This window comes from Setaria italica, chromosome VI (genome assembly GCF_000263155.2).
Source record: "Setaria italica strain Yugu1 chromosome VI, Setaria_italica_v2.0, whole genome shotgun sequence".
NCBI classification, from domain to species: domain Eukaryota; kingdom Viridiplantae; phylum Streptophyta; class Magnoliopsida; order Poales; family Poaceae; genus Setaria; species Setaria italica.
In genome coordinates this window covers 34,939,318-34,999,240 of record NC_028455.1, presented here as the reverse complement: position 1 = coordinate 34,999,240, position 59,923 = coordinate 34,939,318, and the positions used below count along the sequence as shown (strand labels likewise).

The 59,923-nt window shown below is 48.2% G+C and overlaps 8 protein-coding genes and 1 pseudogene across 15 annotated transcripts in view; 6 read left to right on the top strand and 3 right to left on the bottom strand.

Moving 5' to 3' along the window:
• The first annotated feature begins 2,337 nt into the window (after nt 1-2,337).
• LOC101785977 lies at nt 2,338-9,276 on the top strand. The gene is made up of 3 exons (XM_004974084.4): nt 2,338-2,501; nt 4,911-5,007; nt 5,492-9,276. Exons 2-3 carry the CDS (start codon nt 4,955-4,957, stop codon nt 8,898-8,900), a joined length of 3,462 nt encoding a protein of 1,153 aa, XP_004974141.4. The 5' UTR covers nt 2,338-2,501; nt 4,911-4,954; the 3' UTR covers nt 8,901-9,276.
• Nucleotides 9,277-10,337: 1,061 nt separating this feature from the next.
• LOC101785575 (chaperone protein dnaJ 11, chloroplastic) lies at nt 10,338-11,161 on the bottom strand. Its single transcript, XM_004974083.3, has one exon. It carries the CDS (start codon nt 11,038-11,040, stop codon nt 10,588-10,590), a length of 453 nt encoding a protein of 150 aa, XP_004974140.1. The 5' UTR covers nt 11,041-11,161; the 3' UTR covers nt 10,338-10,587.
• Nucleotides 11,162-12,865: 1,704 nt separating this feature from the next.
• On the bottom strand, nt 12,866-15,832 carry LOC101785166 (E3 ubiquitin ligase BIG BROTHER-related). Of its 2 annotated transcripts, XM_012846920.2 has the most exons (8): nt 15,534-15,832; nt 15,394-15,482; nt 14,973-15,258; nt 14,823-14,887; nt 14,262-14,303; nt 14,026-14,147; nt 13,826-13,934; nt 12,866-13,307 (listed from the first exon to the last, which is right to left on the bottom strand). In XM_012846920.2, exons 1-8 carry the CDS (start codon nt 15,619-15,621, stop codon nt 13,254-13,256), a joined length of 855 nt encoding a protein of 284 aa, XP_012702374.1. In that variant the 5' UTR covers nt 15,622-15,832; the 3' UTR covers nt 12,866-13,253. The 2 variants fall into 2 exon arrangements, with proteins under 2 accessions (XP_012702374.1, XP_004974139.1); XM_004974082.2 differs by having other exon boundaries at nt 15,394-15,832.
• A 1,724-nt stretch (nt 15,833-17,556) lies between these two features.
• On the bottom strand, nt 17,557-21,503 carry LOC101784771 (putative ER lumen protein-retaining receptor C28H8.4). The gene is made up of 6 exons (XM_004974081.3): nt 21,117-21,503; nt 19,665-19,864; nt 19,169-19,309; nt 19,000-19,080; nt 18,004-18,128; nt 17,557-17,916 (listed from the first exon to the last, which is right to left on the bottom strand). The coding sequence occupies exons 1-6, from the start codon at nt 21,340-21,342 to the stop codon at nt 17,868-17,870; spliced, it is 822 nt and encodes a 273-aa protein (XP_004974138.1). The 5' UTR covers nt 21,343-21,503; the 3' UTR covers nt 17,557-17,867.
• A 1,337-nt stretch (nt 21,504-22,840) lies between these two features.
• Nucleotides 22,841-29,842, top strand: LOC101784092 (protein ODORANT1). Of its 3 annotated transcripts, none has more exons than XM_022827309.1 (5): nt 22,841-26,330; nt 26,458-26,508; nt 26,597-26,959; nt 27,472-27,836; nt 29,017-29,842. In XM_022827309.1, the coding sequence occupies exons 4-5, from the start codon at nt 27,574-27,576 to the stop codon at nt 29,540-29,542; spliced, it is 789 nt and encodes a 262-aa protein (XP_022683044.1). In that variant the 5' UTR covers nt 22,841-26,330; nt 26,458-26,508; nt 26,597-26,959; nt 27,472-27,573; the 3' UTR covers nt 29,543-29,842. The 3 variants fall into 3 exon arrangements, with proteins under 3 accessions (XP_022683044.1, XP_022683043.1, XP_022683042.1); XM_022827308.1 differs by having other exon boundaries at nt 26,587-26,959; XM_022827307.1 differs by having other exon boundaries at nt 26,458-26,959; nt 27,556-27,836.
• A 3,733-nt stretch (nt 29,843-33,575) lies between these two features.
• Nucleotides 33,576-35,547, top strand: LOC101783687 (annotated as a pseudogene).
• A 731-nt stretch (nt 35,548-36,278) lies between these two features.
• On the top strand, nt 36,279-40,924 carry LOC101783017. Of its 5 annotated transcripts, XR_002678031.1 has the most exons (5): nt 36,287-36,787; nt 38,278-38,339; nt 38,514-38,905; nt 39,007-39,337; nt 39,441-40,924. XR_002678031.1 is itself a non-coding variant. In XM_012846717.3 (2 exons), exons 1-2 carry the CDS (start codon nt 36,404-36,406, stop codon nt 38,308-38,310), a joined length of 417 nt encoding a protein of 138 aa, XP_012702171.1. In that variant the 5' UTR covers nt 36,288-36,403; the 3' UTR covers nt 38,311-38,512. The 5 variants fall into 5 exon arrangements, 1 of the variants encoding a protein (XP_012702171.1); XR_002678030.1 differs by having other exon boundaries at nt 38,540-38,905; nt 39,007-40,924; XR_001164286.2 differs by having other exon boundaries at nt 39,007-40,924.
• Nucleotides 40,925-48,316: 7,392 nt separating this feature from the next.
• On the top strand, nt 48,317-49,711 carry LOC101782610 (probable carboxylesterase 8). The gene has a single exon (XM_004974077.3). It carries the CDS (start codon nt 48,470-48,472, stop codon nt 49,526-49,528), a length of 1,059 nt encoding a protein of 352 aa, XP_004974134.1. The 5' UTR covers nt 48,317-48,469; the 3' UTR covers nt 49,529-49,711.
• A 5,486-nt stretch (nt 49,712-55,197) lies between these two features.
• The window catches only part of LOC101779794 (DEAD-box ATP-dependent RNA helicase 10), a 10,623-nt gene continuing 5,897 nt past the window's right edge, over nt 55,198-59,923 (top strand). Inside the window, exons 1-3 of the mRNA XM_004974848.2 lie at nt 55,198-55,228; nt 55,453-55,539; nt 56,051-56,182. Coding sequence (XP_004974905.1) covers nt 55,198-55,228; nt 55,453-55,539; nt 56,051-56,182 — 250 coding nt within the window. The remainder of the gene's footprint in view (nt 55,229-55,452; nt 55,540-56,050; nt 56,183-59,923) is intronic.

The following is a 59,923-nucleotide window of genomic DNA, read 5'->3' as shown; positions in this document are numbered from 1 at the left end:
GCTTCGTCGGACACACGCTGGTCCGGATGATAGAGCCAGGCAGCCCGCTCGGTGCGTGAAGGAAAAAATCTCCAAAACACTCGAGTGTTGCATACATTTACCCGGAAAAAAAAAGTCCCAACATGCATGGAAGCTCATCAACGACTAAAAATCGTTGGTTCTTGCACATTGACTGAACAAATACACAATTTGAGTCGAGTTTTTGTTTTTTGGGATACTGTCGTCTGAATTTGAAGATGTGTGAAACGACAAGTCAGGGCAGCTGTAGTCCTAAATCGATTTATGGACTAGCAAAACCGAACCGTGAACATAGTGGACATCGACGTTTGGTAAAATCGACCTCCAAAACTCTGGTGGACTCTTGTGGAAAAAAAAAACTCCTCCGGAGTGCCCGCACAATGCCTTCCCCGCCTTCCATTGGTTCGCTTGACTGCTTAGGAAATTGGGAATCAGCCAACCAATACCGAGTTAGTTTCGCCACCCTGTGACAGTTCAGCACTTTCGTGGGCCGTGACGTCCTCCGCCTCCCGGAAGGGCGGCGAGGAGGACATGGAGTTCCAGGACGGCGGCGTGGACGAGCGGTTCCTGTGGCGGTTCTACGAGAACTACGCGTCGCGGGAGATGGCCATGTACGTGGAGAAGATGGTGAAGAGCCCTGCCGACGTGGTGGAGACGCTGGAAGGGATGACCGGGATGTTCGCGCTGGTGGTGGTGGGGCGGGGCGGGCGGCAGCCGGTGGAGCTCATCGCCGGGCTGGAGCGGTGGGCGGAGGCCGGCACCGAGATCGGGCCCGTGGCTGAGATCCTGGCGTCCAACGAGTCGCTGGAGATGGGCTCCGTGCTCGTCATGCAGCAGCACACGGTGGCGCTCAAGCCGCCGTGCCAATGACCACGCTACTACGAGTGTAAGATCACACAGGACAGCGCAGAAACAGCTTGTGTATAGTTTCAGAGTAGCAGATCCAGCAGAACTATGTGACCTTTGTATCGTCAACTTTTGTAAGAACTGAATCAGTATTTTTTCTTTATAGCAAATTGTTACTCAAATCCGAATGCCTGACCTGAGAAAGGGATCGTGCAGACATCCAAAGCCGGAAATTAGCAGCATGATACATCTGAAACCCCTCAACATTGAACCAGATCTAGTTTTCAGCTGGGAAAAAAAAACCAGTTTGAGGAAGGCTTCCACAAACAAAGCCCCTAGCTAATTCCTTCCATTCCAGCAAGATGGTTAGGGTGCGCCATTCCGGTTTTGAGGTTTTCTTTGGCGGTGTGAATGTTCTCTGATTACTCATCCACTTTTCCTTTGGAAAACTCGTTCCTTTGCTCTTCTCCTCTCTCTTTTGGAAAGCTTCGAGGGGAAGTACTCTTTGGCATCAAGTTCTTTACTTTTTCTGACTGCCTTATTATAGTATGAAATTCTTCCCCTGCTCCTCATAAGATGCGCCTTCTTCTTCTTCTTCTTTTCTGTGTTAGAATAATTGGGCTGTTGGCCCATTATTTAATTGATCAAATAAATCCCAAGACCTATTAGTAGTGGCAGTTACAAATAGAATAAAACCAACTTGAAAGTTGAGAGGGTCTCTAACCAACTTATAAGGTGGAACCATGCTACACTTGTTGAGAAGTTGAGGGAGGGATAGTAGGATGCCACATGCGCGCGCTCACTCGCTCGTCTCGCCGAGCCGCAACGCGACACGATGTGTGGGCTGGGCTTGGTCAGTAATTGATGAATGAATAGTTGATAACAAATGGCCGGTAACTGATGACTGCTAATGGTTGGCAGTTACCCGGAACTGATCGTTTGATGAGGGTATCACCTCGTCGGAGCTTATGCTCCGGGCTGGTCAGGCCGGTCTGGCACAGGGACGCCACGAAAATCTAGGTTGCTCTGAGATCTGCAGGCCACTCAAAACGTCCTCAACCGCGTCGGCATTGCTGCCACTTTTGGGTGTTTTCTATTATTTCCATCACATGCTTTATGTTCGTTGCTACAAATACAAATGATTATGCTATTGTTTATGTTATGTTTTATTCTCTAATTCGGATTAAAATAAACCATAAAATATCTCTGATTCCAACATTCTGTTCTACCTGTTCTTTCAGTCTGACACTTCGCATCTTGCATGAGCACGATCTTTTACTTTCCTTCTCTAAAAAAAAGACTGTATGTTCCTTCCTTGTCGTATCATTGCCTCAGCGAAGGAAATGTTGGTTCTTTGGGAAAGCAAACCCTGGATTCGACAGGGAATACATTCTTTACTTGCTCATGGGCATCCAGCTGCCTTTGGCAAAGAAAAAGAACTCAAAGCTATGTCCTGGACTCTTGGGGGGCATATGTACTCTCCATGACCGTGGTTGGTTGGTAGTTTTCAATTTGCTGCATCGGTTCATCCGCCCACGCTTGTTCAGTTTTTAATCTCTCAAGACAAGATTATCTCATCACATATATCAACAGCCTCGTCAAATGCAAGTACGGAATGCTGATTCATCGGAATCCAGGTACTGTTTCCATGCATAAAACTTTTTTTTTCAATTTATCATGAGGCCAGGACATAGTATTCTGGCTAGATCGTCGTTTTGTTGGTGTTTTTATTCAACTGGAAACAATAGTGATCTTGTGCACTTAATCGTGGTGCAATTATGTGTTTTTTTTGGTTGGGGGTCGTCCAAGTTTCTGTGTGTATCTGGAAGCCGAGTTCATTGACAAGGTGACCTCGGACAAATAACAAACCTGTTGGCTCCTAACTAAGCCGGAGGTAGTAGATCACCAAGAAAACAAGCTAGAAAGGAGGTTTATATTTTTTTAAGGATACTCCCTTTATTCATAAATAAGTAACGTTTTAGATATTGGGATTGGGAAGGTCTCTGAAACATAATTTTGTCTACGAATTTTTGTTGCAAAATTTTTGTGAAATTATATTGTGGAGCACATACAATCTATCGTTTTCAAATCTCCGAACTCTACGCAATATTTTTAAATGGTTGACTTGACAATCGCTAGTTTTTTTAGTAGAGGGAGTAATTATGATTGTACTTGTGCCCACTCATAGAAAAGTATAAAAATATCCTATTTTTATACCATTCATATTCAAATAGTAAAATAGTGGCATTCGCAAATGAACATTGAGGGCACTTATCAAGTAATAAGAGTTAACTTGTAACAACATGTGTCGTGCATACATCTATGTGCCCATCAGAAGGTTTGGATAGTCTCAAATACAGGATTGGACTCCGAGACGCATATGACATGGAGACCATGACGCAAGACGGCGTAGTCTACATGGAAAGATAGAAACTCGTCGATGATTATGAAAGTATTTGTTGTAATAGAGTAGGGTCTTCCTAGTTGTATCCGATTCTTATAACCAACCGACCTGTAACCCTGCCTCTGAATATATAAGGCGAGGTAGGAACCCCCTCGCAATTAAATCCAACCAACACACAGGACATAGGGTATTACGCTATTCAGCGGCTCGAACCTGTCTAAATCGTGTGTCTACGTTTACCTTCGAGTTACTGATCTCAACGTGCCCCACCAACCAAAACACTATCTTGGGCACCCCCCTTGGTAGGTTGCCGGGTCTAAACAACGACAGATGGCGCATCAGGTAGGGGGTTCTCACCGAAAATCCGCTGGCAAACTCGATGGCAAAATTCATCATCAAGCTCGTCGTCGCTTTTAAGGAAGGCGTGATGTTCATCTTTGGCTCTTGGGTTTGCATCGCAGATGACACCGGAAGCTTCCGCCGCCACATTGCGCTGGCCCCGGAGAAGAAACACTCAACAATGAAGCTCTAGCACAAGGCGTTGGAAGTTCTCGTCAAAAAATTTAGGAAATTTTCAATCTCTGACCTAATCAGAGGCCGGGGGGATGAAGGTCATCATGTCAAGCTCAGGAAGCTACTCTCTAGAGCGGGAAGTCTTCGCTGTCCTCACTGAAGGTGAAGAAGATGAAGATCAACAGGATAGAAACCCATGACATGAGCACTACCCAGAAGATGTGTCTGAGGATGAGCTGACTGCTGATGTAGTCGGGGAAGAAACTGCTGATGTTGTCGGGGAAGAAACTGACGCCCAAAAAAGATGCAGAGCAAGGAACGCCGCGAGGGCGGAGTGTCGTCGTCACCTAAGAGAAGCCCTGCCAGTCCGCAATATGGATGATGCCTTCAAGGCAGTCCGAGGGTGCCAACATCACACTTCCCTAGCCACTGTGGCATCCATTGATCTCATCACACGAGCAATGCCTCAGAATAAGTACACTCGCACGATTGCTGAACTAGCTGAGCGACCGTACGGCCAACTTGATTGTCAAGATACCATACAGTCAATGGACCGCCCAGAGCAGAGCCATCACGGCAATAGCCGGAGGCCAAGTCAAATTGGCAACAACCCCCAAGGAGGCTGAGCCAGATCGCCAACGATCCACCATAGAGGCCAAGTCAGCTCGCTAACGACCCTCCGCTTGGAGCGCCCGGAGGCGCTAGACCAAATCAAGCTGGAGGCGAGGGAAGCTGGGCACCATCAGGAGGCCACTGCCACCGAGGCGGTCGCCCAGAACCTGAACACTCCGTAAGTGACCTCCACGACAAGATCAACTCCAACCGCAACGCCCGCACGATCATCAACAGCCGGCGTCGCGAGCGCGAGGAAGCGCGTCGCGAGCCCCGGCAAGGTGAGCTCGGGCAAATAACAAACCGGTTGGCTCCTAAGCATTTGTGGACGGAGATAGTAGATCACCAACAAAACGAGATAGGAATTAAGGAGGTTTATTTCCAAGGATATAGGAGTAGCTTTTCCACTTGTACATATACCACGTATTACTCATTTATCTTTTTGTTATTTTGCTGTCCTTGCAAATAGCATTCATATTTTGCTAGTCACTCCAGCTTATTTCTCCTTTTTTTCCAGGTGGGATTAAGCATCAACACCTAACCAAATAGAATTGGCCAGAAATGAAGGTGTCAGAAGTTTTCGAAGGTGTCGATGAGCTACTACATACCTCAGGGTAATACTCAATACTTCTATGCATAAATACAATACGCTATGATGATCCAGTTCTTCAAAACTTTTTGGTTGTCCAAATCTGTTAAAATCACTAATCCTACCAATCTACCATCACTGGTATGCACATGACGTTGGAATTTTCACACATGATAGGTGCTATGTAATTTAGTGAACATGAAAAAGAAATTCCAAAATTCTCACGTGACGAGTACAGTCTCATTTATTCACATGTGGAAACTTCAAGAGCAGTTCGATGTGATCTCCTTGCACGCACGTCCTAAAAGTATAGAAGCGTCTAATTTGAGAGAAGAGAAGGAAAAAAAATTCAATAAAGATACTTCACCATTTTTTAAAAAAGATAAGCAATATTGTTATTTCAGTTGTTCACTAGACAACACATTCCGCAAAATTACAAGTTAGTTCATACTACGATTTATAACGTCATGACTACTGATCACCCCAACGGGGGGCCCTAATTTTCTCAGGTATGCGCCGGGGTTCTACTCTGAGTTTGAAGAAAAAATGACGGAGTGGATCAAGGAGCACCCGGTGGTATGGAATGGAGGAATCGGACCGGCAGCTTCATTCGTGCCGACCCTAACCAGGCTTCTATTCAAGCAAACCAAGAACGTATATGCCTACGACCACGTAATAACTGCAAGGCTATCACCTATGGCTGCGATAGAAGGCAGGATCGGCTGCTATCGGCGGGTAGCATTGGATGTCCTCATGGCAACGGCAAGAAGTCTCAACCTTGACGACGACGACCTTAAGGAGGTCAATCAACTTGCTGCAGAAGAGAGCTACTATGGTTACGGCATGGTCTCTGATATACTGGTGCTCAAGGCTTTCGGAGTGAATCACCATAGGGATTACCGTTGGGATTACTATTGGGATCCTGTACAACGGTTGTTATTTGGAGCACCCCTTCCCGATAGCAACATTCGGTCCCGGATACCTGGAATGATAAGGGAAATGTTGCAGGGGAAGAGGCGTCTTCTGCTTGTTGAAAACCTGCACGTCCCTGTTCCAATGGATGTGTTGTTTCTCAGTACACAATTTATTAGGCCATCAGTACTCTTTCAGCCAAATGGGTGGGTCATCTCAACTGCTTCCAAGGATGTCTGCAACCAAAGCAGAGAACATGAGCTTTCATATGGTTCTCCGGGGGCAATATTGGGTCTTCTGGAATATTACCATACCCTTCATTTCGATGATCCCCGAGCGCAACATTGGGTCGTGTTGATTAAAGAGGCCTTACAAGATGCAGCCGGCACCATCCGTAGCACACTGGTCCATCAGCAACGGGAAGACAAGTTTTGGCTCCACGTAGCTCAGAAGTGCCTGTATTACGGCATCCTCTACTGTCCAATGCAAGGAGCTGCTGCTAGACATGACATTACCTCCGATGAGCTGGTTCGCTGTTGGGTGGCCGAGGACCTGCTTTCTCCAATAACAACCATCACTGGTACTCCGCAGATGACCACCGGCAGAAACTACAGGTCTGCGTTAGAAGCAGGAAAAGTTGTAATTCAAGCCTTGCAAGAATATTCGTTGCTGCCAAACCCACCGTCAAACACTTGTTCAAGGGACACTGGAGTTTCAGTGTTAGCAATGGGTGTTCCCCGACTCAAGGAGGAGGACCTTTTCTATCATGAGAAGATTGACCGACTGAGATGGGTCTCATTTATGAATGATGATGGTAGGCATGTAAGTTGGGATTGGAGGGAGTATTGGCACCCTGGATTGCGTAACTGGGACCGGAGCTTTCCAGGGGAAAGGATTACTACCCTTATCCTAAGAGGCTGCTCAAACATATCAGGCTTTTCTTTTGATAGAGTGTTAGACCTGCATGTTCTTGATCTGTCCTATACACCCATAAATTCACTTCCACCATATCTCTCACAGCTATCCAATCTTCGCTTGTTCTCACTCAGAGGCTGCTCCAAGCTCGAGACCTTGTCTTCACCACAACATACTACTCGACCTCTTTCCTGTCTGGGAAGCCTCGAAACCCTTGATATGAACGGGGTTCCCTTGCTCGAGCTAACCCAACAAGATTGCAGCAACAAGAGCAATCTGCACTTCCTTGATCTGTCAGGTTCGAGAATCACCATTCTGCCTTCTGAATTCTTCTTTGAAATGTCAAGTCTTGAGGAGCTAATGCTTGGTAATTGCATCCATCTCAAAGAACTGCCTCCCTCCCTGGCCCAACTGTCCAATCTGTTGATCCTTCATCTGGAGGGGACTCAGATTATTTCTTTTCCAGAGGATACATTTGAAGCAATGCAAAGGCTTCATACACTCAAGCTCATCGGCAACATGGCCCTCATGTCACTCCCAACGTCACTATCTAAAGCCAATGGCCTCAGAGAGCTACATATTAATAATTGCAAAAGATTAAGGCTTCAATTTCTCTGGGAACTAGTACCAGGCCTTGAAGATCTTTACATACAAACATGGGAGGCCTTGGAAGATATCAAAATCCATGGGCACCCTAATTTGAGAACATTCTCAGTCTCTGGACCGTGGATTAGGTGTCTGTCCTTGCGTGGGTGCAGCAAGCTCAAGATTGTCAACATCGGTGACGATCTTACGGCCTTGGAGGATGTTGATCTTTCTGGAACAGCTATTGAGGAGGTTCCTCACAGCCTTCCAAATCTGCCCCAACTCAGGATGCTACTCCTTCTGAATGTCCCTTGTTTTAAGAGATTCCCTTGGCATCGGTTGGTCCGTTTTCCGAAGGTTTTCTATTTGGATAACTGTTTAGATGATGGTAATCACCTTTCGCAGATGTTTCGCCAGAAGGAAACTGACAATATTGCTCAAATCAATATAAATGATTCCAGGATCTTTCATAGCTTCAGTGAGGATGCTGCCAACAAGTTAGTCAAGGAAGGACAGTTTTTTCAGTCTTTCAATGTCCAGATAAAACCTTGCAGCGTGAGAGGTAAGGAGCCACGGGACAAACCATGTACCGTGATTCAAAGACAGTTACCTTATCTTGATCTCACTTGTTTTGAGGCTGCCACCATTGTGCCCATGATGAAACTTCAGCCAAGAAGGCGCCATGTTGAGATATCTGCAATGAATCAGTACCCAAATGGCTTAAGGATTCTCCCTGTCACAAACTCATTATTCATTACAGACGATGCTTCTATCAGATGCGTCAATGACCTGAATTGTAATCTCAACTCGCTAGAAGTATGCCAGCTCCAACACTGCAACAAAATGACTGTTGTATTGGGATTGGGATTGGGATTGCAGTCTGATCGCGCGGGGCCAGTGGTATACGATGAGGCTACGGATTGTGATCCCACAGTATTTTTAGTATTTCCAGCCCTGAAGATACTGCAGGCCTCCAATCTTAATAACCTAGTATGCTTTTTGGAGATCGGCTATGTGGTGTATGCTGATTACTGGACTTTGAAGCTGCTAAAACGCATTCACCTTGAGCACTGCCCTCGTCTGGAGGAAATTTTCCCATCCTGTTTGTCATTACCTGCACTGGAAACTCTGGTCATTCTCTTCTGCCCCAGCCTCAAGACAATTTTCTATAAACATAAGCCGGTAGCACCTTGTCCACTTCCGAATATCGAAAGCATCTACCTTCAGGAGCTACCACAATTGCAGCACATCCATGAGGATGCCATGTTCCGTTTCGCAACACCAAAGTGGGAGACTCTCTTGGTCCGCAGCTGCCGATCACTTCGTCGCCTCCCATTCCTGAAGGAACATCCGAAGTCGAAGGTGAAGGTCAGCGGAGAGCGTGACTGGTGGGACAGGCTGCAGCTGAGCCTGCCAGAGCAAGGCAACTACTACCAGCAGATTCCTCCACCACCGGAGTTCGCATCCCGCAAGAAAAAAGTCATCATCAAAAGCTACCTTCGGTGAATCTCATCAGCGCCATGCACACCCAAGGTCCACACTCTCTACTCGTTTCTGCGAGTTTTATGACATGCCCTGGTTGCAGCATGAGTCCGTCCTGCGCTCTGTGCAAGTGTGCTGTGTGTTTCTTGTAATAATAATATTGCTTTCCAAAGGGACATCAGACATGTAACCTTTGCGGGGGGTTTGCTGTTTGTTTGGATTTTGTTTTGTCCATTCAACTACAATCGTTGTGCTTTTATGCATGCATGAAGCATGACAATGCAAGTTGGGTTGTCGTCATGTAACAAGGCTTGTATGTTTGCATTGTGTGAGGTGAGGGTGAACTGAAAGCTGTTTGTGATTTGCAACGGTTAATGTACTCTGTCAGTGTATCCTTGTACTTGTCTTGTGAGCTCACTCTCGTTACTGCTGAGGTGCCTGTTCTTATTTTCTCGGTGGAGAGCACTCGAGCTGAAGCTCCAAGCCTGAAGCTCCAAGCCTCCAGCTGAATTGACTGCTCTGCCTTTTGGATTGCCCTTTGAGCCCACGCACGGCACCTCAGATTTCCGGACCAGCCAGGTACACCGTTGGATTGACTCTGTGTCGGAGTAAAATAAAGGAGATAGATATCAGATCGTCCTGGTGGCTATTGCGGCGGGCCGGCGGCCGGCGGCGGTCGCTGTCGATGAGCGATGGGGATGGACGCGGACGTGCTGGGCGCGTGGTGGAACTGGAAAAGGAGCAGCGGCAGGGGATTCCGGGGGTGCTCCCAATGGTCTCGCAGTCGCTGTCGTGCATACTTCCTTCATACTACCTTCCTTGTCCTTGGGATGGTTCGATTCCCACATTGCCCGTGGCTCAGTGTCCCCCCATTGTGTCAGCAAGGTTGGAGACCATGGGCAAGCAACTGATTCCTGTGGATTCGGGTGTACTGTAGTTGATTTGCGGATTCTGATTAGCAAGCTCCTCCGACGGCTGTTTAGGATCCTGGTGCACGCACTTTCCGATCATCTATGAATTGCGTAGGGAGACCAACGCAGGTGGACGTGGGTCCCATGAATCGATGTCCACACTAACACTAGAGCCATCGAACGGAAGTTTTGTTCGACTATGCAACCTGCTCGAATCGGAGGAGCTGCCCTTACAGAGTATCCATCCAACCAACACAAGGAACGGGTTTCCTTCATTTGTTAGCAACTTGACGCCGGTGCCGGTTGCCAATTGGCAAGTTTGACCTTCGGGCAAGAGGAAAGGCCGGCAGTCAGGCGCCGCTCCTTGTTCCAATTTGCAAGTCGAATATTCCTGTGGTCTGCGGAAGCAAAGCTAGAGGTCAATGTTCCTTGGGTCTCGCTCGCACCGGCCGGGACAACGAAAGCACGACGTTTCCTTGCTTCTTCTTCCGATCCAAGAAAGACGACGGCTCGCCGGGAATGTGAAACCGCACGGCGTATTGGAATGGTATATCAACAAGAGAAGAAGAGCTTCGATTGAACAGAACAGCAGAGGCAGGGCTAGTTCCTTCAAACCTCGAAATCAACTATTTACACAGGTCAATCTGTTTGCTCGCAATCCTTTCTCATCAAGATTACACAAAGTGCAAGGAGCATGGATGGCCACCGATACTAAAAATCAAAGGTGAGCCGCCATGGCGGCAAAGAGGTATAAGCTAAGCTAATATCCACAAGCACGGTTGCCGTGGTCTCCCCCTACACTACCAGCACTGGTCCGTCTCCCAGGTGCGGCGCGGCCGGCGGCCGGAGCCCGTGGCGGCCGCCCATCGCGTGTAAGCGCAAGGGCGCTGCGCGACGGCGACGGCGACGCGGTCGTAGCGCGCGCGGCTGTCCGGGTCGGAGAGCGTGGCGTAGGCGTCGTGGAGGCGGACGAATTCGGCGGCGGCCCCCGGCGCGGCGCCGGCCACGTCGGGATGCCTCTCCCGCGCGAGGCGGCGGTAGGCCGCCTTGATCTCCCGCACCGTGGCGCCGGCGCGCAGCCCCAGGACGTCGTAGAGCGTGGGCGCCGGCGGGGCCGCCGCTGCCGCGGCGCACCGGATCGTGCTGGGCTTGGGCTTTTGCCTGTGCCTGGGCGCGGAGGAGGAGAGCGAGGCCGAGCAGAAAGGCACGGCGGCGGCGTTGGGCGCCGGCACACGCAGAGGCGCAGAGATCATGGGACGAAGGGGGGTCGAGCAGCCGCAGATCTGAGCGCGCGCGCGAGAGAGAGAGAGAGAGGAGGAAGCGAAGGGGTGGGTGAGCAACGACGGGCCGACGGCGGGGCGTTGTTTATAGCGGGATTTGGGGTGGGGGCGGCGCTGCCAATTTTCTACGCGCGGATGACAAGGGACAAGAGAGGAGGTGGGTACGCGTCAGCGTCGGGCGGGGCTTGGGGGACACGCCCACGGGCCACGGCGCCCCCTGGACCGGGGGCGGTGGGCTGTCCGGCGCCCGCGGGATTCCCAGTGGTGCGGCCCCCGGATTGATGGGAGGCGCCGACGTGCCTGATTCAGATTCCGCCCTGCTGCCGCCGGGTTTGGCTGGGCTGGCCGACCTCTGTTTGTGTTTGGCTGTTGGCGCGCCCGTGGTTGGACTCGGACGGTTGAGATCTGGGACTCGGCCTGGTTTACTTCCCTCCAAATTCCCAACTTTAACACTATGCAAAAAGAAGATTCTCCATCACATCAAACTTGCGGTACATGCATGGAGTACTAAATGTAGACGAAATCAAAAACTAATTGCACAGTTTTGTTGTACTTTGCGAGACGAATCTTTTGAGCCTAATTAGGCTAATCCCAGGAGTTTCATAGAGGTTTCATGCACATTAAATACGGTGACACATCAGCATATGTGATGACATGGCATGGTAGTTATGAAGTGAGAGAGGGAAGGAGTTTCATCAGGATGAAACTATGTATACACTGTTTCCAAGACTATGAAACCTATTGAAACTTGCATTGGGGGCTGTAGAGTTTCATTTCATCTAACTATATCCAATCACATGCCTCACAATTAAATGTCATGGGCATCCTATGAAATCGTGAAATGAAACTGTGCACTGGGACTCCTTATTTCATTCATGAGAATACACCTCATGGGATGATGTGGCATCCTTGGAAACAGTGTAATGAAACCTTGCACTGGGACTAGCCTTAGTTAATATTTGGACAATAATTCACAAATACAAACGAAACGCTACAGTTGCGCATTTATGGTAAAATGCCAATTTTGCCACTCCCAAATTGGGAAGTAAACAAGGCCTCGCTCGCTGTCAGAGCCAAGCCAACAAGTCCCCAAACGGGCAACACCCAACCAGTGCGTTCTCGTGACGCTGGGACCGCCGCCCGGTTCGGCGCCGACGGCAGCATGCCAGCCCAAAAGTTCACTTTCGTGTCTACACACAGGACTACAGCGCGTTGCCGAAAAGGGCTCTACGCCGACACGGACAACACGCTGCCCCCATGAGGAGGCGATTTCGATGCTTCATTTGGCCCTTTTATCTTTCGTCGGAGAGGACGTTCTGGAGGCATACACACTACTCTCATGTTGCCATGCCACACGACATGCGTGCGCGTACATACATGATACATACTCCACCGTACTCTCAAACGTAGATCAAGCTCTTCCTAGGCGCGGATTCGGCCCTGTGCGCTTCCTTCATTCCGCCAGGGCCACCAGCAAAGTGCACCGGGGCCTCTTTTTTTTTTTAGTTTGTTCACCGGAGGAGGGCCACTAAATTGTTACCAGGCCCACTAGGAAAATTCGATCCACGCCAGGCCTTGGCCTGGCCTATCAAAATATAAGCCCATACACTGTATACACAGATAGATTGTCCATCAGAAAATCGCTAGCTAGTTGAAACTCAAGCAGTCAAGATTAAGAAGAGAAATCGACACGCACCAGCATGGCCGATAATCTTCGGCACGCACCAGTACATATAGCAATTTTCGGGTCACCGGCGATCTCACCTACCAGTTACCATACTTAAATGGATTACTCATCTCAACAAAAGCAGCATCTTGATTCTTGAGGGATAAAAAATGCCATCATTCAAACATGACGATATGAGACTAAGATTAGAAAGAATGGCTATGGACTATAGATATGACTGTTATTTTACATGTACAAGCAATGAATCATGCACGAATCATCAGCGGTCTAACGGAATGCTTAAATAACAAGCGGCATGGTGATGAAAGTCAGCAACAAGGTACAGGGCCACAGGGGGCGACTAGGCCTGTTGAATTGAACTGAAGAAAACAAGGGGACAGACCCGGCGATGTCCCTTTGCTTCCCTGATCAATTCAACAGTTGACGCTGCCTTCCTTTCACCAGTGGCAGATAAAAATATCAGGCTGCCAGGTGCCGCTATTCCTTCCTAGTAAAGAAGTTATAGCTTCTTGTTCACAGAGGTGGAAACTTCAGCGCTGCACATCGGGCATACCTGCAAACAATGAAGGGTATATGTCATCTTTGTACAACTCAGATGTTTGTTTGGTTTTGGTATTTATATTTTGTGATTACCACGAGCTGTTCTTGATTGTTTTAGCAATTTAGCATGCCACACGGTGTATCTTGGAATGAACTGTAGCATCACGCAGTCTGATGGTTGTGAGAAAAATTTCCCTTAAAATACACTTTGCAACAAATAACTACCTCCGTTGTTTTACTTGTCATTTAGGGCATCGATTTATAATCTCTAACACACATGTCTTGACACTACCTTTTATAACTATTTCTTAATAGAGATTGTTGAAAATATTACCATGTGAAAGATTTTTTTTTCATGGCAAATCCACACATGAATTTAATGTGTCAAATCCTAACCATTTTGTGTGTATTAATGTTCAAAGTTCAAAGTAGGATTGCACGCATTCTAAAATGACATCTTTTTGAGAACATGCTCATAGAAACATCCTTTAGGGAAATTCAGAAGGTATGTGGTGGCGCTGGTGGTTGTACCTTGTTTAATTGCAGCCACTGGTTTATGCACTCAGAATGGTATAGATGTTTGCAAGGAAGTGCAACCAATGATTCGCCTTCATCAAACTCCACACGACAAATAACACATCTGCAAATTAATTTGATAGATCAGGATATCACTCTGCACACAGATAACTTTTGTTTTGGGGTGATAAGGCATAACAGAAAGGAGTTCATACTGTTCCATGTTGCCTTCTTGCTTGTCTTGTGCCTGGTAAGTTACCGAAGGTAACGAACCAATAGTATCAGCAGATAGGCCTTTGCTTTCTGTACCGACAACTTCACCCAATGCAATTAGCTCCTGAGATCACCACGACCATGAATGTTTAATAATTCCCCTTCCAGCTTCGTGCACAGTAGTGTACATTAAAATGTAGAGAACACCCTATTCTTTTCAGAAAAAAAGATAACTTACCTCATAAGAGTATTCGTCTGGGTCAACGTCTTCCCATGCATCCTTAAGTTTGAACAAATGTCAGATACTAGCTTCGTTCCCAGGAAATTTTTCAATGAACAAACCAAGAAAATAAATGATGTTTCCATATAGAAGAATTTGCATTGAATATGAAATTTCGGATGGAAGCAGCTATACGATTATTGTTTGACAGTCAACTCACCAAGCGGAACATGGAAATTCAACCTCCAAATCTAATTTTTCTAGCCAATTCCACTAACACTCCATTTCTTACTAATAAGCACCACTGTTTGGACTATAAGCTCAAGAATCTGAAATAGGAGTACCTACTATTACCATATCAATCCTAGAGCAATGAGAAATGTGTGGTAAAACATTTCATTACTCATGACAAGTACTGGTGAAACAAACTAGTGCCTGTGTTAACTTTTGTATCATTACCAACAACAAGCTTAGGATTTCTTTATGAGACTATCTAACATAATCCAATTCGGCCAGTTCATGATTGCCTGAGCATGCCCATTTCGATCGAGCCACGAAGAGAATGGAAAGAAATGTCACCTGTGGATCTTCCCCATCTTCTTCGTCCTCAACCTCCTCGTCATCATCCTGCTCCATTGCTCGCCCTGGTACACAACGGCAGGCTAAGCAACATACATACTAACAGGGGAAATGGTGACTGAATTTTTGACACCGGTTCTGTACACTCACAATCACCGATCCCGGCGAGCGCCATGAGCCTGCCGGCGACGTCGCGCTCCTCGGCGTCCTGGAGGGCGCGTGCGAACGCCTCGTCGTCCTCGTACCGCGCGGGGTCCAGGTCCGCCGCGTCCCCCTCCGCGTCGGCGACCTCCTCGTCGACGTCGAGCGCGTCCCCCTCCCCATCCTCGACCTCGTAGTCGCTCCCCTCGTCCTCGTCGTAGTCGTAGCTCCCGGCGTCCGAGCTCGCGTACTCGCTGCTGTCGTGGTGCGCGGTCAGCATCATGTACGCCCGTTCCTGCGCCGCCAACACAGGAAAAACGCATCACGAATCAGCGGTGGAAGTCTCGTGGCGACCCAAAATCCGAGGGGCCCGGACGGCGGACGCAACCCATGAACCAACCCGCGAGACGCCGAGATCTCGAGCACTTACCTGCTCTTGGAGGACGCGGGCGAGGGCGAGGTCCGCCTCTTCCTGGCTGAGGCTGGTGAACGGCCGCCTCCCCTCCGCCGCGGCCGCCGCCGTCGCCGCGGCCGAGGCGCCGTCGTCTACGGCGGCGGCGGCGGCCGCCGGAACGTTGGGGCTAGCGTTCTGGTCCTGGTCGGGGGTTGGCTTGTCGGCGGCGGCGCCGCCGCCGATCCCCTTGGAGGAGCCGTCCATCGCGTCGCGTCGCGCACGGAGGGATTCGAGAGGGACGGAGACGGGTGCGGAGTCGGTGGCGTGCGTGCGCGAACGATGGGAAAGCGAGCAAACGAGCGAGCGCGGTGGGCTTAAAAGGGGGGCGGCGAGCGGCTAGCGGCGAAGAAAGAAGGGGAGGCGGCGGCGTGGCGTGGCTGCCGTCGCGTTCCGATTCGGAAAAAGTGTACGTAAACCCCCGAGCTATTCAAAACCGTTTAATTTACCCCCTAAGTAGTTTTGCCTCGTTGGCACATCTATGGCCCACATGTCAGCACTGTAGGTACTCGCGAAAGGCTAAAATTATGGGGTTAGATCCGTAAAATGATCAGGATTGGATTGGATTGTAAACATATAATAGTTCAGGGGGTTACTGATAAAAATGTCAAGATACATGAAAACCTTATTAATTACACTGTTTTTGTGGGTGTTTGTGTAAAATGGCTAATGGCCGGCGGCGCTCGGTCTTTCGTGGGCTCATCGGCGCTGCCCTGTGTGGCGCACATCGCACGAGTTGCGCGACGTGGGGGTAGCCCGCGGTGCCGCAGGTGGCTACGCACGGCTTCCGCGGATAACGCGTGAGGCGACAGCCGGTATCTCGCGATGCTGCCGGCGGTGGCGCACAACGGCGGGCGGCGCGCGGTGGCGCAGACGGCTACAGCACGAGGCGACAACAACAAGCAATGGAGGGCATCTCGAGGTGCTGCCGGCAGGGGCGCATGATGGTGGGCAGTTCGTGGTGCTGCAGGCGGCAGCGCATGAGGCGACGGCGGCAAGCAGCGGCGGTCAGCTCGCTGTGCGGCCGACGGTGGCGCATGGCATCAGTAGCGCGTGGGCACGCAGTGGTGCACGGCGGCAGCAGCGGGCGGGCACGCCGTAGTTCGTGCTCTCGTCGAGGATAGCGCACGGCTGTTGGTCGGACGAAGGTGCGTGAAGAATGGGATGGCGGAGGTTGAAGGAGTTGTTGACGGCTGGAGATTGAAGAAGCTTCTGACATGTGGGGCCACAGCGAGGCAAAACCACCCCTGAAAACCACTCAGGGGGTAAATTAAACGGTTTTGGTTAGGTGAAGGGGTATAATACCTGATTTTATAGGTTGGGGTGAAGTGGACAACAACAATAATTCAGGGGGTCATGTAGACTTTTTGGGGATCCGCTGAGCTAGGCCAACGGCACACCAGCTCTGAATCGAGTTGACACGTCACACGTGCAGGGAATTTGGTGTTGCAGAATGGCAGGTCGGTTTCATGTAACGGTGGGCGGTGGCCGGTGGGCCCATCATGTCGGCCACAGAGGCTTCGCCTCCTTTGCAACGCACAGATTTCGCGGGGACTTTTGTAGAAAAAGCGCGTCATCAAGAGAGGCCGCCGAGAGGGCGTTTATCGTGATAAAAGATGAACTCGCGAGGGAAGGCGAGGCGGCGAGGTTGGGGAAGTAGCTGACGGGACGGAACGGAACGGAGAAGTTTCAAACTTGTGGCCGACTTCTACCTTGCCGGCGAAGCTTAGCGAGCAGCAGGCCGCCGGTTCACGGCAAGTAGATCGTGCCAGCACGGGCATGATCGCATGCGGGTGCCAACTCGTTTCTTGCACGGGTGCGCCATGGATATTCTTCTACAGGCGTTTGCTGACCGATCCACACATGCTGTGCCCGTGCACGACAAGTTTGCTTTGAACAGAAACGGACCCATCCGGGACCTCGAGGAGGAAGCAGCACGTCAAGCTTCTTGTGAGAAGACTTGGCTAATCGGTCAGGCCCCGAATGGTAAGCAGCCTTGCTGGACTAGCCAAATATGGGCCATCTCAACAGCCAACGAACTGAAGGGGCTCATTAAGTCATTAACCCCGTCAGTCCACAGCTGGGCACCGACGATTCCAAATCCCATCACTATTCTAAACACAGCTATCACACGACAACAGATTCAACGAAAGAGGAACACATTCACTGAAATCGGGAAAATCCCGTCTCTGTCTCTATTGTGGAACTGCAACAACTCTAGCCTGGACGTTAAAAAGTCAGATGGACAACCTACGTTTCACGGTGTTTGGTACAGGTTTCATGTAAACAGTTTACAAACGAAAAAAAAAAGAAATAGCGCGAACGAGGCTCTGCTATCCACTCGACAATGCTAAAGTTTGGGGGCACCAGGAGCACGAGCATAATGACTGTTGCATTGTATGATGGGCAGAGAGAGAAGAAACCAACAGTGTGCTCCGTATCCTGCTGCAGTTTTACACCACCCCGGACGGGAGTCGCAGCACAAGCTGCCCACCAAAAACACTGCGGACGCCACCAGAAACAGCTCATTAGTATGGTCAGGGCCTGGCCTTTGTGATGAGATTCTAAGAAATGATAAATCGCACGTACCTCTTCACATAGTAGTAGCAGAAATCCGCGAGGATGAATGTCTGAACGATTTCGGAGAGAAGCACCATTGATGGCCACAGACCATAGCCCAGAGCTGTCAACAAACGGCCACGAGTATCCAGAACCTACAGAACAGAGTAATCGAAGCTTATGTCAAACGGACTAACTCAGAAAAAACTTGTATTCTGCAAAATGCATTCAAACTTTCATTCTTCCAAAATGAACATGTGTTTACCGCAACCTCAGATTGGGAATACTTAAATATATAATCATAAGGCAAACTCAAAGTTCTTTTCCAAACATAACTTGACAAGTAAAGGAGGACCAAGGGACCACTAAATAAAATAAAAATTTCAGCTGAAATTGCAGATACTAAGTAAGATATCATACATCAGGGAACGGCATAGAACAGAGTACTTTACAGTATATTTTGCACACACACAAGCACAAGATGATGATAATGACAAGTAAAACACATCTATTTTTTTAAGAAAAAAGGGCACTTTGCTGTTTCATTAATGACTGGCCAGATATAACCTGTTCCCTCCGTTCTAAAATGTAGGTAGATTTCTCTAACTTTCACCAAGTTTATAGAAAAATATACCAACATCTACAACATCAAAATGGTTTTATCAAATTGAAATATGCCTTGATATTGCATTTATTTAGTATTGTAGATGTTAATTTTCCTCTATATTCGTTCCTAGTTAGACAAGTTTGACTTAGGACAAAACTAAAACAACCTGCATTTTGTAACAGAGGAAGTATGACATATTGAATTGTTCTGCTAAACTCTGTTTCCACAGTGTTGTTTTTAGCATGGGGTATATGATTGTTTCATACAGCAACTGACAGTGAAGGCATTTTGTCCCTACTAACATTTGGGGCCTCAGAAGTATATGGCCAGCTCACTCTTAGGTGAAAGGAGGAAACAAACTAGAAAGGTAGTTCTTTTGAAAGAAAACAAAAAGGGAAGGGTGACAGAAAGACACGAACCTGAAGGACCCAGTGTGCACAGCTAAGAAACCTTGCGACACCCAGTGCAAACACATAATGAGCTGTGAATGGCTCAACAATCTGCAAAAACGCATAGAGTGAAAAAAAAGTCAGATAAACAGGGTAATTGCATACTGATTCAAGGGCCCATGTACGTTTGAAGATTCACCTTCGTATTTTGCATCAAGCGCAGCTGGGGTAGCACTGAAACAGCTTCCAAATAAACACAAAAGGCCCAGCAAAGTCTGTTCACTATGTTGTGCGATGTTGTAGGATGAGCAAAAGTTGTTAGTACAGCACAAGGCACTACCTGGAAAGAAAGTCTAGTAAGATACTACAGTGTCGGAATAAGAAGGAGCTAACAAAACAAATGAGAAATGGGCAGAAATAGCTAGCAACATAGCTGCAATTCATTAGCTGAGGTAAAATCCATTCTACAAGTGAGGTCATCAAAGTGTGATAGTGATTATGGGGGACTAAAGTATACAACCGGAAATACTCCTGTTGGTGGTCAGGTGGGAATTCAGTAGTCCCAAGTGCTTGACCTTTTGAAAAGTCTGGGTCAAGCAGCACAATGTGAAACAATAAAAATACAGAATACTAACACGCTTATGTCGAATAGCCTAGATGCTAGTTTTGCAGTCAAGAATTTATATTGTTCTTACCACATAGTATAATTTGAAGTTATCTTTGTCCAGCATATATGTTGACCTCAGTCTGAACCGAATCATATAAATAACAAAAAGAGTAGCTGCCAGTGTAGCTGTATCCAGAATCGTATGGATGTCATACTCCATAACAAAGCTGCAGTACAACCTAACAGCCAGAAATAAAGCTGTCAAATCCTGAGACTTGAGTGACAGTCCTGCAAGAAATCAAGAAAGAGAAAACAAATTGAATTTTAGATCAATGAGTATAAATTTATACATCCTGAACCATGAAAAAAGAAACAAATAAAAATGCCAAAATTATCTTAGGATCAATTTTTAACATAAAATCGACATACCAGTCTAGCAGCTCTCAATCTAATCATTTGTCTAAACTTACATATCATAGATCATGGACAAGACAGATTCATAGACCATGCACATACTGTTATGGCAGGGTGACCATAATATACAATAATTAAAAAATGGTGATGCTGTGTATGAACCATACCATTAATATTGTCCATTGCCTATTCTGTTAATGCCAAAATATCTAGACTTGCACCCCTCAATAAATCCTTGATTTGCATTAACAAAGCATAGGCACACGATTCTTTTGAAACATGAATAAGAAAAGATGCTGAAAGCAAAAGGCAATAATTTCATAGATGAGAAAGGTGTTGTAGTAGGGACAAAACGAAACTAAGACCACCACCATCTCTGTGCCAGAGTGAGTGATGGCATTCCCGGCAAACACATCTTCCCAATTCTGTATGAGCCAGGGCAGCTCTCATAATTACCTATCCTTATGTCAGACGAATCCAAGAACAGTACTGCATTTCTATAACTGGAAGAGAGTGCAAATTGCCGGAATCTGCTATTCAAACTCTAAATAGACGAAACGCAAGGTTGACTTCAAGGTTCAAGCAAAGGAAGCCATGGAATCGGACAGGCGCAAACTTGTATCCTTCTCTTGGGTTCACACAGTGATATAAGCAGAGAATTTTGACTGAAGGCTCACCCAGACCCAGTGATACCACCATGGAAGAATTCGAGAATCCTCCCTCAACTAGCGAGCACACTCACTTCCATTGCAGTATCCAGAACACTGCGCAAGTTCCATGCAGTATTCAGTATAACACTGACCTCACTCGCTAAATCCAACCCGTCGATTCAAACAACCTAACCGAATCAGCAAATAAAATTGCCTACTTCCTTGATAGAATCAGGCACGCAAAATCCATCGAAGCAGGCAGCACGATTGAACACGAGATCAAGCGGGATCCTAGATTGATCTTATATATAAACGGAGTACCACCCGATGCTTCCAGCGAGGAAAATCACCGTAAACGCGGGGGAAAAGGAAAAACAAACGCATGGCTCCCCGCAATCTGGATCGAGAATCAGCGAGCCCGACGGATCGAGCGGATGGGAAGCAGTAGCGGTGAGAAGAAGGGGGGACGGACGAACCGGCGCAGGTCTTCTCCTTGGTGAGCTTGTAGATGAGCACGCCGATCCCGATGGCGTGCGCGGCCTCGGAGGCGACGAAGAGGTTGTCGTGGTCGTGGACGATGAAGCGGATGAAGACGAGCGCGGCCATCCCCGCGACGACGGCGAGGAAAGCCTTGACCTTGGGCGGCTGGCGCCGCACCCAGGCCATGACCGCGGCCAGCGGCCTCCGCGACGAACCCCTCATCTCCCCCACTCCCTCCCTCCCGTCGCGCTCGTCGATCGGTGAAGGTGAAGGCGAAGGCGAAGGCAAGGCGAGCTCCGGCGGGCTGCGGCTCCCGGATGGGCGCGCCCCTGGGTTACGGGTTCCGGCACGTGTGCGGCGTGAGGACTGGGGCGGGCGACGGACGGGGCGAGGCGGAGTTTAAGGACGGGACGGGTCGGGTCGGGGAAGGGTTGGTTGTTGCAGCTGTTTCGATTCGTGGCATTCATGGACTGCGCCTGTGGGCCCGGGCTCCTTTGAGCAAGCAAAGCAAATCTTTTTGGAATCTTTTGAAACGAACGTTTTTGTTTGGTCAATTGGCTGTGCGTACGTAAGACTATCGTGGATCAGTTTTCTTGAAAATGCCACGAAAATATGCAGTCCGCACTTCAGCTTGTCAGCCGGTTTTTAGCCACCAAATAGTGTTTTTCTCTCAAAATAAATCAGTCGTTTCATCTTTTCAGCTGGCTTATAAGTTCAGCCGAACAGACCGATGGTGTACTTCTACTTGAAAAAATAGCTTCAAATGTTTCGCAATCCTTTTGCTTTTGTCCCCTTTTTTTTAAAGATTGTCCTTCTTTTTTGAAAGATTGTCCTTCTTTAAACACAATATTTCTTTGATTGTGTATTTTGTTTTGTCACTTTGCTTTGATTGAGTGAGACTATTTCCCCCCCCCCCCCCCCCCCCCCCAAAAATGCCACTTGAAGATACTACGCGTGTCAGATCATGGATTCATGGTCCAAGGTTAAGAATAGGGAGGTGGCCAATTATCACCAACACCACCTAAATCACCTCACGGTCATGGGCGTACTTGTAGCTCAACTGCAGCTCGATCCTCGCGACACGTCGTGGAAAAGTGTGGGACGGACAGAGCAAAAAGGCAACGGATCGGAGGCTCGGAGCGATGCGGGTTTGGTTCGAGGAGCGGGGCAGATGGCGCCCTGTGTTTGACCCGGCACGAGGTGTTAATGCGCCTCGTGGAGCGGGGGTGCAGTGGGAGCTGGGCGCCACCACGAGCACGACGACTTGCACTTCCGCGTGACGTCATCTCATCACTAGCAGCTGTCACTTGTCAAGTACGTCTAGCTCGGAGCCGGAAAGGGAGAAGCAGAGCACGTTCCACGCGGAAGATGGCGACCGTCCTGGGCTGGGCCCGGCGCGACTCCTGTGTAAACGCTCAGCAGCGAGATGCCGTGGGCGCCCGCAAGAGCTTGTGGTCCACCCGGCCGGGCCACCAGTCTCTCCCTGGGCTAGATGCGATCCATAGGACTGTTGGGCTGCAAATCATCATCGATCGGCCTACCCAACCCTCGGGCAGGCGCCTGGTCTGGATCGATGGGCCGGTAAATGAGGCCCAGTTCTGAAATTTGGCAAGGCCCATGTTGCCGCTGGGTCGGTCAGTTACAAGACTGGGGCCGTGTCGATTCGCGCGGAGACGTCCCTCCCTCTCTTCTTCTCTCGGTCAGTCTGACTCATCTCCCACCATACCATACGACGCGCGCCGCTGCCATGGGACCCACGCGATCCTCCCGCGCCGCTCGGTCGCTCTCCGCCTCTCCGCACGTCGCCGTCGGAGGAAGCAGGAGCCAGGGAGAGGGGTCCGTAGGGTACGTGCGGTCGGCCGGGCGCCACTCCCGGCGCAGGGTGCGAGGTCCCCGTCACCGCGCGCCGCGTCGTCAGCGTGACAGCGCGAGTCCCTCCAAAAGGTTCTGCATCTCCTCGCCCGATTTTATTTGCGGCCACATGTTGCGATCTCCGATCCTATGGCTTTTTCGAGTCCTTGCGATCTTTGGTGAGGGCGAGCCAGACCTCATGTTCTTCTTCCTAGGAGCATGATGGCTCAAATCTGCTTTTCAAGAAGCTGCGGAGAGGTTTCCGTTCCGTTCCCCGTTTCGGATGCGGCCGACAAGATAATCGCTGCGAATTGTTGTCATGTGAACCTTCCTGTGATTTGAGGATCTGGCATGTACGATGGCTCGCTAATTTCCATTAGAAAATCGCCGCAATGCGTAACTAGATGCCGACGCCTAATTATACTCAGAGGTGTCACCATTTTTATTTGTTGCTATGGTAAACATGGTCAGGTACTCGGTTCTACCAAAAAGGGTTGTAGTTCGTTTCCGAATGGGAGTTTGTTTGGAACAGCTTGCTCAAAGTCGTGGCATTTGGTCACAGAGAGTGATCAAGTAGGTACTAGCACAGTCATGTCCCTTTTGGTATTGTCGTCGCTTCCTTGGAAAGCTTGTACCTCTCTTCTCAAAAGATTCAGCATGTGCTGCATTCAGAGGGGAGATTCAACCAAGGCATGTACTTAATGCCCCGTTGCTGCTTCGTGGCTCATATCCCAGTCCACGAAGCGCAAATGAAAGGATGAGAGGAACATTCCAACTCAAATATTGTGACCAGATGGTGTCGGTATTAATTCGTCATGCAGATGTCAGTACAACCAGCTCCAGTGAATTCTTCAAATAGAATGCCTTGCCTGCTAATTATCTGCCAAATAGAGTAACCAGTATTCAGGATTTAGTCTCTCAGAGGCTACGTTTTGTAGGAGTTTTAAATCGGCGTCTCTTTGAAGAGATAGCTACAATATCTTGTGGAAACCTAGTCATTTTTTTCAACCTTTTCAGAAAGTCCTTGTGCTAAAGATAGTGGGATGTGGTACTGAGGACCTCTTCATTCAAAATCAAAGTGGCTAGGAGATCAAAACTTTCAAGGCCTAAATATGTAGAGCCCTTCCTGCTAACTATTCTTGTTTCTTGTCAATCTACATCAGTTGCACAGTTTCTTAGCTGGAAGGTTGGTAACCCAGGCTGTTATTCAGTGAATTTAGGCTGATGGGATGTGGAGATACTCGACCCATTCTCTTTTTTTTTTCTAGAATACGCAGGAGAGCTGCGCATCATTCAAATTAGAAGAAATAGATAGTTCTTGTACAACGCGGGCCTAAACCGGGCGTAGCACACGGTAGCACGGATCTTAGGGGCTAATTACACGAGATAAGAACTCCTGGACAGTAAACGACCACCATAGTCGGTCGGGATAGCATTGCAAACTGTCAAATTGCCATCCTAAACTAGACAAGCAGTGCGCCCCGGCCGCAAACCATAGCGCCGCTTCCTCCGCAATTGCTGCTGCTAGCTGTTGCGGCGTCTGTTCTGGATCCCTGTTAAAGACGCGACTGTTTCGCTCTTTCCAAACTCGCCAGGAGACCAAAATAGTTGTGGTGTCGAGCCCTTTCTTTCTGGCGCCATGGAAACTTCGCCTCCAGAGCAGCCACCAATCCATCATTGAAGAGCCGGGGACAGGCATGAGGGAGGCGTTGCCTGTCATCTGATCGACTGAGTACCAAACCTGCTTCACGTAGTATCTCTTTTGACAGTAGTATCTCATAAAGGTACTCTTCTATTAACATGAGCAGTAATCATATCCACAAAAGATTCTGGAAGACCAAATATTGCCTTGTAAGATGCTACACTATACTGTGGTTTTTTATGTCAGTAACTGCGCAGGCATGAGACGTTCAATTTATAGTTGCTCCTGTGTGACTTCTCTATATCATTGGCCAGAGCTCTCCAGCTCGATAATTGGTGAATCACAATCCCAACTTGAAAGTGATAGGCTAAGACTTCCAGGTTGGCACTTTGATAGTTTGATTTATCATCTTGTAAGGTTAGTTGAAAATTGAAATTTAAATGGTTAGGTAAGAAGCAAATATGGTATAAAAGTTAATCACATAAATACATTTATGAGATAATATCACTTGTTTATATACTTTTTTTATTTGCTGACTAGGCACATGTAGAGCTGTAGGGCATCAGTCAGAAACATATACAAACTGCCCACCAAATGGTATTAAGCAAGCAAATGTCCGAAAAAAGAAAGAAAGAACTAGAAGAAAAGATTAAAAACAGAAGTCAGGATTCACACAATTTCCCCCCTTTAGGTTTTCTTCTAGGTCCATGAATTTCAGGGTCAGAGTGATAATTTATGATGCTAGATCCTTGAGTACTACCTCTAAAATTGTTTTGGAAGTTTTCATATTATGTTTTGATAACAAAGCAGTAGTGTTTATCATGATAGCGGTATACACCTATTGCGTGATCTGCATTGGATGTCTCTTAGAAATGTACATCACAACTTATAGCTTCTTGCATAAGTATTGGAAGGCGGGATGGAATAGACCTATGACCTAGGAAGCTATGATTTTTATTATGCCAATAATTATCTCGAAAAGCAAACTTCTGTTTACTACTTGTACTTTTGAGCACAGAAACAGTACAGTGAGAGTAACAATTTAACAGATGCGATTGTTGTGCTGTGGCCATTTTCTTATCATAGATTTTTCCCTTGATTTCATCCGAAATGTCTATATTTCTAGATTAAATGAGATAATTGTTTCTTCAACCGAAAATCTGTCTCTTATTGTTGCAGTATGCCTGAGATAGCACACAGCGTTTGGCTGATTGGATCACATTGATCTAAAAATGGTCTGCTCAAGTTTCAGTTATTTTGTGCTGTACTTGTCTATAAATAATAAGATGCTCAAGTTTGGGCGCACATCCTTTAGCAGATTGAAGTTTCTATGCAGATTCAGTGAAGGCTGGATCAATGGCATGTTCTGTTCTTAACTTCTTATGGATGGGTTAGCATTGTATTCTGGAATATTGCTGCTATTCTATCAACAGTTGCTAGAATTTTGCTTGCAGACACAGCATAAATTAGCTCCTGTAGGCTGTAGTTGTGCAAAATATGCTTCCATTGCTGGCTAGCACAGTACCAGAATAGCATTCCATACAAGTTTGGTGATTGATTGATAGATGGTGCCCTTTCTTATATTAGCATGCATCCCGGAATTGACATTACTTTTCTAGTTACAGAGCGCAGTCATTTCTTCCTCATGTCGGCAGATGTCTTGTACCCACAGATTCTTAAGCTGTCCCTTGCTGTCATTTCTGAATAAAAGTAACTGGTAAGATGGGTCTTTTTTCCCCTTTTTTACTGAATAGGTTCTTAAGAGTTTGGTGGATTCAGAAACTCTACTTCTTATCCTTTCTTTGCATCAAGTTATGACTCAGCTGCATGCTGTTGTTTTTCAGCAAACATGAATGTGAGCTGCGCATCTTTGTATTAAGGAGAAAAGAATCGAGGTGACGTACCACTTTTGCATATGTAATCAATTAGTTACCCTTCTTCTTATCTGGTGTACTAACTTGATATGCAAATAGAACTCTTCAGAGGCTAAACTTACCCGGTCAATCGTAATGATAATGCCAACCAGTCTCGGAGAGCTACGACTACAAGCCTAGGATGCTGACTGCCTGAATGTTGCAACTTTCTCAACACATTTTGATGCAACATTAACATCATGGTTCTCAGTATCATCATATTGGTTCATAATCCATACCTCTATAAACATATGTTAGATATATGTGGCTTGCAGAGGACACATGAAGGTTACTTTGTTCCTCATGCTCTGATCTGTTAGTGTATCAGATGATGAAATGTTGTTGAAATATAGTTCCTTAAGATGGTAACAAGGGTGACACACATATATACCCCTGTGGGGAATGGAAACAACAAAAGCTGCAATTACACCAGGTGCGCTGCAGCTTCTATACTCAGGCGATATCATACTTTTGGTTCATGTGGCATCATTTTCAATTAAATTGTCATTTTAGAAAAGGATAGGTAACTAGGAATTGAACTAATCTATCTGCAAGGTGAGAATTATTGTTCATTTCATTATGCTAGTTAATTAAGATCATACACCCCTTGTACTATATTGGAACATTTTTGTTTGAGTGAACATGGTCATCAACTCTGGTGGTAGTACCCCGTAACGCTGCAGTACCTTCATTAACTGTTTTTTCACAAAAAATTTAAACACAGCACAGTTTATCATGGGTCAGACCGGACTCTTGCTTCCAGATCACACTAAATTAACCAAATCACCATCACTATCTCCATCAACGAATAGAAAAGCATGAAAATGGAAAAGGACAGGACAATTTTTTAGTGAAATTGCACAGATCTATACATATATGCAGGCAGACATCCATTGCAGTTGCAAGAGAGCTTTCACAACCCTTTTGTCTGATGCTTGTCTGCAGAGTTTGGTGGCTCGCAACATCTATAAAATGCAATAGAAGCTTAATGACTGCCTTGTTAACTCAGTATACTTAATCTGGTGCTAGCTGATAGTAAATTGATCGATGGGGAGGCAGCCCTGCTGTGACAAGCTGGGGGTGAAGCGGGGGCCGTGGACAGCAGAGGAGGACAAGAAGCTCATCAGCTTCATCCTGACACACGGCCGATGCTGCTGGCGAGCAGTGCCTAAATTGGCAGGGCTTCTGCGCTGCGGCAAGAGCTGCCGGCTGCGGTGGACTAACTACCTCCGTCCTGACCTCAAGCGTGGCCTCCTCAGCACTGCCGAGGAGCAGCTCGTCATTGACCTCCATGCCAAGCTCGGAAATAGGTATACTAGTCTTCATGGTAGAGTGCATGGATGCATATACAACATTTGCATGTTGATCTATCTTCTTCATTGTGCAGTGGTATAATAAGCTATTTGCATCTGTTCCTCAGAATGGATGAATTCCCTTGTTTAAGTTTAGAAGTGCCTAGGAAATAAGAGAACATATTTATTGTGGAATACTTGCTTCGCACTCAGTTAAGACTTAGGGGACTTAAGAGCAGCTAGCTTGTACGTCGTGTCTACGTGAAACATAGCAGCGCTAATTACTGTAAAATAATCGCACAATTTTAAAACCAGCCGAATTCATGAGCATCAATTAGTAGCAAGTCACATGCTCGTGGTATTGTTTTCAAAACCTCCTGCCGCTCCATGGCTTTCGATTGAGACAAAGTTCTCCAGTGAAAAAGAAATAAGTCCTCCAATACCGGGATCAGTTAACCATGTTTACCTAGTTAATCAACATCTGCTGTAGTTTGAAAAGCTGTTTTCATGGTTATTGAGCTTATTGCATCTTGCATAATATAACCCAATAGTTGGGAAACTGTTATTTTACTTATTTCTGTTCTTGTTGCTAGTTTAGTAGTAACCTCTTGGTTGTTTCACAGCATTCAGTGCTCTAGATAATGCCAAGTTAAATATAAAAAACACCAAATGTAGGCCCTGTTTGGAAGAACTCCAGCTTCAAGAAAGCTCCAAGAAATCTTGGATCTGGAGATGGAGGTACATTGAGAGCATTTAGGTGAATCATTATGTTTATAGTTTAGGCTAAATATAAATAATTAAACCACATCAATTTAGTCTACAAACTGCAGAACCAACTGGAGCTGTGACAAAGAGGCCCGTAAATGCTCTCCTTTCTTAGTTGTTGCACTTTGAATCAATAGTTAATGATGCGCTGATGTAGACTTCATACCTGCATGTGAGTTGAAGGGCACTCCAAAATTGGAGGGTAATATTAATAGCACTGACCAGGTCATTCTCAAGCTCTTCACGTGTAGCACAGACTCCACTTCTGAAGCATGAAGCACACATCTATGAAAACGATGGAAAATTGCAAATTAATATGATTGCTTCGAATTCAGGAGGCCGCAAAATGAATGAAAAGGGCTGATCAGCATGTCTTCTTTCACGAAATTTTAGTAGCCTTTTCTTCACTCCTAATTGGCTTAAATCTGTGCAGATGGTCCAAGATTGCTGCCAAGTTACCTGGGAGAACGGACAACGAGATCAAGAACCACTGGAACACACACATCAAGAAGAAGCTCATCAAGATGGGCATCGACCCGGCCACGCACCAGCCTCTGGCCAACTCCAAGATGTCTACTTCACAATCCACCGATACAACCAAATCGGCGAAATCCAGCGACACCAGAGACGAGCTGAGCGTGAAGGAAGGTAGCCGTAGGGACATGGCACTGCCCACTGACCCGTTGGAGCAGTCCAGCTGGCTGGAGTCAGGAAACAATGCCGGTCGTCAAGACCAGGAGCATCTGGTGAATTGGCTTTCGGAGACGGATCTGCCCATGGATGAGCCGTGGCTGAATTTTACGAGCAGCGATAACGATGTGCTTGGCATCGTGGAGGGGCCATTGCCATGGGATGGAGCAACAGATTGGCTGCTTGACTACCAAGATTTTGGCATGTGCAGCTCGAACTTGGTCGACAATAATTCAACGCTTCACAGCACAGATGGATCAAACTTTTGAAGATCAGAGAGAGACAGACTGCAGGTGTGCGTGCACTGCACTCTGCTGTGTTCCTAGTATAGACAATCTACATACTACATACGTGAATATGACTGAAAACAGACAGGCATGGGGCTTATCTAGACCGTAGAATAGTGGTATCTTGCCCTTAGAAGGGTTTTGTTAAAGCTTGTCAGTATGAGAAGTTGTAGAAGTACATGCAGTACATTGCTCTAAACGTGCAATACATCCTGAATAGCATGGCCTATGGGTCTCTGCAAGTTGAGGCTGTGCTTTGAGGCGACATCGAGGCTTATCTGATATCTCCCTGTAGCAGTCCATGGCAATTTCAGAGTTCAGAACAAGTCAGAACACTGGCCATCCTCCCAACACAAACAGCTATACACATACTTGTGAATTGTGATATGCATATGCATGTACACTTGGTGACTGATTCTTTGCCAAGTTAGCTGCCAATGTAAAACTTCTTCATTGGACATAAGCACTATCTAAGCAGTAGAACACCGGGAAAATGAGAAGAGTTGCCGTGCGATGCCGTACACGGAATTAGCAAAGGGTGAGTTTGGTATGGTATGGATTCTGCAACGGTGACAGTCACGTCATGCTGGCGCCATCCTGCCGACCCCATACGAGAGAACCGGTTTGGTTTGCTGCCCTCCGAAGCAAGGCCTCTGAAACCTTGCGCGTATTTATTAAAAAAGAAAAGAAGAGAAGAGAAGAAATGTTGGCCATCCTAATCGCTCCCTTTTTGCTTATTTCCACCACAGCACTGATCACCGAGCGAGGTGATGGGAGCTCAGCTCCTCCCTGAAGAATTCAGAAAACTGATGATGGTAAATCCATGGACAGGGGCGTTGGCTGCACTAGGTCTGTGACCTTTTCTTTTGAAATAAAACTAGGTCTGTGACTCTGATGGTGAAGGGTTTGGTTCATTCCCTGCAGCGTGCACAGTACCCCCCTGACTGTGAGTTGTAGAGAGAGACTGGACGAGCGCACGGCACAGGGTCCCTAGGGGTCCCGGGCCGGTAGATGCTTGCGAGCTGTTGCTATCTGCGGGATAGTAGTAGTGTGTGTATGACCCGGCTGTGAAGTCAAGTGGGGGTCGTGTCGAACATACATGCCGAACACGAAACTCCTCCCAGAAAGGGAAAGGCGTGTCTGCAGTCTGCAGATGACGAAATCATCCAAGCTTCCAAGGTAAGGTTCATGGCTGTGTTGTGTTGTCGTGGTAAGGCTGGAGGAGGAGGGTAGCTGCAGGTGGACGGGGGTGCGTTCGGCGGCCGGCGGCGGTCTGGATGGGATGGGCGCAGACGTGCAGAGCTCTAACTATCCGATGGAAGATAGACAGGAGTCGAAATTTACAGCCCACCAAGACTTATCTCAACCTTATCTTCTTCTTCCTTATCTTCTTCCCTAACCCTCTTATTTGATGATAACTCACTGAAAAAATGTTTGATAAAAATATTGTCTAAATTTTTTTCAAAAAAGTTGGACCAACATTTTTTCAAAAAGTTGGACCAACATTTCTTCAAAAAAGTTGAACCAACATTTATTCAAAAAAGTTGAGCCAACATTTCTTTAGAAAAAGTTGAATCCAATATTTTTGGAAAAAAAAATTGCACCAACATTTTTTCAAGAAAAGTTGATCCAATATTTTTTAATTATTTCAACATTTTCTTAAAAAATTCTTGATTTTTTTCCGCCGCCGACCGCGCCTTCTTCTCTTGCTTCGGCGGCCGGTGAGCCCACGCAAGGGCCAGGGCGGCACGGCGGCAGGTGTGGGGGCCGGCGAGTGCGGTAGCGGGGCCAGTCGCGATGGCGGCGTGGGCCCCTGCGGGGGGGAGCGGGGGTGGCACAGGCAGGGAAGGGAGGGGGTGGGAGTTAGGGTTTATGTTTGATGCATCTAAGGAATCCTATTCCTTGCATGAATCTCAATTGGAAGGTTCAATGTCTTCCTACTTTCTGGAAGATGGATAGGTTTTTCGCTGAGAGCATGGATGGAAAGGCCAGTCCCATCGTCGTCAGAGGTGAGCGAATTCAGATTTTCAGCCCATGCTGGTGGGTAGGAAAATTGTGGGTGTCGTTGGGCTTATAAATCAATAATGTAACTACCTTTGTGTGGGCTAATTTGCAGCCAAGCCCACAGCTCCAGAAGACCGGAACATTGGAGTTGGAGGAGTCCTCCAGCACAAGAAGGGACGAAGAAGCGATACATGGCAGCGCGGCACTGCTACTGCATCTGAATGGAACGCGCATTGGGAAGAATAGCAGTGTATCGGTTGATTCGACGAGCATCCGCCGCCTGGAAGTCCAGCTCCCTCAGGCCTCAAGGCCGCCGAATCTATGCCTCTTTCCTCCTCCGTTTCGTGCTACAAATGGAGCTCAGCTCGCATCAGATCAGAGAGCAGGCCGACAAAGAAGACGAGCGCCGGTGCCCCCAGGTGTTGTTGACAGGCGGCAGCCAGATCTCACAGAAAGGAAACCAAAAGGTGTTGGTGGGCATCCCGCATCGGCGCACGTCAGACCATTCCTTCCCCCATGAACTCCTGTCCCCAAGATCACAACCATGCTTCCTATATTTCAAGGGAGCGCGTGTACCATCACCAAGCATAGTTTATGCAGAAGCACCAGCAGTGCCGGTTGCTACGCTAACATAATTAAAGGAAAAAATAGAAGAAGAAAAAAGACACGCGCGGGGTGCTTGCATCGCGCGTCGGGAAGAGCGCTGACGCGCGCGTGTCAAGTCAGCTTCGCGGCAGGACAGGGCGCGTCGGTCTCGCCCAGGCCGCCGGCGTGGCGCAAGGGAAAACAAAGCAAAACAAAACACAAGCGTCTCCTCGGGTTATCAGGTGGTGTTTGGATCACTAGTTCATGGGTTAAATTTTAGCTTCTAAACTTTAGCCTTTAAATTTTAGTTCTGCCTACCTATTTGGATCCATGGGCTAAACTTTAGTCCTTCGACAAACAAAGACTGATTTGCCCTCACCCCATTTCTCTCTCTAGAGCTCGAGCACCTTATCCAGCTTCTTCGTCGTTCTCGCTCGCTCGCCCCCATTTTCTCCCTCGCGTCCCCACTTCTCCCCCGCCTCCACCGGATTGCATGTCCAATCGGCGATGCGGCCCAGCTTGTTGGAGCGGGAGAAGGGCGCGAAGGGGATGAAGGTGCCGCCGCCCAGGGACTGCGGCGGCGCCGCCGGAGGATACCTCGGGCGAGAGGGGCGGCGCACCTGGAGCGCCTTCTCGCTGTCGATGGCGATCCACATGGCGGAGTCCTCGACGGCGAGGGAGGAGCCCCCGGACGCGGGCGGCCGCGCGGCGTCACCGACGGCCAACGTGAGCTCGCCGTCAACCGAGACGTGGAGGGAGTACAACGCTACCACGGCGACCTCCCTCCTCGTCCGCCCTCCTTTTGGCGGCAGCGGGGTCGAGGCGGCGGCGGGAGGGGGCAAGGTGGAGGTGGAGGAGGAGGTGGCCGGCGGTGGCAGGGGCAAGACGGAGGCGGAGGAGGAGGTGGCGGCGCCGTGGGGCTGAGCGGAGGCGGCGGGGCTGGTGAGGCGAGGCGGAGGTGGTGGGGCTGGCGAGGCGGCGGCGTCGGGCGAAGGAGGTGAGAGTGCAGAAAGAGAGAGTGCGGGGAGGAGAGAGAAGGGGGTAAGGAGAGGAAAGTGGCATCTAGGAGCACTTTTAGCCCCTTTTAGGGTCTTTTTGGGAGCTAAAATTTTTAGTCCAAAGTTTAGTTATTTGCCCATTTTTGCCCAACGCAGTTCATCCAACGATAAACCAAATTCCAATCTGCTAAGAGCTAAATTTTGAACTTTTAGAATTAAAATTTAGAGCTAAAATTTAGTTTTTCCCGGGCGTCAAGCTATCGCTTTGGCTGTGCTGTGTTGTTTCCCAAACGACAAACGCCGCATCTCCCTCCTCGGTGCTCCCGTCCACACTCCCAGATGCCTTGCCATCCCCACCCCCACCATCCCGATCGCATCGGTTCCCAAATGACCAGCGCCATGACAATTGACAAGCGACCAACGAAAAAATATCACGCGTGCGCCTGCCCTTCGTCACCTGGTCCTGCCGTCCTGGCCTGCCGCTATATCTGCCAGCTGCTGCTGCCCCACAAACCAATCACCTTGGATCCCTTCGCCCACGCCACCCAGTGATTGAGTTGGCCATGGACGCCACCGCCACGCTCCTCTACGCCGGGCTCCTCCTGGCCTCGCTCCTCTACCTCGCCGCCGTGCTTCGGCGCCGCAACGGCAACCTACCGCCGGGGCCTACGGGCCTGCCGCTCGTGGGCAGCCTGCCGTCGCTGGACCCGCAGCTGCACGCCTACTTCGCGCGCCTCGCGGGTCGCTACGGCCCCATCTTCTCCATCCGCCTGGGCTCCAAGCTGGGCGTCGTCGTCACCTCCCCGTCCCTCGCCCGCGAGGTGCTCCGCGACCAGGACCTCCTCTTCTCCAGCCGCGACGTCCCCGACGCGGCCCGCTCCATCTCCTACGGCGGCGGGCAGAACATCGTGTGGAACCCGGTCGGCCCCACGTGGCGCCTCCTCCGCCGGGTCTGCGTCCGGGAGATGCTCGGCCCCGCGGGGCTCGACAACGTGCGCGCGCTCCGGGACCGGGAGTTCCGCGCCACGCTCCGCCACCTCCACGCCCAGGCGGCCGCCGGCGCCCCCGTCGACGTCGGCGCGCAGATGTTCCTCACCACCATGAACGTCATCACCGGCACGCTGTGGGGAGGGAACATCGGCGACGAGGCCCAGCGCGCCGCGGTGGGGAAGGAGTTCCGCCACCTCGTCGCCGAGATCACCGAGATGCTCGGCGCGCCCAACGTCTCCGACTTCTTCCCCGCGCTCGCGCGCTTCGACCTGCAGGGCATCCGGAGGAAATCCGACGTGCTCAAGGAGCGCTTCAACCAGATGTTCGCCAGGATCATCGAGCAGAGGGTGAAGGCCGAGCAGGCCGGCGGCGAGCCCCCCGCGCAGGACTTCCTCGAGTACATGCTCAGGCTCGAGAAGGAAGGCGGCGACGGGAAGGCCGCCTTCACCATGACCAACGTCAAGGCGCTGCTCATGGACATGGTGGTCGGCGGCACGGAGACGACATCCAACACTGTGGAGTGGGCCATGGCGGAGCTGATGCGGAGGCCGCCGCTGCTGGCCAAGGTGCGGAAGGAGCTGGACGCCGTGGTGGGAAGGGACGCCGTCGTAGAGGAGTCCCACCTCCCGCGGCTGCAATACCTGAACGCCGTCGTCAAGGAGACGCTCCGGCTCCACCCGGCGCTGCCGCTGATGGTGCCGCACTGCCCCGACGCCGACGCCACCGTCGCCGGCTACCGCGTCCCCGCCGGGAGCCGCGTGTTCGTCAACGTCTGGGCCATCATGAGGGACCCCGAGGTGTGGAAGGGACCCGGAGGAGTTCGTCCCGGAGCGCTTCCTGCCCGGCGGCGCCGACGGCGGCGAAGGGCGGAAGCTGGACTTCACCGGGAGCGACATGGGGCTACCTTGCCGTTCGGGTCCGGGGCGCAGGATCTGCGCGGGGATCGCCATGGGCCGACCGGATGACGGCCTACTCGCTGGGCGATGCTGCTGCAGGCCTTCGACTGGGAGCTGCCAGCCGGCGCGCGGCTGGACCTGGAGGAGAAGTTCGCGATCGTGATGAAGAAGGCGACGCCGCTGGTGGCCCGTGCCGACGCCGAGGCTGTCCAGGCCTGAGCTCTACTCCGCCTAGTCCGCCATGTCCATCCATCCACAAACTGAATAGTGAATGCGCTGTCGACCCGACACAAGGCCACTGCCGCCAATCCGCCACTGCACCGCTTCTTCAGCATGCGACGAACTTCCTTATCGTGGGCCGCGATGTGTTTGTTCCTAAAGCGGAATAATTCCGTTTCCCTAGCAATACGATGATATGTCACATCAGAAATCTTGCTGAACGAGTGTCATCCATATGACACTCAATGAGCACAGTTATCGAGTTCACAGTCTAAATTTCATGTCACATCAGCAATTTTGCTAACTTGGTAAGGTATTTATGAGGAGAGAGAAGGGGAAGTTTCGTCAGATGTGAGAGGAGTTCCATCCTCATGAAACTTAACCGGCATAGGTACCTAGTTCCTAATCTTGATAATGGTATAATGAAACTATGCACTAAGACTGACTTACCCAAAACGCAACAAGAATATCTCCTCGTGGATGGCGATGTGTTTGCTCGGGAACAAGAATACTCAAACTTTAATTGAAAGCTCCATTTCCCTATTAGATATCAGATGATTCTTTCTCTAACAACAAGGTGTGGACTTTTGTGCAATTTGCACTAAGAGATTTGCTAGTTGTTTTACATGTTTTTTTAGTTCCAGGGAAACATTGTCACGTGGGGGGATACTTCCTGCTCCGTAGGAAGATACTCAGAAAACATGTGATTTAATCTGTTCAATTCAAAGGAAATAAGATTCAAGCAAAAGCAAAAATCTAGGCCACATTCGTCGCAAGGAGCGGGGTATGAAAAGACAGATTTGGGGGTTTATATTAGATATAAACCGAATAACTCAGAAATTTGAGTTAGACGTAAACAAGATATTCTAATCTAGAAGTTTTTAGGTCTTTTTGTAATCGAGTTTCTTATACCCGAATGAATCCCTGACCTTTACCATTCGGCTAGGCCGGCAAAATGGACCTACCGGGCCTACTGTCGGTTCAGTCTTTCGACCCGGCCCGGCCTACGCGTCCTGGGCCTCCAGGGAGACCCACGCATCCAACCAGCCCGAAATCTCGCGCCGCCACCAAAATCTCCGTGGGGGCGAAGCGGCGGCTGCGTCAAGTGCGTGGCGAGTGGCGACGAGGAAGAAGGCGGCGAGAGGAGAGAGATGCTCAAGTTCGTTTCCAAGGTGGTGGTGGAGTACTGCCCGCTGGACCCGCGGAAGGCCGCGGCGGTGGAGCTCCTGGCGCAGTGCAACGGCCGCAAGGCCAAGGACTCCAACCCGGCCTGCTCCGTCGAGCTCCGCCGCCTCCCCGCCCCGCCCCAGTCCACGGGCACCGGGCCGCAGCCGCCGCGGGTCTTCGTGACCTACCTCAACGGCGCCGAGGAGGCCATCGTCGCCGCGGAGGGCGCCACCGCGCAGGGCATCCGGGACCAGATCCTCGCCCGGGGCCGCCTCATCGACACCGAGCAGATGTTCCGCGACGGCGGGGAGAAGTGGCCTGTCGTTATCCCCGAGGAGGAGCTCGGGATGTCGTTCCCTGGCATCAAGGTGCGGCCGTCCTTTCCTCTTGTGCTTTCATTTTCATTTTCATTTTGTCGAACACCCTGCGTGGCTGCGTGCGTTGCGTGGGTGTTTGTTGCCGCACTGAGTTGAACACTGGATCAATTCTTGGGATCGTTGGGTGCCTGCTTAGCAAGTTAACCATTTGTGCAACTTTGTACGTGTTAGGATTGTGTTTGTTGGGACCTGGGATGATTAGTACTTTGTTAAACTGCTATAAGCTGTCGAAGATGCTGAGTTTGCTTGTTTACAAGATTTTTTGGTAATTGAGAGTTAAATGCACCGGCGGTTCTTGAACTTGTGATGCTGTGTCATGTAGGTACATGAACTCTAAAAATACATTTTTGAGCCCCCAAACTTGCTAACCGTGCCAAATAGATCTAAATCTAGACTAAAACGCATCTCTCTATTCTAATCCCTGTCGTCATCCCTATTAACGCTGACGTGAACCTCCCTCCCTCTCATTCTCCCTCTCTCCTCCCCAACGGCCTTTGCTCCCTCCCCGCGTGCGGCCACCGGCAGCCCTGCGTGGGCGCACGACGCACCGCCGGCCACTGTGGGGAAGGAGCATCGGCGGCCGCGTGCGGGGAGGGAGCAGAGGTTCATATCACGTCAGCGTTAATAGGGATGACGAGAGGGATTAGAGAAGAGGGATGCGTTTTAGAGTAGATTTGGACCTATTTGGCACGGTTAGCGAGTTTGGGGGGTCCAAAAATGCATTTTCAAAGTTCATGTACCTACATGACACATCGCCACAAGTTGAATTTAACTTAGATTTTTTGGTAATTGTGTCGAATCATATCATCTCAGTAGGTTTCATGCTTGAATATGAGAACACCGAGTATGATGAAATTTTAACAAAAATAATTTAGCAAACCTATTTGAGGATATTCAATTCGACTGTAGTTCCTCTAAAAAAAGGTCCGCTGTAAGAGTAGTATCCTAACGATGAAAAGATTAGTTGTGGGCGTCGAATAAAAGGGTACTGCCGTGCGATTAGTCTTTGTTTCATCCAATCCATCAATATTCGATGAATGATTACACATCATTGTAATGTGTTCATTACTTCATTTATATTTAAAATTGATTAAAACAGATTTTAATTTGTAGCATTACAAAGTTATCATTTTATAAAGGAACAAAGTTAAGGTTCAGGATCACTGCCAATCAGTTGACATCTGATCAGTTCGGTATCTATTCGTAATTTTGCTTGCTATGGGCTAAAAGGGAATGGATACTGTTTTGACCAATCACACTGTATCTAACCCCAATACAATTCATGCTGCTCCTATAACCAATCTACTCCATCTCGTCACGATGAAACTTCAGTTATATTGAAGTATGTGTTATACTGTTATGTGCTATGGGTCACGTGCCTGCTGGGCATGGCTTGCTTTATGTTCAGAATTTTTTTGGGCACAAGTTTCTTTTATGTTTTCAACATGTCCGAGTAGTTTACTTTCTGTTTTTATTGACAGCCAAAGAAAGCGGAGGATAAACCCCAGGCGTAGTCGCGAAGCCAGAATTTCTCTTTGGCTAGGTCTGGTTCAAATTTGTTTTGTTCCCCAACTTGGAGGCATGCTTCCAGTTGGTGCCTTGTAGTATATTACCATTGTAGCTCTTGTTGCCATAGCTGTGAACACGTTTCCTTAGAATAAGCAAACCTCATGTTATCGTTGTCTTGAAGTATAATTCATTGCTGTTGTGCTTTCAGTAAGACGTACTGATGATTGTGTGCAGCGGGAGCCGATTTGCAACAGCCAGACAGGAGAACCTGTCTGCGTGATTGTCAGTGTGCCCCCAAAACGCTTGCCGGACCTGAAAGCTCGCATCAGGTGTACTCACAGGTTATATATGTTACTGTAGAATGTATTCGAACTGATCAAGGAACTGCTTATGCCTTGGTGAACCCATTATACTTGTCGCAATGGGCGGCAAAATGGGCCTGTCATGAGTATGAGGACCGTGGGCCGGCGCAAACATGATTGAATCGACGACTATTATTATCTTTCCTCACAGGCCTTCCGTAACACGGCCCAGTATTGATTAGACAGGCCTAGCGTGGACTTGGAAGAGATACCGGCTGAACTGCTGAATGAATGGTTGGTACGTACAAATTTGACTAAGGTTTTGTTCCCTTCATTTTGCCTGGCTTGTACTTGTACGGTAGACGACGTTGGACTCACGCTGTCATGCACGATTTCTAGATGCTGAAACATTTCCTTGCAACGGATCTGACATCCTTGCGACATGTGGGATGTCAAATGCTTGGTGGGATCAATCAACGGTGTTCTTGCAGTCCTTGTCCTCTCTTGCAACAATGCAGAGCATTCAGCCTTGTCAACTGAAGATCAGCAAGATGTCTCAAAGTCTACAGTCAGCAAGCTCCCTATTACTCCAAGGAAGAAGAAGCCCAAGGCAAGTGTCCTGATTGTTGAAGATGACACAGTGAGAAGAAGCCTAAGAGTCAAGGCCCAGAGCAGAGGCTTCAAAAAGAATAGCTGCCCAGGAAGAAATTGCATATCCTCACACACGGTGGTAAGCTCATCCTAGTTAACTCAGTTCTGACATCTCTCTCAACCTTCTTGATGAGCACCATGAAACTTCATGCCACTGTCATAAAGCAAATTGACAAATACAGGAAACATCTTCTATGGAGAGGCTCTGATATAAATGCAAAAAAATCCCCAAAAGCAGCATGGCAAATGGTTTGTCTGCTAAAGGAAGAAGGAGGTCTTGGTGTCCTTGACCTGAAAACCCACAATGAGGCACTTCTTCTGAAAAACCTTCATAAGTTCTACAATCATGTAAACCTGCCATGGGTTCAAATTGTTTGGGACAATTATTATCCTAATGATGAACTCCCAAACTCAGCCAAGAAAGGCCCTTTTTGGTGGATCATAGAGGCTCTGATATAAATGCAAAAAAATCCCCAAAAGCAGCATGGCAAATGGTTTGTCCGCTAAAGGAAGAAGGAGGTCTTGGTGTCCTTGACCTGAAAACCCACAATGAGGCACTTCTTATGAAAAACCTTCATAAGTTCTACAATCATGTAAACCTGCCATGGGTTCAAATTGTTTGGGACAATTATTATCCTAATGATGAACTCCCAAACTCAGCCAAGAAAGGCCCTTTTTGGTGGAGAGACATCCTCAAAATCCTAAACACGTATAAAGGTATGGCCATCCCAAATCCACGCAATGGAAGATCAGTGTACCTATGGACTGGTATAATTTATGGGAAGGTTTGGTTCCTAGTATCAGATTTCCAGAATTGTTCTCCTTTGCTAAGGACAAAAACATTACCTTGATGAAGGCAACTATTACTGAAGAATTTCACTCACTCTTTCACCTGCCACTCTCTTTGGAAGCTTATGAGCAATTTTCAGCTACTGCAAAATAATCTGGAAGCATTCCAACAGCATGAGGATCATGACTCCTGGACGTATATTTGGGGAACAGGCATCTTCAGCTCAAGCAAAGCTTACAAATTCATGAATGGACACTAATATTCATCAGGTCTACAGATGGCTATGGGATAGCTGCTGTCAAACAAAACATAAAGTATTCTTTTGGCTTCTGTTGAAGGATCGACTCAACACAATAGGTATCCTCTGCAAAGTTATAGCTGTGTCCTATGCCAGGATAACATCTTGGAGAAAGTTCTACATCTCTTTCTATGGTGCCCCTTTGCCAAATCATGCTGGGATCAAATTGGCCTATATATCTTGGACAGTCTCTCGGGGTATGGTAACCTGCAGTCTCTTAAAGACCAGATTGGGCAGCCTTTCTTCATGGAGCTAATAGTCCCCATGACATGGAGCATCTGGACATCAAGGAATACCTCATCTTCGATAATCAAACACCCTCAGTGCAAGGATGTCAAAGCATCTTCAAGAAAGAATTTGCACTTGTCATACATAGGGCAAAGAAGAAATACCATCCTAGGGCAAAGAAGAAATACCATCCTAGCATAGACATCTGGCTTTCTCATTTGTAATTTTCCTTTTTTCTGCTTCGTTTATTTTAATATATAACCAGTAGGTGTCCGCCCCTTCCTGTTACATAAAAAAATACTGTTATTATTCATCTATAAGCAGTCCCTATGCCTTGAGATTACAAGCAACAGCGCAATCAACGCCATCGATCATGTCAACTCTGCACAGCACAGCTCGATCTGAAACAAAGCCGAGTGTCTCCATGATTGTCCACGCCACTCGTCATCTTTTGGTTTGCAAGAAACAATCCTGCTGCTTCTGCTTGGGGGGTTCGTTTCGTTGCAGTGATTGTGGCGTGATCGCATGCATCATCGTTGCCGAGCGCAACCGGGGGTCCCTTTCGATCATCCGTTGTCGATCAGAAAATGAAATCCGGTGCCCGTCCTGTCTGCTCTGTTGGCTACTCAGAGTCCACATGCCGTAATACAACAATACGGTCCTTTTCTCTCCTTTTCCTGCTCGTGTTAATTTGATCGATAGTGCCGAACGCTCTGTCGGCAGATACAAGAGGCCATACAGAAACATAGAGGTTCGAGAACACGATGAAGCCTAGTTCATCTCTGCTCTTTTTTCACAACTTATTTTTTTAAAAAAAAATCAACTTTTTTCGCGTGGCCGATTAGACAAAGGCCAACGGAGCCTCAAGGGTCAAGAAGTAAAGAAAAGGAAAGCTTGTGAGTTGTGACGCTAACCTCTTTTCCACTGCTGTGGCACGCTGGCGCGTCTGGATGACTTTTTTTAAGAGTAAAATGCATGGATGGCTATTATACTTGTTGGCGTGTTTCAATTTAGCCATTGTATTTAGAAAAGTGTAAATCATGACTATTAAGGTTGGTTGACTCTATCGATACGATCATTGGCTCTCTAGGATGGCTCTCTAGAAATACGTATTCGGATGACGTGGTCGTAGGTTTGAGTAATGACTTATGCTCCAGCTTGGACAAATCATATATACCTTTCCATTTGTAATTTTTCCTTTTACCCCCTCCTCTCTTAATTCTCTTAATTCCATCTATAAACGTCTGTCCGTTGGCTCACAGATGCATTACGTTGCTCATGTTTCCTTATTATGCGGATAAGATCGTGGCTATCGTTGGCGGTGACAGCGGGCAGCGACGGCATGAAACAGCGACACTCACCCACGCGAGGAGCGAGGACTTCTATCCCTTGCTGATGATGGCTCCTGTCCGCCGGCCAGAGAACGCGCAGCCACCTACTTACAGTACGTGCGCATGAACTTGTCGCCCCCTTTGCAAATTCAGTGTGTTCTAAATTGGATATGTTACTTGATGTCCTAGGTGATCATAGTGACTAATTCAGTGTGCAACTATTTCATGGTGGAGTTTTCATTAGCAGTGGTAGCAATTGGGAATATGTGGATGCAAAGACTGTGTGGTATGATTTCTGTGAGATGGACAAATGGTCTCCTCTAGTGGTTGAAGATATTATTGAGGATCTTGGATACGAGATGGCTGGCAGAGTAATAGTTTTTTTGAAACGAGCCAGCAGAGAGCTGCTGCTGTATTAAAAAAAACTGGCAGAGTACTAGTTATGTGATGAAACAGTGCTCAATTGCTCCTACCACTGCAGTAAGACAAGGTAGTCAAGCAAAGAAGCTAGAGGAGATGAAACATGCTACAGTGACGTTTTGAATCTGGCCGCGCGGCCCCCAAGTTTGCTGAGCAGTTTCATTTTGGTGGCTTTCGAAAGGAGGCGGGGTAGCGGGTCAATTGCTAAGATGAATAGTAGAGGGGACAAGGGATCCCCCTGCCTCAGGATGAGGCCACATCCGTGGCTTATGGGGTCAAGCGGTATGCCATTTAGGAGGATCCTGGATGTGGAAGTGGTAAGGATGGACGTGATCCAATCTCACCATCTTGGTGGGAAGTCTCTTTTTTGCATAAGAGTCAGGAGATAATCCCATCTGACTGAGTCGAACGCTTTGGAGATGTCTAACTTCATTAATAAAGCTGGTGTTCTGTTCTTGTGGAACCGACAGGGCGATGCTGCGGACGTACATGAAGTTGTCATGTATACTACGGCCTTTTATGAAAGCATTTTGGAGAGACAAGCGTTGGCATATGGGGAGCAAGTCTTATCGCCAGCATTTTGGTGATTATTTTCACTACCGCGTGGATGAGGTTTATTGGGCGGAAGTCCTGCACTTGGTCTGCCCCCTCTTTCTTTGGTACTAGGACTATATTTGCCTTGTTGAGAAGATTAAGGTCTGCGCAATAGATGTTGTGGAAGGCGTTGACGGCCAAGATAACGTCGTGCTTTATTATGGGCCAGCATTTTTTTAGAACAGCCCCGGCGTCTGGTCCGGGTGCCTTATCGTGAGGGAGTTGTGATATTGCTTTGAAAATTTCCTCTTATGTGAACTGGTCGTCTAGGCTGGTTAGGTCTGTTGTTGGGAAGGCGAGAGCATCCCAATCTAGATCCCTTGTTCTATCGCGAGGGGGTTCCAACATTCGGTTAAAATGGTCCTGTACAACGCTCTCTTTTTCCTAGTGAGAAATGGCCCATCCTTGCCATTTTTGCAATCTTTGTATGTAGTTATTCTGATGTCTCCCATTTGCCTTCAGTTGAAAGAATCTCGTGTTAGCATCACCCTCCTTTAGGTTGGTGATTCTCGAGCTTTGTCGCCTTCTTGCTTTTTCGTTGACCGTCCATCCTAGAACTCGCTTTTTTAATTTTGCTCTTATGGAGAATTCAGCTTCTGTTAGCTCTCTACTTTCCTGGGAGACGTCAAGGCGTAGAATGACTTCTTGGGCCATAAGCAGCTTTAACCGTGCATCGGAGATGATAGAGTTGCTCCATGCTCTTAATGCCTTTGCCGTCTCATATAGCTTGTGGCCTAGTCGATGAAATGGCTCTGTGTTACTTGTTGGCTTGTTCCATGCTGCTTATACAGTTTCCTGGAAATGTGGGAGCCTAACCCAAAAGTTTTCAAATTTGAAGGGGGTCGGCCGTCGCAGCCCTGACTGGTGCGCTAGAATCAGAGGGCATTGGTCGCTATGAGACGAAGACAGAACGTGCAGGGTGTGATCTGCAAAGGCCAAATCCCAATTCGCATTGCAGAAGAACCTGTCAAGCCGGACAAGGGTTGTTCGTTGCCTTTCATTGTTCCAGGTAAATTTGCGATTCTGGAGATGGATTTTTTTTTAGCTCACAGGAATTGAGTGTTGTTCGGAATCGTCTCATGAGTTGAATATTTAGATTTCTGTTGTTTTTGTCCCTTGCCTTGTATATTAGATTGAAGTGTCCTAAAATCAGCCATTTTGTATCATCGTCCGGTTTCAACGAGCGCAAAGTGTTGCAGGAATGCAGTTTTTTCTTGTCTTCTGGATGGACCGTAGACAGTGGTGAGCATGAAAGTAGCAGCGGAGTGGCGTACTGTAACGGCGGTTGTGAGCGAGAAGCGGCCGATACTGACGTCGCCTACATCTATCACACTATCATTCCACAGAACCAGGATTCCGCCCTTTGTGCCTTGTGCTAGTTGTACGTGAAGGTGTTTAGACGATACCCTCCCAGGAAGTTTGCTAATGCAGCGTCTAAGTTTTGAAGTTTTGTTTCTTGGAGGCAAGCGACGTGGCACGTAGGGCCTGTTTAGTTCCCCAAATTTCCAACTTTGGCACTATGCAAAAGGAAGATTTCCCGTCATATCAAACTTGCGGTACATGCATGGAGTACTAAATGTAGACGAAATCAAAAATTAATTGCACAGTTTTGTTGTACTTTGCGAGACGAATCTTTTGAGCCTAATTAGTCAATGTTTGGACAATAATTCACAAATACAAACGAAATGCTACAGTTGTGCATTTATGGTAAAATGTCAATTTTGCTACTCCCAAATCGGGAACTAAACAAGACCGTAGTAAACTTGAGAGTTTTATGCACCGCTAAGCAGCGCGCTGCTGAATTGAGGCCGCTTACATTCCAGCACAGAATGTCGAAGTTGCCATGCATCATTTAATCACTGTTGCGCTCGCGTAGTTGCCCGCGTGGCGTGGCTGCTTAAACACATATCGACGTATGGAGTCTGGTGGCGGTTGTCTACGATGCCAAGTTGCCCGAAGGTTTGTGCCAGCAGGGCTTAGTCGAAGTAGTGCGCAGTATGCCCGAAGGTCAGAGCCAGCAGGGCAGGATCTATATCGCGTACAGGAAGCCCGAAAGTCTGAGCTAGCAGGGCCGATAGGTAGTCTTGCTCGAAGGTTGCAGCCAGCAGGGCGTGGATACATGGAGTCGAAAGTACTCCCTAATATTGTTACCATCTGCATCATTCTGTTGATGGCGTTGTCTCTTGCTGGAGGTCGGCGATCGCGTCCTGCAGTAGTGCCTCGTGTATCAGCTCCTCCCCTTCATCTTCTAGGTTGAACAGAGCCGTCATCGACGCCACGATGTGTTCCGGCAGCGGGCACGTGAACGTGCTTATGTAGTCCCGGAGGAGGAGAAGAACAAACCACAACCTATAAATAAATCAAATTAGAGGGAGCAATTTATAAATGTACATGCCTCGGTTTGTCACGTTCGGCGGCACATCATCAGAATAACGTTCGGCGGCACATCATCAGAATACGTATTGCTAGAGAGCCAATGACCGTATCGACAGAGTCGAACAATCTTAATGACTGTGATTTACACTTTTTCTTAGTAAGATGACCAAATTGAAATACACCGACAAGTATAATGACGATCCATGTATTTTACTCTTTTTTTTAAAACCTCTTTCCACTTGGGAAAAGGCCCAGCTCTACAAGACTAGAAGAGCTAGCAAATGGAGCAACCACTTCCTCCTCCACCAGAGACAGCCTCCCCGATCGGAAACGGCCCGGCAGCGGATTGGTGCGGCAGTCAGCTCGTCTCGTCACACGGCGCGGCGCTTTGACAAGCGCCTCCGTGGCGACAGGATGACAGTAGTAGTTCTCCTCTAGAAAAGCAGCCGGGAGAGACAGAGCCTCCAAAGTCCAGAGGCTGGCATCATCATCCACCAATTCGGTGGCCGCTTCCGTACCCCGTCGGTTTCGGAGCATTTCCTCCCCTGCCCTCTGCCCGTGCGGCTCCGAACAGATTCGGCGGCAGCCTTGTGCTCTACTCCTGGGATCGCCTCGCCGGAGTACTCTCGTGCCGGCACCTGGGATCCGGTGCCCCGGCCATGCAGAGGACACGACACGACACAACACTGGGGTCTGGGCATCGCGCGTCATCGACCTCACCACTGTGTACCGCAGGCCCAAACGCCTGCAACGGTCGGCACGGCGCCGTGTGGCCGAGCCTTCACCTGAGACTTATGAAAGTAGGAACGGGAAGATCCCGTACCGACCGGCACCGTATACCGCGTATACCGATCGAATACTGGATTTACGGGAAAAATCGGAATCGGAAAAAAAATCCGGGAAAACCCGGCGAAAATCGGGACCGGAATTGGTTGGAGCGTTTTCCCGACCGGATTCTCGGTTCCCGTATTTGATCGGGAAAATCCCGTTTTATCCCGTAATGTTTCCCGACTAACCTGCGTACCTCGTTGCTCCGCCACCTACGAACCTGCATCTTGCACCTTGCATCAGCTCGCAGCTTGGGGTCATCGCCGGCCGCGCCTACAACCTCCTCGAGTTCGCCCGCACTCCGCAGCTCGCCCGCAGGCTGCTCGTGTTTGCCTGCAGCTCGCCCCAGGCAGCCGCCGCCATAGCTAGCTCCTTCGAGGCCGTTTTCCCGATCTAGGGTGATGGCGCTAAGAAATTTCTGAAGTGAAGCCTGATCTCGTTTGGCTTGTGCTTCGTTTGGGTGGAGAGAGATTTGGGCGGCATCGATTTGGGTGAGAGCGGCGGCATCCGGTTAAGCTAGAGAGAGATTTAGAGAGAGATTCAGACTAGACTCAGAGAGGAGGGGGCGGTCGAGCGGAGAAGTCCATGTTTGTTTGTATACGTTTTTCTCGAACTCGCTTACCTACCTGGCAAGCAAGCTTATCTGATAAGCCTCCGAAAAATTTGTTGTCTGAATAAGCAGGGTGTTTGGCAATCCTAATTATTTTGTGTCAATTGTCTGTCCTGGTTGGTAAATTGACCTGAATGCCCAAAAGGCTGATACATGAACAGAGCAAAATAATAGCATAACTGACCACATAACCACACTTCCATATCCATACAGTAGAACAAACAAATAGCAAGTGATGACAATGCAAGCACCAAAGCAACAGTAATCCCAGATTTTGCACTTCAATAATACTGCAAGAACAAACAATGAACAAATAGCAGCAAGATTACAGTAGCAATTGTCTCGCCGGCAAGTGCGGCGACCAACCCGCAATGGAGTCCTGGTGCTCGGTGAGGGTGCGGAGGAAGACGGGCAGGGGAGGAAGGCGGCAGGGGCCACGCCCGGCGGCGGGGGCTAAGCCGCCAGGGGCCAAGCCCGGCAGACGAGAGCCGGCGGCGGTTGCGGGAGGCGCGGGGGCGGCGGCGGCGGACGGGAACCGAGCGCCGGCGCCGGGATCTACAGGCGGTGGGACCCGGTGATGGGATCTGGCGGCGGACGGGAGCCGGCGGCGCTCGCGGGAGGCGCGGGAACGGCGGCGGCGGATGGGAACCGAGCGGCGGCGGCGGGACCCGGCGACCGACGGGAGCTGGCGGCGGTCGGGAGGCGGCGGTGGTCGCGGGAGGCGCGGGGGCGGACGGCTGGAGTGTCGGTGGGTGAGGGGCAGCGAGGGAAAATTTGCTTCGCTTATTGGAGAAGCGTCTCCTGGCCTGCGTACACAATATGTCGGATGCCAGTTGTTTCCCAGCTTGTGCACTAAGCAGCTTACGTAGCAAGTGGAAAATAATCAAAGCGTTTGGGTGGGTTTATGGCTTATTTCCACCGATAAGCGGGAAATAAGCGGATACAAATAGGGCTGAAGACGAGAGCTCTGCTGCCGCTGCCCTGTGCTGTGCGACTGTGCATCCAGTCCTGGAGCATGCGGCCCATTGAATCAATGATGGCCCAGTCACGGGGAAAAAGGTGGTTTGGCCCTTTTTATTTCTTTTATTTTCAATTTTGTAAGTTCCAAATATTATTTCATGATAATAATTAAAGAAATATTCATGGTATCTACCTACTATTTACTTGGTTCTCAATTGTTCTCCAAGTATTTTAGGATAATTTTGTTTCAAATGATGTTTGTAATCATGTACGCATTCAATGGTAATATGATATTTACTATATGTATTTGGTCATTGGTAGTATCATGGTTATTCCCGCTTTTAATTATCGATTCCCAACCATTATAGACGTGTTTTCGATCGAATTATTTCGTTTCCAATATCCCGAATTTCCGATTTCTCTTTCCCGACCGAGCTTTTCCGATTTCGTTCCTGTTCCCGTTCCCACGTAAAAATACGAAAACGAAAGTGGTTAGGGCATTTTTCCGACCGTTCCCGACCGCTTTCATCCCTGCACCTTGACAACGTACCAAAACGCCCTCGTTTTCACGGGAAACTGACCCATTTTGCGCTGATTTCGCCGGCACCCGCCAACACGACGCACGGCACGGCACCCACCTTGTAAAAGCAGCAGGCCCCGTTCACCTCCAGCCACACCACCACCGCGAGCCGCACCGCAGTCCCCACCAGGCCACCACCACAAGGCAGGAGAAACACACGCACACAGAGCAAGCCGAGAGGACCGGAGGAATCGCCATGGGCGACATCACGGACGCCGCCACACCCGCCGCCGACGCCCCGGCCCCGCCGCCGGCGCTGACCAAGGACAACAACCTCTTCATGCAGATCGCCGTCAACCCGGACGGCACGGTGACGCGGCCCGAGGTACCGCTCGTCCCGGCCTCCGAGTCCGCAGCCGCCGCCGGCCGCGCTGCCGTCTCCCGGGACGTGCCGCTCGACGCCTCGCTCGGCACGTACCTCCGCCTGTACCTGCCCAACCCCGTCCCGCCGCCGCCCTCCCCCGCCACCAGCAACAAAAACAAGCTCCCCGTCGTGCTCTTCTTCCACGGCGGCGGCTTCGTCCTCTTCTCCCCGGCCACCGTCTTCTACCATGCCCACTGCGAGGCCATGGCCGCCGCGGTGCCCTGCGTCGTCGCGTCCCTCGAGTACCGCCTGGCCCCGGAGCGCCGCCTCCCCGCCGCCTACGAAGACGCCGACGCCGCCCTCGCCTGGCTCCGCGGCGCCGTCGCGGGCACGGACCCCTGGCTCGCCGCGCACGGCGACCTCTCCCGCTGCTACGTCATGGGCAGCAGCTCGGGGGGCAACATGGCGTTCTTCGCGGGGCTCCGGGCCGCCAAGGGCGGCGCCGACCCGTCGTCGTCCCCTGCCGCCACCGCCGCCGTGCGGGGGCTCCTGCTGCACCAGCCGTACCTCGGCGGCGTCGAGCGGACACCCTCCGAGGCCGGCTCCGAGGACGACGCCATGCTGCCGCTGGAGGCCAACGACAAGCTCTGGAGCCTCGCGCTGCCCGTGGGCGCGGACCGGGACCACGAGTTCTGCAACCCGGCCAAGGCCATGCCGCCGGAGGCCCTCACCGGCCTGCCGCGCTGCCTGGTCACTGGCAACCGCGACGACCCGCTGATCGATAGGCAGCGGGAATTCGCGCGGTGGCTGCAGGACAGCGGCGGCGTGGAGGTCGTCGTCAGGGCGGACCACCCGGGGTCCCACGCCTCCGAGCTCTTCGTGCCGGAGAGGGCCGAGGAGCTGTTCGCCGCCATGCGCGAGTTCCTGTCCGCCGACGGCGGCGCGCGTTGACCTGGTGGCGCTCCTGTTCCGTTGAAGTGGATCGGTGTGTAGTGTGTACGCATGTGTGACCGTGGGCGATAAAGGCAATAGTTACTGTTTTTTATGCGTCGTGCTGGAGAAATTATGTCATTAATACTGTCATTATCTGTAAACAGAGACCAACATGCTTTTGGATGTTGACCTTCTGGTTCAGGCTGTGCAAGCTCTCAAACCTAGATCCAAAATAGTACAACTTCGGCTACTATTTTTCTCTTACAAAAATAGTTATAAAACATAGCAAAAATTAGTTTGTAGCCATAGTTTCGAAATGGCAACCCCTAATCCCCTAATCCGTTGAACATATGTGGTATAATATGGCAATATTTCTCAAATTAGACTTTGATCATTCATTTATCTTATCTTACATTGTTTATGATTGTAAAAGGGCATGTCTACGTCGTACTCGAGTATTCTTAGCCCACCTAGCACTCAAATTTTGAACCACACATCCATCCGATCAACGGTCCGTGTTCAGCCTCCCATCAAACCTAGAAGCCAAATGTTCTTCTTTCCTCAAAGAGAAGCACGCTACCGCCGAAACTTGGTCTGCTAGGTGCGTCTCCGTCCACCCTCTGTCCACTTGGAAGCTCCATCTTTGACGCTGGCGAGCAGTCCCGACAACCTCGTGCTGTAGCCCGCGCCTCAACCACTCCATTTTTGCGACTCCGGTGAGTGCCTCCACCATGGCCTCACCCCCACCTCGTCCTTCTTCCCGGGAGCCGCCGGATCCGCCGCCGCACTAACCTAGTGACCCGTGACGTCCCCGTCCCAGCAACGCCCAACCGGTTGTCCTCCACTGCTCGGGCCGATGGCGCCACCGCCGCCTCGCCTTGCCACCCCCACGCCCGCCACCACCGCCAGGACAACCTGCCGCCGGTGAGCTTCCTTCTAAGGCCGCCACCTTACATGAGAAAATCCCCCACCCCAAAATCCAGAATACTAACTATAACTCGTCGGAGAGTTGCCGGATTTGACAAAGACACCTGCAGCACAATAAAATTCGAGTCCTGGAGCCTTGTAAAATGCTCGAGTGTGGTTTAGTTTTTCCCTTGTAAAATCTATTATCTTAATACAATAGACTTAAAAGAAGCTACCACGTTTGTCGAGAGGATCTAGAAATTCCCACGTTAATAAAAAAAGAGAAAAATTTACACCATTGAATTTTATGAAGATCTAACAGGCTAAACAAATCAAAAGAGTCAATGTCAAATATGACTAACAAATATCGCGTTTCGAGGGAATCTAGGATTGCTAGGTAAAAGTGTTCTATTTAGAAGAAGGAAAAAGATGAGAAACAATGTACATTAATCTATATGGAGAGAGACTTATACAAGGCAGCGTACTTTTCATTGGATTAAATAAATGCAAAATAAAGAAACATATTTCTCATACAACGTGCAACACAAAATAAAGAAACAGATTTCTCATACACCATACAACCTTGGACACATGGGTGACGGAGTAGGATTTCTATTTCTCTTTGATCAATCTCAATATACTGGACCTATGGAAAAAAGGGATAAAAATACGTTTTCTATAGCTGTTCTTGCCGAAAAACCAAGTTATCTCATTGGACAAGGGGAAGCTAACAATAGAAAACGAAGCTCCGCATGTGAAAACCGAATCGAACCATAGCGATGAAACTTAAAAATTCCTGCTATTAGCGACTCCACCATCCGCTATTAGCAAGGCAAGTGAGCACGGATTGGCATGCATCAAAGCGGTGGGCCAAAGATGCAGCACCCTGTGGTAGCAAGCAGGGCAAGAGAGTGAGGCCAAATCAATCTTTTTTGAGATTTTCCTTTTTAGAATCATTTGTCTTTTGTTGGCTCAAGCAGCGCACCAAAGTGATTTTTTAATTCCAATCCCTTTTAAAGGCTTTTACAGTGGACGAGGACAAACAAACTATGGGGGTGTTTGGATACACTCTACTAAACTTTAGCACCTGTCACATCGGATGTTTGATACTAATTAAGAGTATTAAACATAGTCTAATTATAAAACTAATTGCACAGATGGGGTCTAATTCGCGAGACGAATCTATTAAGCCTAATTAGTCCATGATTTGACAATGTGGTGCTACAGTAACCATTTGCTAAAAATGAATTAATTAGGTTTACTAGATTCGTCTCGCGAATTAGCCTACAGTTCTGCAATTAGTTTTGTAATTAGCTCATGTTTAGTCCTCCTAATTAGCATCCGAACATTCGATGTGACTCTGCTAAAGTTTAGCACCTCGTATCCGAACACCCCCTATATGAGTATTAACAAAAACAATGAAGAAATCTTCACATAAGAAGTTACCTAACTATGTTTTGTAGACATGTCTTTTAATTTCTTTAATTATTATTTTTCAGCTACACAAGGAGCAGGCCACGTCTTATCCGCGATCTCCAAGCTCGTTATCCCCAGGCTCCACCGATCTTCATCTTTGGCTCCATGCGTAGTAGCCACCAGACAAGAGTGGCGATGGCTTGTTTAATCTCTTGATGCCATGCGCGCATGCATCATCACGTCGTTGATGGTATTTCTTTATGACAAGTGCAAATTGTTTCTTGAAGATGCTTTGACATCCTTGCACTGAGGGTGTTTGATTATCGAAGATGAGGTTATTTCTTGATGTCCAGATGCTCCATGTCATGGGGACTATTAGTTCCATGAAGAAAGGCTGCCCAATCTGGTCTTTAAGAGACTGCAGGTTATCATATCCCGAGAGACTGTCCAAGATATATAGGCCAATTTGATCCCAGCATGATTTGGCAAAGGGGCACCATAGAAAGAGATGTAGAACTTTCTCCAAGATGTTATCCTGGCATAGGACACAGCTATAACTTTGCAGTTCCATATTTTTTTCTTTGCAGGATATCTATTGTGTTGAGTCGATCCTTCAACAGAAGCCAAAAGAATACTTTATGTTTTGTTTGACAGCAGCTATCCCATAGCCATCTGTAGACCTGATGAATATTAGAGTGTCCCTTCATGAATTTGTAAGCTTTGCTTGAGCTGAAGATGCCTGTTCCCCAAATATACGTCCAGGAGTCATGATCCTCATGCTGTTGGAATGCTTCCAGATTATTTTGCAGTAGCTGAAATTGCTCATAAGCTTCCAAGGTAGTGTTTTTATCCTTAGCAAAGGAGAACAATTATGGAAATCTGATACTAGGAACCAAACCTTCCCATAAATCATACCATAGGTACACTGATCTGCCATTGCATGGATTTGAGATGGCCATACCTTTGTACATGTTTAGGATTTTGAGGATGTCTCTCCATCAAAAAGAGCCTTTCTTGGCTGAGTTTGGGAGTTTATCATTAGGATAACAATTGTCCCAAACAATTTGAACCCATGGCAGGTTTACATGATTGTAGAACTTATGAAGGTTTTTCAGAAGAAGTGCCTCATTGTGGGTATTCAGGTCAAGGACACCAAGACCTCCTCCTTCCTCTGGCAGGCAAACCATTTGCCACGCTGCTTTTGGGGGCTTTTTTGCATTTAAATCAGAGCCTCTCCATAGAAGATGTTTCCTGTATTTGTCAATTTGCTTTATGACAGTGGCATGAAGTTTCATGGTGCTCATCAAGAAGGTTGGGAGAGATGTCAGAACTGAGTTAACTAGGATGAGCTTACCACCCTGGGTGAGGATATGCAATTTCTTCCTGGGCAGCTATTCTTTTTGAAGCCTCTGCTCTGGGCCTTGATTCTTAGGCTTCTTCTCACTGTGTCATCTTCAACAATCAGGAGACTTAATGTTTCAAAAAACAATCAGGACACCTGCCTTGGGCTTCTTCTTCCTTGGAGTAATAGGGAGCTTGTTGACCGTAGACTCTGAGACATCCTGCTGATCTTCAGTTGACAAGGCTGAATGCTCTGCATTGTTGCAAGAGAGCACAAGGACTGCAAGAACACCGTTGATTGATCCCACCAAGCATTTGACATCCCACACGTCGCAAGGATGTCAGATCCGCGCGGCGGCCCATGCGTGCGAGCAGCTGTGTAGCCTGTAGCACTCTAGCTGGAACCTGCCGCGGCACCGTGTGCACGCCGTGCTCGGGTCAATGTTCGTGCGGCGGTGTTCCCCCAGCGCCGGGAACGAGGAGCGATCGGCTGTGGACTGTTAGTCAGTGATTGGTTGTTCCAGCATGGTTCAGAGGAGCGGATTATATATGCCAATCCCAGCACTTCTTCAGAGTTCAGTGTCCTTTAGCACCCAGTAGTTATTGAGAGTACTTGGAATCTCAAGCTACTACAAATTCACTGACAACTGCCACATGCAAATTTTGTGGAAAGTTATGTGGAATTCGGGTGCCAAATTTGAAGGTGCACGCTAAGTTCCCAAAATCTTCTTTAGTTTTGCTCCCGTGGTCTTTTTTCTTTAAAATAAAAACTTTATGGATATTAAGTTAAGCCTTATGAACCCATCCAATGATTAAATCCTCCTAGAAAAATCTTATGTCCTAAGATTTTAAATTCAGCTGTGTTAAGATACTGTTAGAAAAAACATGACAGTTAGCCTTAGGAACCCCTTAATAAGAACATTACAAGCCTAAAAATGATAACCTCAAGTAATTTCTTACATTTATTGTCAGTAGTGTGTTTTTATTGTCGCAAAGCAGCCATACACAACCAACAACATTCGAGGGAAAGGGAATGCCATGATGTTACTCTATTTTATCACTGCCTACAAAAGCGTGCGATGGTTTTGCAAAGAAAAGTACACCTAGTATATTTTCTAACATTTATAGGAAAACCTCAAGTAATTAACAGTCGAATTTATTTTAATCTCCCCAGAGGATGTAGCATTCGCTTCTAAGGCCAAGCTTCCATTAACCATTAAAGAAACAGAACAGGGATATCCTTGTTACCCTACAAATGAGGAACTGGCATGTTAACTATTAAAGCCAATAATCCTATATATAGCACCATCTCTGGTGTATGAGGTTCACACAAAGTATGATGTCAATAAAGCATCTATGGTTTTGATTTGCCAGCAATAAAGCATCTATGGTTTTAATTTGCCACCAGCTAGAAACGAAAGAGTTACCTTTCTTCAGAGATGGTGTACCCAAGGATGATTTAAACACTGTCACAAGTTTTTGAGATGTGGTGGTATCATCGGTAGTAGAAACAAAGGCATTCCTTGTGTTCCATCTTACTATTATTAATTGGAGGCTGCTTTTGAGGCCTACACATACTCGTGCTCGAGAGAGCTGAACATGGAGAATTCCTTCTCTTGTGCTGCGTTCAGTAGGGAACACAGAGATGGAGGGTGCTGTGACTTTGGATAATCGGTCGATAGGACTCATGGGCTAGCCGCAGCGTACGCATCCGATAAATGGGCTGGGCTAGAAAGCTACCTCTCTTTCCACCACCGAAATAGCCCACGGGCTAGGCTACGCTAGGGTTTGGTGAGAAGCAATGTTAGAAAAAACCTGTTGTGTCTATTCGCCCTCCCCCGTCATTGTGTCTAACCCCCACCCCTCCCCCGTCGTTGTGTCAATCGGTTCTTCGCCGCCGTGGGCGCCCAAAACCCCCCCTCGTTGTGTCTATCGGTTTGTCCGCTGCCCGCTGCCCACCGCAAGCTTCTCAAGCCTCATGCGCACGTTCGCACAGGCACCAGCTCAGTCTCGTGAACAAAGCCATGGCGAAGGAGGATTTGGTCGTGGATGCAGGTGAGAAGTAGGAGCTGGCGCTGCGCCTAGCCTCTACATATGCGGAGCTGGGCATCTGCAAGGAGCTGGTGGAGGCGTTCGACCTCATGGGGTGGAAGGAGCCTACCACGGTCCAGGTCGAGGCCATCCCCCACGCCATCTAGGGTACCATCGATCACCATCCATTCAGAGCACACCACCGCACCCCTTTTTGTTGTGCCAATTGCGATTTGTGGTTTTCTCAGGGAAGGACCTGATCATGCTGGCACAGACAGGGTCAGGGAAGACAGGCACCTTCGCATTGCCCATCCTGCAGGAGCTGCTCGAGAACCGCAACATCCAACATTCTTTCTTCGCTTGTGTCCTATCACCAACGAGGTCGGTTTGTTTTCTCAAATCCTTCGTTTGGGGGCAATGCGGTACTATCCAATTTGGAGTGTGCGTAGTTGCTAACCATGCATTGCCATGACAGTTAGTCATCCCGATCAGTCCATACTCGTGCGCGAGAGAGCCGAACATGGCAAATTCCTTCTCTTGTACTGCGTTCAGTAGGGAACACAGAGATGGAGGGCGCGTGACTTTGGATAATCGATTGATAGGACTCATGGGCTAGCCGCAGTGTACGCATCCGATAAATGGGCTGGGCCAGAAAGCTACCTCTCTTTCCACCACCGAAATAGCCTACAGGCCAGGCTACGCTAGGGTTTGGTGCAAAGCAATGTTAGAAAAAACTTGTTGTGTCTATTCGCCCCTCCCCCCTTCATTGTGTCTATCGGTTCTTCGCCGCCGCGGGCGCCCAAAACCCTTCCTCGTTGTGTCTATCGGTTCGTTCGCCGCCCGCAGGAGCCGGCACCGTGCCTAGCCTCGACGTTTGTGGAGGTGGGCATCTGCAAGGAGCTGGTGGAGGCGTGCGACCTCATGGGGTGGAAGGAGCCCATCAGGGTCCAGGCCGAGGCCATCCCCACGCCATCCAGGGTACCATCGATCACCATCCATCCAGGTCACACCACCTAATGAGACCAATGAATAGATCATATGCTCGTGTCTTTTAGCATGTCCTTATAAAGTCTTGCAATTTTGCTTCTTATGAATATTTCATACTTTTCTTGATTATCTCTTTTCTCTTGGTAAGACAAGCTATCAAGTTGCTTGGAGAGTTATAGATCAAACTATGAAACTCATCCCGCAGCTTCATTCAACTCTTGCTTGCTGTTGTTCTTTTATTTGTCTTCAAGGGATCACATACTAGCTTGCTACCTTCATTGTGACCCATATGATACCCATTCACTTGATGGGTTAATATTACAACATGAGTATAATAATATAAACCTGCTCACAATATTAGGCAACAAGTTAGTCCTTTAATCATTTTATCATTCAATTCACCAAAAACCACTTAGGAGTCTAGATGCACTTTCAATTACTTACTTATACCGTTATAAAAAAAAATTAAAATAACTCCCTAAATTTGCATCAAAATTGCCCACCACTAACATTATACAAAGCAAGAGTCCAATTACCCATATGACGTAGGAGTTTAAAAACAACCATAACCATTGATTTAATTAAAATAAATCAGAAATATATAAAATCACAATAATCATATAGTTGCCTCTCACGAACGGAGATAAACTAACGCCGTCCATCTACGATCGTGGCAATCCTGCAGTTCCTCACGCGCGGAGAAAAAACATCAGGCATCTCGGATATCAAGTAATTGATGACAGGTTCATCATATGCAGTTTCATCTAGAGAATACAATTGTGAGTTCCATCTAGAGAATACGATTGTGATGGAAAGTTATTGGTACCTGAAATGCTGCCTCATATTGTATTAGAAAACAGACCCATTAGAAAAAAGAAAAGATGCCACATAGATGTCACGTTGCATCTGGGAAAACATGCGACTTACCTCATGAGAAAAAACAGATAGCTAGATATAATTGATTATATTTTGACTAAATTTCTATTTATACTTTCTAAACTATATAAGTATCAGGTTATAATATTTAACAAATGAGAGAAAATTCAAGATAACAATTTTGATTATTAGCTATGTGTTTTAATTGGATACTCCGCGTTAATTTTCACAAGACGAGCTAGGAAATTCTCACTAAAAAACATGTAGTATCAATCATGTAGACTCTAATAACCACGGCCATTAATCTATTATATTTTCTAAAAAAACATTACCCACCACTAGCTATCATTATAAAAATATTCTAAATTAAACCCTAAGCCCATATCTAAACTACCCACCTCCTCGTTATAAAATTTTAAAGTAACACATAATCTTCATCTAAATTATCCATACATATCATCAGAAAAAATAATTTAAGATATCTTTCTAAATTTGTATTTAAAATATTCATGTACGTTGTTATTAAAAATAACATAAAGTAAGCCTATAAATCTTAATCCGATTGTCTACATGTTCATTGTACATAAATGTTCAAAACTAAACAAATATATGATTCTAAATTACCTATGTATGTTGTTATTGATATAAAATTATTAAGTAAAGGTATATATGCCAGATGTGTATCACCGTGTAGACCGTTTATTCATGTACGGGAGGAAGTGACGAAAATTATTGATTCTAATGTGTATGGAGATGCGTTGTAAAGTGAAAAAGTATGAATTTGGATGAAAAAGTTTATAGAGTATTATTAATTAAAGTCAATCAAAACTGGAGTATTATGTTAGAATATTAAAAAAAATGAGAGAGTCGTAGATAAATAATTTTGATTATTAGCTAGGGAATGTAATTTTTAAATAACTTTATAATACAATAATTTTTAAAACTTTTAGCCCGTGCGGGAGTACGGGTTGATGAACTATAGTTATTTAAAACACCATGCTTGAAAATATGCCCGAGGGAAAGAAAAGAAATATTTTAGCATCAAGGTCACTGTCGGTTAAACGAACAAGTAAGGTTTCCTTAACTGTATCCTAGCTAGGGTGATAATAGCTTCGTGGTTCTATGAAAGTCTGATTGCACGATGCATTGTCATGATAGTCAGTCATCCCGATTAGTCCATACTCGATGGAGGGTGTTGGGACTTTGGATAATCGGTCAATATGATCCATTGGCTGGCCGCAGCGTACGCATCCGCCAAATGGGTTGGGCCAGAAATCTACCTCTCTTTTCACCACCGAAATAGCCCATGAGCCAGGCTACGTTAGGGTTTGGTGCGTCTCCACCCCCACCTAGGCTAGGGAACTTTTTTTATTTTTTATATTTAGCATTTTGCAAAAATATATGGTTAAAAAAATTTGCAAATCTAGACTTATACCGCTGTTTGGAATGACTATAGCCAAATGAAACACAAAAAATGCTAACTAATTCATATGAACTCGGATGGTGAATTTTAAATCTGAAATTTTTGTTGATTATTTGAGCACTAAGATAGCTCCAAATGAAAACAGTTTGAACTGTAAAGTTGTAGATCTCATCGAGATCTACAATTTTCATATAAAGTTTATCTCCATCTGAATTCATATGAATTAGTTATGATTTTTTTGAAAGTATAGTACCGAGGGGTGGGAGATTCCGCCGGTTGAAACGACGATAAGGTCGCTAAAGTACACCTTCCGCCATTTCATTTGGCTATAGTCATTTCAAACAGGTCTAGATTTGTAATTTTTTTATTTGACCATATATTTTTCAAAATATTAAAATATAAAATATAAAACTAAAAAGAGTTGCGAGCTAGACAAGCAATGTTAGAAAAAAGTTATGATCCACCTGCAATTCTCTTGCTGTGTTAGTTTGGATTGATGATCCCCTGCACCAAATCTATTCGGTCCCCCCTTCCCTCCAGCGCCGCTTGTGTCTATCGTCCCCTATGGATGAAATGAATGAAAACGGGGTAGGAAATTTCCGTACCGACCGACACCGTATACCGTATTGACCGATCGCATACTATTTTTTCAGGAAAAAAATAGGAAATGAAACCGACACCGTATTTGGTATCGGGATTTTCCCGACCGTATTCACGGTTTCTGTATTTAGGTAGGAAAATTCCCGACGATATTCCCGTTTTCCCTCGCCGGCCCACTGAATGTCTGAAGCCCAGTAGCCCACTCCCGTGGCGGCCTGGCGCTACTCCGGTAGTCCGGTACTCCCCGGCCCCCGGTCCGTTCCAAAACAGCGGCGCCAAAACCCTATTCCGCCGACCGCCCCTCGTCCCGTGCGGCGCCGCCTGCCCGCCTCCGCCATCCGCCCATCCGCCTCTCTGCGCGACTCTGCGCCGTCGGCCGTCCCCCAGCCGGTCCAGCCGCCGTCGCCCGTCGCCCCCCGAACTCCCGCAGGGCTGCACCGGCACCGGTGTCTATCCCCCCCCTCTCAATGGGCGAAAGCCTGACGGAGCAATGCCGCGTGGAGGTGGAAGGCCTACGGGTCGTCAACTTCTTTTCTCGGAGAAGAAACAATGACGGTATCTGAGGAATAAGCATCGGCTAACTCTGTGCCAGCAGCCGCGGTAAGACAGAGGATGCAAGCGTTATCCGGAATGATTGGGCGTAAAGCGTCTGTAGGTGGCTTTTCAAGTCCGCCGTCAAATCCCAGGGCTCAACCCTGGACAGGCGGTGGAAACTACCAAGCTGGAGTACGGTAGGGGCAGAGGGAATTTCCGGTGGAGCGGTGAAATGCATTGAGATCGGAAGAACACCAACGGCGAAAGCACTCTGCTGGGTCGACACTGACACTGAGAGA

Excerpts from the sequence above, each read along its gene's own strand:
- LOC101783017 (XM_012846717.3), top strand. The coding sequence starts at position 36,404 with ATGCTCAAGTTCGTTTCCAAGGTGGTGGTGGAGTACTGCCCGCTGGAC. Across the intron at positions 36,788-38,277 it reads TGTCGTTCCCTGGCATCAAG|CCAAAGAAAGCGGAGGATAA; the intron begins GTGCGGCCGTCC and ends TTTTATTGACAG.
- LOC101785166 (XM_004974082.2), bottom strand. The coding sequence starts at position 15,621 with ATGGACGGCTCCTCCAAGGGGATCGGCGGCGGCGCCGCCGCCGACAAG. Across the intron at positions 14,304-14,822 it reads AAGATGGGGAAGATCCACAG|GATGCATGGGAAGACGTTGA; the intron begins GTGACATTTCTT and ends TTCAAACTTAAG. Across the intron at positions 14,148-14,261 it reads CAGACGAATACTCTTATGAG|GAGCTAATTGCATTGGGTGA; the intron begins GTAAGTTATCTT and ends TGGTGATCTCAG.
- LOC101784771 (XM_004974081.3), bottom strand. The coding sequence starts at position 21,342 with ATGAGGGGTTCGTCGCGGAGGCCGCTGGCCGCGGTCATGGCCTGGGTG. Across the intron at positions 19,865-21,116 it reads CAAGGAGAAGACCTGCGCCG|GACTGTCACTCAAGTCTCAG; the intron begins GTTCGTCCGTCC and ends GATTTCTTGCAG. Across the intron at positions 19,081-19,168 it reads GCTTGATGCAAAATACGAAG|ATTGTTGAGCCATTCACAGC; the intron begins GTGAATCTTCAA and ends GCGTTTTTGCAG.
- LOC101782610 (XM_004974077.3), top strand. The coding sequence starts at position 48,470 with ATGGGCGACATCACGGACGCCGCCACACCCGCCGCCGACGCCCCGGCC.
- LOC101785977 (XM_004974084.4), top strand. The coding sequence starts at position 4,955 with ATGAAGGTGTCAGAAGTTTTCGAAGGTGTCGATGAGCTACTACATACC. Across the intron at positions 5,008-5,491 it reads GAGCTACTACATACCTCAGG|GTATGCGCCGGGGTTCTACT; the intron begins GTAATACTCAAT and ends TAATTTTCTCAG.
- LOC101784092 (XM_022827309.1), top strand. The coding sequence starts at position 27,574 with ATGGGGAGGCAGCCCTGCTGTGACAAGCTGGGGGTGAAGCGGGGGCCG. Across the intron at positions 27,837-29,016 it reads CATGCCAAGCTCGGAAATAG|ATGGTCCAAGATTGCTGCCA; the intron begins GTATACTAGTCT and ends AAATCTGTGCAG.
- LOC101785575 (XM_004974083.3), bottom strand. The coding sequence starts at position 11,040 with ATGATCTCTGCGCCTCTGCGTGTGCCGGCGCCCAACGCCGCCGCCGTG.